This window comes from Oncorhynchus nerka, linkage group LG28 (genome assembly GCF_034236695.1).
Source record: "Oncorhynchus nerka isolate Pitt River linkage group LG28, Oner_Uvic_2.0, whole genome shotgun sequence".
Classification (NCBI taxonomy): Eukaryota; Metazoa; Chordata; class Actinopteri; order Salmoniformes; family Salmonidae; genus Oncorhynchus; species Oncorhynchus nerka.
In genome coordinates this window covers 48,405,342-48,477,430 of record NC_088423.1, presented here as the reverse complement: position 1 = coordinate 48,477,430, position 72,089 = coordinate 48,405,342, and the positions used below count along the sequence as shown (strand labels likewise).

Sequence of the window (72,089 nt, the reverse complement as noted above, 5' to 3'; positions counted from 1 at the left end):
AACTCATATCTCCCTCACTAACTTTAAGCACCAGCTGCCAGAGCAGCTCACAGATCACTGCACCTGTACATAGCCCATCTGTAAATAGCCCATTAAACTACCTCATCCCCATACTGCTATTTATTTATTTTGCTCTTTTGCACCCCAGTATCTCTACTTGCACACTCATATTCTGCATATCTATGACTCCAGTGTTTAATTGCTATATTGTAATTATTTCGCCCCTATGGCCTATTTATTGCCTTACCTCCCTTATCCTACCTCATTTGTACACACTGTATATAGACTTTTCTATTGTGTTATTGACTGTATGTTTGTTTATTCCATGTGTAACTCTGTGCTGTTGTTTGTGTCACACTGCTTTGCTTTATCTTGGCCAGGTTGCAGTTGTAAATGATAACTTGTTCTCAACTAGCCTACCTGGTTAAAGGTGAAATAAAATAAATAAAATAAAAAGGGCCAAGGGCCAAGAGCTAAGGGCTGTCTACTTTGAGTTTGAAATGCAGCTAGTAACTCAAATTGAAGGCCGACCAGAGTACTGCAGCTGCCATTAGCAACTAAATGTATCCTTATAACTTCTTCTGTGTGAGATAAAAACGGTTCAAGGACATACATCTGGTGTATTAGAAGCAATTATTAGTACCATGATTGTCTTCTCATTGATTTGTTTTTTTTTCATGAGGATTGACCACGAAAATCAACATTTTTCCATTAATTATACTGGGGGATCCTGTCTGGATTCCAAACACTTAAAAGACACACCCTCTCCCCTCAGCCCTCAAATTAAGTGAACACTTCTGATGATGTATCATGACGTCTGACGAGTTGACATTTGCAGGGCGAGGGAAGAATTAATTCATTTGAAATGGACCGCTCTTGCCCGGAAAGTTGTGGCTCGTTCATCCCACGGTTGTGTTTTCAGTGATCATGGAACTATTGTGTGTGCCTTATATGCGCTACAGTCAATTATGATTGCATTTCATATCTTGGCTAGAAGACAACACATCCGAAGACATAGAATGTTAGCCATCCTATTATATCAGGTAAATCGAAAATGTCAATGTATAAGTGTGATGTCAGGAAAAGTTATGTGCACAAGTTAACGTTTCCAAAAGCGAAATAAACAAAAACATCATTATTTTTATGATACTTGTTTGAGCCGTCATGTGCATTAGTAGCACAATGTCTAACTTATTTACATTCGTTTTTACTTACACTTGTATGTTGACTTCTCCATATTAATGTTGGTTTTAAGTTTTGGCTGACTTTTCTTAGCGGATGAACAATCATCACGAATTGAATTATGGGGCATTTCAGGCCCGGAGTGAACATAATTGTACACACTCAAACTCGATCAAAAAACGAGACCTAAGGGGCTTACATTGCCAACTTCCCTTGCTTGGCTAATCATTTGGACCAATGGCAAAGATGGCCAAAGGGATTCCCCCAAGGGCATAAGGCGAGAGTAAGTGGAGGGGGGTATTTTTGTATGAGTTTGAAACACAGCCCCTGTTTCCTGCTAACAATGCCTGCAGTACCGCGGTCGGACTTGAACTTCCGTGGCTTCAGTGAGAGAGGGCAAATCAATCAACAGGTGTATGTATACCTTACCGTGAAATGATTACTTAACCAACCATGCAGTTTTAAGGAAATAAAGTAAAGAAAATATTTACTAAATAAAATAAAGTTAAAAAAGCAACACAATAAAATAACAATAATTAAACTATTGTCAGAGGGTACCAGTACCGAGTCAATGTGTGGGGGTACAGGTTAGTTGAGGTAATTTGTACATGTAGGTAGGGGTAAAGTAACTATGCATAGATAATAAATGGCGAGTAGCAGCAGTATAAAAACAAAGGGGGGAGGGATTGTCAATACAAACAGTCCGGGTGGCCATTTGATACATTTTTCAGCAGTCTTATGGCTTGGGGGTAGAAGCTGTTAAGGAGCCTTTTGGACCTAGACTTAAAGCTCCGGATGGCAGGAAGCTTGGCCTCTGATATACTGGGCCGTACGCACCACCCTATGTAGCGCCTTACAGTCGGATGCCGAGCAGTTGCCATACCAGGCGGTGATGCAACCGGTCAGGATGCTCTCGATGGTGCAGCTCTTTTTGAGGATCTTTTCAGTCTCCTGAGGGGAAAAAGGCATTGTCGTGCTCTCTTCATGACTTTCTTGGTCTGTTTGGACCATGATTGTTTGTTGGTGATGTGGACACCAAGGAACTCTCATCCCGCTCCACTACAGCCCTGTCGATGTGAATGGGGGCGTGTTCGGCCCTCCTTTTTCTGTAGTCCACGATTATCCCCTTTGTCTCACTCACGTACCCTTACCACCTGTGGGCGGCCTGTCAGGAAGTCCAGGATCCAGTTGCAGAGGGAGGTGTTTAGTTCCAAGGTCCTTAGCTTAGTGATGAGCTTTGTGGGCACTATGGTGTTGAACGCTGAGCTGTAGTCAATGAACAGCATTCTCACATCCTTTTGTCCAGGTGGGAAAAGACCAGTGTGGAGTGCGATTGATATTGCGTTATCTGTGTTGGTATACGAATTGGAGTGGGTCTGGGGTTTCCTGGATGATGGTGTTGATGTGAGCCATGACTAGCCTTTCAAAGCCCTTCATGGCTACCGACGTGAGTGCTATAGGGTGGTAGTCATTTAGGCAGGTTTCCTTCGCTTTGTTGGGCACAGGGACTATGGTGGTCTTCTTGAAACATGTACAGTACCAGTCAAAAGTTTGGACTCCTACTCATTCAAGAGTTTATCTTTATTTTTTTTTAAATGTTCTACATTGTAGAATAATTAGTGAAGACATCAAAACTATTAAATAACACATATGAAATCATGTAGTTACCAGAAAAGTGTTAAACAAATAAAAACATATTTTAGATTCTTCAAACTAGCCACCCTTTGCCTTGATGACAGCTTGTACACTCTTGGCATTCTCTCAACCATCATCATGAGGTAGTCACCTGGAATGCATTTCAATTAACAGGTGTGCCTTGTTATAAGTTCATTTGTGGCAATTTATTTCCTTCTTCATGTGTTTGAGCCAATCAGTTGTGTTGTAGGGGTGGTATACAGAAGATAGCCCAATTTGGTAAAAGACCAAGTTCATATTATGGCAAGAACAGCTCAAATAAGCAAAGAGAAACGACAGTCCATCATTGCTTTAAGACATGAAGGTCAGTCAATACGGAATATTTCAAGAGCTTTGAAAGTTTCTTCAAGTGCAGTCGCAAAAACCATCAAGCACAATGATGAAACTGGTTGTCAGGACGACTGTCACAGGAATGGAAGACGGAGAGTTACCTCTGCTACAGAGGCTACGTTCATTAGAGTTACCAGCCTCATAAATTGCAGCCCAAATAAATGCTTCACAGAGTTTAAATAACAGACACATCTTAACATTAACTGCTGTGACGACCCTCCCACTCTGTCTGCCATATTCTTTCTCTTTGCTCTTGTTTTCCTTATTAGGGTGTTGGCGGGCAGAGCTGGGAGGGTCGTCAGCGACATGGGACACACCTTGGTCCGGGTGTCTCCCGGGATAAATACACCTCTTCCCCATTCATTGAGGAGACTCTCTCCATGCAGACACACTGGTAGAGTTTGGTTGTGGCATTTTTTTTGTCCGTTTTGTTTGTTTAGGCACCTTTCAACACCCCTCATTATCACATTTATGCACGCAAACACTCACTTACACTACTGAATACACACACCAGGTTATTTCAGTTAATAAATATATTTTGTTATTCCTCATCTCCACGTTGTCTCCCTTTTTGTTACGAATTTCGAGCCTGTTCGTGACACTGTTCAGAGGAGACTAGTAGTGGATTCTTTGCAGCAATTCACACAAAGGACACCAATAAGAAGAGACTTGCTCTGGCCAAGAAACACGAGCAATGGACATTAGACCGGTGGAAAGTAAAAATGTTAGGCTTTTGGTACCAACCACCTTGTCCTTGTGAGACAGAGTAGGTGAACAGATCTCCACATGTGTGGTTCCCACAGTGAAGCATGGAGGAGGTGTGGGGGTGCTTTGCTGGTGACACTGTTGGTGATTTAAGCAATACGCCATTCCATGTGGTTTGTGCTTAGTGGGAGTATCATTTGTTTTTCAACAGGACAATGACCCAAAACACACCTCCAGGCTGTGTCAGGGCTATTTGACCAGTAAGGAGAGTGATGGAGAGCTGCATCAGATGACCTGGCCTCCACAATCATTCAATTGAGATGGTTTGGGATGAGTTGGACCACAGAGTGAAGGAAAAGCAACCAACAAGAGCTCAGCACATGTAGGAACTCCTTGGAAAAACTGTCATCAAGGCAAAGGGTGGCTACTTTGAAGAATCTAAAATAGAACATATATTTTAATTTGTTTAACACTGCTATAATGTAGAAAATAGTACAAAATAAAGAAAAACCCTTGGATGAGTAGGTGTGTCCAAACTTTTGACTGGTACTGTAGGTATTACAGACTCGGGCAGGGAGAGGTTGAAAATGTCAGCGAAGACACTTGCCATTTGGTCCGCTCATGCTTTGAGTTCACGCCTGGTAATCCGTCTGGCCCCACGGGCTTGTGAATGTTGACCCGTTTAAAGGTCTTGCTCACATCGGCCACGGAGAGCATGATCACACACTCGTCCGAAACAGCTGGTGCTCTCCTGCATACCTCAGTGCGAGCACAAAATGGAGAACAAGAGGGATTTAGCCCGTCTAGTAGGCCTGCCTCACTGGGCAGCTCGTGGCTGGGTTTCCCTTTGTAGGCCGTAATTGTTTGCAAGCTCTGCCACATCCGACAAGTGTCAGTGCTGGTGTCGTAGGATTCAATCTTAGTCCTGTATTGAGGTTTTGCCTGTTTGATGGTTTGTCTGAGGGCAAAGTGGGATTTCTTATAAGCGTCCAGATTAGTGTCCCGCTCCTTGAAAGCGGCAGATCTAGCCTTTAGCTCAGTGCAGATGTTGCATGTAATCCATGGCTTCTGGTTGGGATATGTACATACGGTTATTGTGGGGACGACGTTGTCAATGCATTTATTGATGAATGTCACACCCTGATCTGCACATTGGTAGCTGAGAGTTCCTGGAACCCGGAAGCGCTGTTCGACATGTTCCTGCACGGAGTTTCGGAGGAAGTAAAGGACAAACTTGTAGCCCGGGAACTACCGACAGATCTCGACTCGCTCGTCGCCTTGACCATTCAGATTGATGGGCATCTACGGGAACGAAGGAAGGAGAGGAGATTCGATTTCACTCGCCCGCCCAAGGATTCCACCTCGCTTCAGAGGCATCCCGGAAGTCCCTGACAACTCCGTTGCCGAGAGTTCCCCCGAGAGTCTCTGAAGTCTGCCAATTCACCTCTTCCCGAACCAATGCAACGAGGCAGAGCTAGGCTGTCTCCAGACGAACGGCTATACAGGCTTCACAATAAGAGTTGCCTGTATTGCAGGACTACTGGTCATTTTATCTCTACCTGTCCACTAATAGACCAGACTCACCGGTAGGTGTGAGTACTCTGGTGGGCCATACGGATAACTTTTCTTCTCCCCTTACTCGCACACCTTTTCATACCATTTCGCTGTGGGGGAACCAGTCAATCTCTCCGGGTACTCATCGACTCTGGGGCCGATGAGAGCTTTATGGACGTTACCCTGGGTCCGAGCTGGTCATTCCCACTCAGCCCTTCTGCATTCCCATTGACGTTAGAGCGCTGGACTGGTGCTGTATAGGCCTGGTCAACCACAATACCACCCCCATCAACCTATCAACTCATCAACCACAGCAAGACGATCCAATTCCTGCTCATTAAGTCTCCTCAGGTTCCCATGGTATTGGGATTCTCCTGGGGCCTGCAACACAATCACTTTATTGACTGGTCTGCTGGTTCCATCATGAGCTGGAGCCCGTTCTGCCATGCTCATTGCCTGAAGTCAGCACAGCCTGCCCGGGGCGTCTTCCTGGGGGCTCAGAAGTTACCCCGGACCTCTCCACCATTCCCGCAGAGTACAAGGACCTCCGGGACATGTTCAGTAAGGCCTGGGCCACTCCGCTTCCACCATACTGACCCTATGACTACAGGATTGACCCCCCCCCCCCGGGACGACTGTACTCTACATTGAGGACTCCCTAGCTGCAGGGTTCATCCGTCTTTCTGCCTCCCCCACCGGTGCAGGGTTCTTCTTTGTGGAGAAAAATGACAAAAACCTGTGCCCGTGCATTAACTACCGGGGACTCAACGACATCGCGGTGAAGAACTGATACCCACTACCACTCATCTCCTCGGCCTTCCACTCTAGGGGTCACTGTGTTCTCGAAGCTGGACCTGTGGATGCCTACCACCTGGTGATGATACGGAAGGGGACGAGTGGAAGACTGACTTCAATACAGCCAGCGGTCACTACTATTTGGCTAACCCAAAGCCCCAGCTGTGTTCCAGGCTCTGGTTAATGATGTTCTCTGCGACATGTTGAACCAGTTCATCTTCGTCTACCTCGACGACATCCTCGTCTTATCCTCCTCCGCCCAAGAACACGTGCTATACGTGCTATCCAACACATCCTGGAGAACTAGCTTTTTGTGAAAGCACAGAAATGCAAATTCCATTGCTCCACCATCCCCTTCCTGGGTTACATTATCGCTGCAGTGAGTGTACAGATGGATCCCGAGAAGGTGAGAGTGGTGGTGGATTGGCCCCAGCCTACATCCAGGCTACAGTTGCAATGTCTGTTGAGATTCTCCAACTTTTATTGCTGCTTTATCCAGGGTTACAGCACCCTGGCTTCCCCTTGTCTGCACTCACCTCTCCCAAGGTTCCATTCACGTGGTCCCCAGCTGCTGATCGGGCGTTCCCGGGATCTCAAACACCGTTTCACCGTTTCACTGACCCGTCCTGCCAGTTCGTGGTGGAGGCCGTGCTTCGGATGTCCGAATGGGGGCTGTCCTGTCCCAGCTTTCTGCCATGGACCTCAAGTTACATCCCAGCGCCATCTTTTCCCATCAACTCAATGCCACGGAGAGGAACTACGATGTGAAGAATTCTGAGCTTCTCGTGTTGAAGATGGCATTGAAGGTGTGGAGGCATTGGCTGGAGGGGGTGGAACGTCCGTTTGTTGTGTGGACCAACCACAAGAACCTGAAATATCTCCACACTGCCAAGCGTCTCAACTCCAGGCAAGCGAGGTGGGCCCTGCTTTTCACCCGGTTCAACTTCTCCCTCTCATACCAACCTGGATCCAAGAATGTCAAGCCGGATGCGCTGTCATGCCGCTATAGCCCCACGGCTACAACTCCGGAACCCGAGACCATCCTTCTCACCTCGTGCCTGGCGACGGCACTCAGCTGGGCAATAGGGAAGCAGGTTAGTGAGGCGCAGGGTTCCCAGCCAAACCCCGGAGGGGGACCCAGATAACCGGATGTTTTGCTCCTGACATGGTCCGCTCCTCGGTCCTGGAGTGGGCCCAATCCTTCAGGCTTGCCTGCCATACGGTCTCCGGTCGGGCCCTAGCCTTTGTGCGACAACGCTTTTGGTGGCCTACCATCGTTCCTGATGTCTCTGCGTTCCTCGCCGCTTGCACGATCTGTGAGCAGAACAAGACTCATCGGCAAGCTCCAGCTGGTCTCCTTCAACCCCTGCCTGTTCCTCACCGCCCCTGGTCTCGCATATCCCTGAAACCCTGTCACGGGTCTCCCCCCCATCTGATGGCAACACCGCCATCCTGACAATAGTGGACCGGTTTTCCAAAGCCGCCCACTTCATTCCTCTCCCCAAGCTACTCTCTGGCAAAGAGACGGCCCAACTCATTTTAAAAAAGTGTAACCTTTAATTTAACTCGTGGTGCAGCATGTCTTACGGATCCATGGACTCCCAGTGGACATGGTCTCCGACCTGTGTCCTCAGTTCTCGTCCCGGTTCTGGAAGGAGTTCTGCACACTCATTGGGTCGTCGGCCAGCCTGTGCTCCGGGTTTCACCCCCAGTCCAAGGGCTAGTCGGAGTTAGCCAACCAAGACCTGGAGACGACTCTTCGCTGCCTGGTCTCCTCCAACCCCACCACCTAGAGCCAGCAACCAAAGTGGGTCGAATACACCCGCAACACCCTTCCTTGCTTTGCCATGGGTCTCTCGCCCTTTGAGTGTTCCCTGGGTAATCAACCCCCCGCTCTTCCCTGAGCAAGAGTAAGATGTTGGAATACCTTCGACCCAGATGTTTGTCCGCCGCTGTCGTGGTACCTGGAAGAGAGCCCGATTGGCCCTTCTCAAGACCACCTCCAGGTATCAACAAGTGGACCACCACTGGACCCCGGCTCCCGGTATCATCGGAGGGCAAGGGAGAGCTTTGTACGTGTCTCTCTGTGCGGAGTAAAGGTGGCCTAGAGTTGTTTTTTTCCCCCCTCTGGTTGCACATGTGACATGCTGGTAGAAATGAGGTAAAACAGATTTAAGTTTGCCTGCTTTAAAGTCCCTGGCCACTAGAAGTGCCGATTCTGGATGAGCATTTTCTTGTTTGCTTATGGCCTTGTACAGCTCGTTGAGTGCGGTCTTAGTGCCAGTGTTGGTTTGTGGTGGTAAAGAGACAGCTACGAAAAATATAGATAACTCTCTTGGTAATAGTGGGGTTTACAGCTTATCATGAGGTACTCTACCTCAGTCTCAAGGTATTGCTAGCCTATCTTAATATTAGACATTGCGCTCCAGCTGTTATTGTCAAATAGACACACACCCCCACCCCTCGTCTTACCGACAGTCCTTCTCCCCTGGTGTGTGTGTGTGTGTGTATGTGTGTGTGTGTGTGTGTGTGTGTGTGTGTGTGTGTGTGTGTGTGTGTGTGTGTGTGTGTGTGTGTGTGTGTGTGTGTGTGTGTGTGTGTGTGTGTGTGTGTGTGTGTGTGTGTGTGTGTGTGTGTGTGTGTGTGTGTGTGTGTGTGTTGAGGGAGAGAAGATTGGGTGCCAGGCCCTTACACTGTAGAACAGCCGCTGCAGACGGGACGGTGTACACGATCTCCAGCTACTTTGCATGTGTTGGAGCTGGCATGGCACACCAGGTGTGACCGGCAGCTGGCCTCTCAACCACAGACATGAGGAGGGTAATAACACTCCATTACTATCCTGCTGTTCTCAGTCAGAGCTGGTTGTTGTGGGTGTGTTGTAGCCTATTAAGTATTGTCAAATCATTCTTCATTTAATTTGTTTTTCTATTTGTTTCAAGTGATTCATTCACCAGATGTTTCTACTTTTTACTTAGTAAACAGTACAGAACATGACAAAGTAGCCTATGTTCTTTCATAGTTCTGACATATATGATATTGATATCTCTATTCCTTTGAAGCCAAGTACAAGTCCAGTTGTTGAAACTGGTTATGCTCTACCGAAGGGTTCGTAATCAGACTGACTGATGTTTCTCATAAAGTTAGCAACATTTAGTCAGCAACTCGGCACACTGCAATTGCGCTGTGGTCGGGTGATTGAGAGTTAACAGTTTTGTGTAGAAAAGAGACCATTAACAGTGCCCTTAATAGGGAGAAGAAAAGAGGAGGGAGTGAGGCAGAGTGAAGGAGTAGAGGAAAATGAAGTTGGTGATTTGCCATTTACATTAGCTGGGGCTAGGGGGGTTGTCTTTTCAAAGCTTATAATAGCCTTCTGCCCCTTTCCTTTTATTATTCAAACAGAGAGGGGGGGAAAGCAAGTGGAAATGGCCCTAAAAAAACAGTATGTGAGGAGGTTTGCGTAGAACGTGATAACGGTTCAGGTACTGTCATGTTTTCCATGGGCCCCACTAAATACTACATTGTTAGCCCTGGACAGGATATCCCACAGGGGAATGACGGGTGGGGGGTAGTAGGGTTGTTGTTTGCATTTGCTTGTTTGTGTGTGCGTGGGTGTGTGTGTTTTTGTCCCTTTTGCTGATATCGGACTCCAACTTCCAACTGGCTGAAGGCAGCCCCTCCCTCTCCACCTTGGGTAATGGAAAAAATTATGTAGGGATTCCAGTCTGAGAGCAAATATGTGCACTTTGACCCCTATCCCTCCACTGCTAAAATTCACTCACCTAAAAATAGAAAAACCTGGAAATAATAACACTTTCTCAGGTTTCAAGAGCTGTGATTCAGCCCTTTTAAGACTGTGACAACAATGTCTCATCTGTAGATTTATATTATTTTGGAATTCACTATACTTCAGAGTCCCAAATCCCAGTCTCAAGACATAACTTTTTCAATCGCGTGGGAATGACCTGCAGCATAAAATCATTTAAACTCTCTGATAAAGACAGTGTGCCTCATTATTTATCAACTTGGAAATCTACATAAACATGTGATGTTCTAAGCAGCATATTCATTTTATATCTTAATCTGACACCTAACTACAAAGAGGGTAAATAAGAGGCAGTTGAAGTTGGAAGTTTACATACACCTTAGCCAAATACATTTAAACTCAGTTTTACACAATTCCTGACATTTAATCCAAGTAAAAATTCCCTGTTTAGGTCAGTTAGGATCACCACTTTATTTTAAAAATGTGAAATGTCAGAATAATAGTAGAGATAATTATTTATTCCAGCTTTAGTTTCTTTCATTACATTCCCAGTGGGTCAGAAGTTTACATACACTAAATTAGTATTTGGTAGCATTGCCTTTAAATTGTTTAACTTGGGTCAATCGTTTCAGGTAACCTTCCACAAGCTTCCCACAATAAGTTGGGTGAATTTTGGCCCATTCCTCCTGACAGAGCTGGTGTAACTGAGTCAGGTTTGTAGGCCTCCTTGCTCGCAGACACATTTTCAGTTCTGCCCACAAATGTTCTATAGGATTGAGGTCAGGGCTTTGTGATGGCCACTCCAATACCTTGACTTTGTTGTCCTTAAGCCATTTTGCCACAACATTGGAAGTATGCTTGGGGTCATTGTCCATTTGGAAGACCCATTTGCGACCGAGCTTTAACTTCCTGACTGATGTCTTGAGATGTTGCTTCAATGTATCCACATAATTTTCCTCCTCATGATGCCATCTATTTTGTGAAGTGCACCAGTCCCTCCTGCAGCAAAGCACCCCCACAACATGATGCTGCCACCCCTGTGCTTCATGTTTGGGATGGTGTTCTTTGCCTCGCCCTTTTCCCTCCTAACATAACGATGGTCATTATGGCCAAATAGTTATATTTTTGTTTCAACAGACCAGAGGACATTTCTCCCAAAATTACAATCTTTGTCCCCATGTGCAGTTGCCAACCGTAGTCTGGCATTTTTATGGCGGTTTTGGAGCAGTGGCTTCTTCCTTGCTGAGCGGCCTTTCAGGTTATGTTGATATCGGACTCGTTTTACTGTACCTGTTTCATCCAGCATTTTCACAAGGTCCTTTGCTCTTGTTTTGGGATTGATTTGTACTTTTTGCACCAAAGTACGCGTCTCCTTCCTGTGCGGTAGATGGTTGCGTGGTCCCATGGTGTTTATACTTGCGTACTATTGTTTGTACAGATGAACGTGGTACCTTCAGGCGTTTGGAAATTGCTCCCAAGGATGAACCAGACTTGTGGAGGTCTACAATTTTGTTTTTGAGGTCTTGGCTGATTTCTTTTGATTTTCCCATGAGTTTGAAGGTAGGCCTTGAAATACATCCACAGGTACACCTCCAATTGACTCAAATGATGTCAATTAGCCTATGAGAAGCTTCTAAAGACATGACATAATTGTCTGGAATTTTCCAATCTATTTAAAGGCACAGTCAACTCAGTGTATGTGAACTTCTTACCCACTGGAACTGTGATACAGTGAATTATAAGTGAAATTATCTGTATGTAAACAATTGTTGGAAAAATGACTTGTGTCATGCACAAAGTAGATGTCCTAACCGACTTTCCAAAACTATAGTTTGTTAACAATACATTTGTGGAGTGGTTGAAAAATGAGTTTTAACTACTCCAACCGAAGTGTATGTAAATTCCGACTTCAACTGTAGTAGATAATAAAGGCCTGTGATGTGGTGTGTTTCTCATGCAAACAATTAGGTCTCTCTCTCACTCTCCACATAGTTGTTGAAGTATATCTATGGCTTAGGCTACACTGAGGCTATTCATGTCTTTTTCCTACACACTATGCACACAATTCAGCACGTGTACTCTGAGTGACTAGGGAGGTCCCTCTACTGATCTGGAACCTGGAAACAGCCCCCATCCCGCTCCACACAGCATAGCCACAAAGTCTATTTTCTGATGCTGGGGGCGGCAATTAACCCCGTCCATGATTTCAATTTGAGCAGTTCACAAAGTCTGCCTTCTCTGCCTGAACTGTACCCTTAAATTGATGACACATTTCTGCTACTCCCTTTCTTGGCCTGGGTGGATCCCACTGTGAGGCCGACCTATTTTGGTGCTCCCTTAGGAGAGGTCTATAATATCCCCCCTTCTAATTTACCCTCTTTCACCAATTAATTTGGAACGCTGCATTCTAGTGGGACAAAATGTCAGTTATTTTCTGAAAGAGGCTGGTGGACTAAATCAGGTTAATTCGAGAGGGATTGTGACTAATGAGATGTACTTGCTTCTGTAAAGTGGCTACTGTACTTATTTGATAATTTCACAAATTCAGCATGGTTTGACAGATGAATGCAAGGGCTCCACCACATGGCTTTCACCAGAACATTATCTGAACCAATGAAGGAACATTTGGAAAGTTTGAACTCTCTTGAAATCATGAGTTTGTGTCCTGTGTCAACCTTTTGTTTCCACTTGTAAATTACGGATACTCCCTCATTTGTGCTATAGAGTTTATACAGTGCATTCAGAAAGTATTCGGACCCATTGACTTTAATAATTTTTAGAATAAGGCTGTAATGTAACAAAATGTGGAAAAATAGTTTTTCCCCCTCACAATATCCCATAAAAACAAAACGTTTTTTTGAAATTTTTGCAAAAAAAATCAATACTGAAATATAACATTTACATAAGTATTCAGACCATTTACCCAGTACTTTGTTTTCGCACCTTTGGCAGTGATTTTAGCATCGAGCCTTCTTGGGTATGACGCTACAAGCTTGGCATACCTGTATTTTGAGAGTTCATCCCATTCTTCTCTGCAGATCCTCTCAAGCGCTGTCAAGTTGGATGGGGAGCGTTGCTGCACAGCTATTTTCAGGTCTTTCCAGAGATGTTTGATCAGGTTCAAGTCCGGGCTCTGGCTGGGCCACTCAATGACATTCAGAGACTTGTCCCGAAGTCACTCCTGCATTGTCTTGGCTGTGTGCTTAGGGTTGTTGTCCTGTTGGAAGGTGAACCTTGGACCTAGTCTGAGGTCTTGAGTGCTCTGGAACAGGTTTTTATCAAGGATCTCAGTCTCCCAGTCCCTGCCGCTGAAAAGCATCACCACAGCATGACTCTGCCACCACCATGCTTCACCGTAGGGATGGTGCCAGGTTTCCTCCAGACGTGACCCTTGGCATTCAGGCCAAAGAGTTCAATCTTGGTTTCATCAGACCAGAGATTCTTGTTTCTCATGGTCTGAGAGTCTAGGGGACTTTTGGCAAACTCCAAGCGGGCTGTCATGTGCCCACAGAGTGACCATCGGGTTCTTGGTCACCTCCCTGGCCAAGGCCCTTCTCCCCCGATTGCTCAGTTTGGCCGGGCGGCTGGACTCTTGATGGTTCCAAACGTCTTCCATTTAAGAATGATGGCGGCCACTGTGTTCTTGGGGACCTTTAATGCTGCAGAAATATTTTGGTACCCTTCCCCAGATCTGTGCCTCGACTCAATCCTGTCTCGGAGCTCTACGGACAATTCCTTCCACCTCATGGCTTGGTTTTTGCTCTGCACTGTCAACTGTGGGAACTTATATATACAGGTGTCAATGTAAATCATGTCCAATCAATTGAATTTACTACAAGTGGACTCCAATGAAGTTGTAGAAACATCTCAAGGATGATCAATGGAAACAGGATGCACCTGAGCTCAATTTCGAGTCTCATAACAAATGGTCTGAACACTTATGTAAATAAGTTATTTCCGTTTTTTTTAAAGTGTACATTTTCAAAATGTTCTATAAACCTGTTTTCACTTTGTCATTATGGGATATTGTGTGTCGATTGATGGAGGACAATTCTTTATTTCATCAATTTTAGATTTGGGCTGTAAACGTAACAAAATATTAACATAACAAAATGTGGAAAAAGTCAAGGGGTCTGATTACTTTCCGAATGCACTGTAATTGGGAGCACAGAGAACATGCTTGACCTGTTGTTGTCTTGCCATACCAATTCTTGGCTGCAAGAAATGTGTAAACAACTATTTGGGGTGGGAATTGTTCAAAACTATAACTGTACAAAATATATTTCACCAAAGGACAGACAAGCTTCTCACACTTGGTGCGCTTTCATTAGCAAACAGTCAATCTCACACTGTCATTCCCACCCTAGAGAAATAGCCACCCTTACTAAGAAACAGAGAGGAGGTAGCATTCAGACCAAGACCACCCCCTTCCCACTCTCTTATTTATTTTCCACCTCATTCAAAACCTTAACTGGCAATTGTCAAATGACTTGCGACCTTCTCCTCCACAATCCAGAATCCTGGTAATGAGAAGGTGTGTTCTAAATATACTCTACAGGATTTAGACTTTTTGTCGCTTGTCTAGCTAAGGGATCGTGAAGGTGTTGAAAACTGGCTTGTGTAGCTAGGTAACCACCATTGCCAAACTGGAAACAAACCTTTCTCTGTGCTCTGCTCAGACCCTTTATGCCCAACAGAGTTAGTCTTAATTGACATTAACTTATGGCCTTGCCCAGATAAAAATGTATGGGCTTGTTCCACCTTGTGACTGACAGATGTTTGCGCTGCAGCTCATTTTAGTCAACCGTCAACTGATTCTGGCAGATAAAGCATTATGACTACACACAGACAATACCAAACTGGATAATCATAAAAGGGATAACATTTGATTTGAGTCTTTACTGTTATAAACATCCTTTCACAGGACACTGTCTATTTCATTGAATTGGTATACATTTCACTGCTACGATAAACAAGCTGAATTTGTATAGAAAGACAGTGTGACATAAATGTCAAATCATAGCCAATCATGTCAAATACTGGTGAACGATGTCCATTACATTAGTGTGCCACTTGTGTCAATTAATACACTCAATGGCTTTGTCTGAAAAGCTTACATTCTTGCTATTCAGACCCTTTACTCAGTACTTTGTTTTCGCCCCTTTGGCAGTGATTACAGCATTGAGTCTTCTTTGGTATGACGCTACAAGCTTGGCACACCTGTATTTTGAGAGTTTATCCCATTCTTCTCTGATCCTCTCCTCCACCGAGCTTTGAGAGGTATTAAGGAATGAAGGATGGAGGAAGCAAAGATTTGACAGCTTGTGACTTTCAGACAAAGTAAGTGAGCATTTTTATCATTGCAATAACCTTACTGTTCCAAGGGATGGCAGTAATGATTAACACATACAACACAGTCAACAGTGTTGGCCACCAACTACAATTGGTAGAGACAAAAGGATACAACCTAAACATTATACTGTTGCTGTTTATGTTGCCACAGAGGTGCATATTGCCCCTAAAGAGAAGAGAAGAACCTGGGGAATCCTAGGTATATCACAGGATTTATCGTAGAATCATAGGCCCTATACTGTACTGGTCCATTCTGTATTTTGGTCCATTCAACTCCACACCTATGTGCTTTATCATAGCCAAGACAACTCTATACCCCAACAGCATCAAAGAAAGCCCCCTCTCCCTTGATCTGATCAGTCAATGATGATCTATTTAAGACTGGAATAGTAAGGGAGGATAATTATGTGGTAGTGACAGGCATAGCGTTGCAAAAGTCTGGCAACTTTCCACAAAAAAAAAAAAAATGTCTCTCCAGAAATCCTGGTTCGATTATTCCGGATTTCCTGCTTATTTCCTCTTGATTGTTGGAATTTTCCAACCCTGTTTTCTGGAAAACCTGGACATTTTGAGAACATTTATGACATTTTGCAACCCTAGAAAGGCCGTCTTCCTAGGCATGCGGGTTGCCTTCCACATGAACAAGTTTCCGGCAATTTCGAGACTACTTTTTGACGTCGCTTTCCCTTTATGTCCACTGGGTGGCAGTCTCTTCACAGGCTCTATTAAACCTTTGGCTAACGGAGTAATCAGGAGGTAATCTAAATAACATTAGGCCACAGACTCCCCACTGGGCACAGATGTCAATTCAACATCTATTGGTTGGTTCAACGTAATTTAATTGAAATGACCTGGAAACAACGTTGATTCAACCTGTGTGCTCCCAGTGAGTCAACAGCCTTAAAGCATTACGGGTTGTTTGTTTCAGTTTTTGTGAGTTTTCCTCTGCCATGCTAACATATGAAGTGTATTCCTATAACATGCATTACAATTTGCTGTGTATCAATAAAGTAGCAGATGGACAGAGATGTAGATACTAAACTGGAATTTCACATTATTTAGCCTACAGTAGCCTGCACAATGGAAGTGGCTTCCCAAACCTGGTTAACCCCAGGTGTATTGGGTTGAGACAGGGTGGTATCAACTTATCACAATGGGTGCTGGGTAAAATCAAATTAGGTTGTTGATATGTAAGATAATGTCACATCTGACAGGTCTGGGACAGCTGTTTAGCCCCCTCTGAATGTCCTCTCTCACAGAGGGAGGCGTTTGTGCCTTTTGTGACAACTGTTAATACCCCCTTGCTCCTTCTGCACCTCCTCCCCCTCTGCTTTCCGCTTCATTACTTCTCCTTATAACCTCTCTCACATTACTTTTGATATGCTTTACTAAAATTGCATTGGCCAGTACGGCACTGTAATTTCATAATATATGCTATTTACATAACAGTAAACTGAGTCTTTTTCCCTTGAAGGAGTGGCATTTCCAATATCATGCATACTGCCACACACATGCACGAATGCTGGAACACACACCCCCCTCCCCTGGATCATGTTAACATCACACCCATGCGCAACGCTCATATATCAGGTTTTATCAAATATTAGGATTGGCTGGCTATGGCTATATGATTCATGGTGAAGTTTCCATGGTATCTCTTGACTTGTATGCTATGCTTGTTTCCCATTGTGTTTGACTGTTTGATCTAGGACAATGCTCCGGTCAAATTCCTTGATAAAAGAGTACAGATTAGCCAGAGGATGCAGGTTCCAGAACGTTTTCAAGAGCCCACAGGCTACAGCGGACAAACTAGTATGGCTGAATGTGCTACAGTAAATTACTGTAATAGGGTCTCACACACACATACAGTACATAGAGTGCCTTCAGAAATAATGAATCCCCATGACTTATTCCACGTTTTATTGTTACAGCCAAATTCAAAATGGATTCAATTGATTTATATTCTCACCAATTTGCACACAATAACACATAATGACAAAGTGAAAACATGAAATACAGAAATATCAAATTTACATATAGTACCAGTCAAAAGTTTGGACAGCAGTCAACGAATGCACAGCATATGTGGGAAATCCTTCAAGACTGTTGGAAAATAATTCCTTGTGAAGCTGGTTGAGAGAATGCCAAGAGTGTGCAAAGCTGTCATTGAAGGATCTCAATATATATATATATATATATTTAAATATATATTCTGATCTCAATATAAAATATTTTTGGGTTACTACATGATTCCATATGTTATTTCATAGTGTTGATGTCTCCACTATTATTCTACAATGTAGAAAATAGTCAAAACAAAGAAAAACACTTGAATGAGTAGATTAGGTTATTGTCCTGTTGAAAGGTGAATTAATCTCCCACTGTCGGGTGGAAAGCAGACTGAACCATGTTTCCTCTAGGATTTTGCTTGTACTTCCCAGTCCGTAATGATTACAAGCATACCCATAACATGATAAGGACCAAAGTATTTAGTAAATAAATAATTAAACCAAATTTTGTATTACTGATTCAACTTGTTAGCCAGGGTTCGTAAAGATAACCAAGAATTCTACGACTTCAGATGAGACTGAATAAGGTGACGATTAAGAATTGGCTGCTATTGATGTAAAAGATTACCAGGTCTTAAAGAGTTTATTCGGAAGATAACAGCTATATAAACATTATTTTGTAGTGCCGCAACTTTCTAGTTATTACATTTACATTATTAGTTCAATCAGGTAATATTAATTACAGAGAAATTATTTTATAGAATAGCATGTCATTTCACTTAATCCGGCATAACAAAGACACGACATCATTCAGGTGTTTTGCTATATCACATTTGACATTGACCATATGCTTGAGTTAATTTGCACACAAAAAATCATACAATGATGGAAAGACCTGTGTGTTGTCCTTGTTAATACAGACATAGAAGAGCTCCAACTTCTCAATTTTGTCCCGCACATTGAATATACACTACCGTTCAAAATTTTGGGGTGACTCAGAAATGTCCTTGTTTTTGAAATAAAAGCACATTTTTTGTCCATTAAAATAATATCAAATTGATCAGCGTAGACATTGTTAATGCTGTAAATGACTATTGTAACTATTGGAGCTGGATATTATGGAATGTCTACATAGGCTTACAGAGGCCCATTATCAGCAACCAACACTCCTGTGTCGAATGGCACGTTGTGTTAGCCAATCCAAGTTAATCATTTTTAAAGGCTAATTGATCATTTGGAAACCCTTTTGGAATTATGTTGGCACAGCTGAAAAGTGTTGTTCTGATTAAAGAAGCAATAAAACTGGGATTCTTTAGAGAAGTTGAGTATCTGAAGCATCAGCAATTGTGGGTTCAATTACAGGCTCAGAATGTCCAGAAACAAATAACTTTCTTCTGAAACTCGTTAGTCTATTCTTGTTCTGAGAAATGAAGACTATTCCATGCAAGAAATTGTGTACAGAACAGCGCAAACTATCTCTAACCAGAATAGAAAGAGGAGTGGGAGGCCCCGGTGCACAACTGAGCAAGAGAACAAGTACATTAGTGTTTAGTTTGAGAAACAAACGCCTCACAGGTCCTCAACTGGTAGTGTCATTAAATGGTACCCGCAAAACACCAGTCTCAACGTCAACAGTGAAGAGGCGACTCCGGTATGCTGGCCTTCTAGGCAGGGTTGCAAAGAAAAAGCCATATCTCAGACTGGCCAATAAAAAGAAAATAATAAGGTGGACAAAAGAACACAGACACTGGACAGAGGAACTCTGCCTAGAAAGGCAGCATCCAGGAGTCGCCTCATCACTGTTGACGTTGAGACGGGTGTTTTGCGGGTACTATTTAATGAAGCTGCCAGTAGTTGCGGAGAGTCCCTGTAATCCTAGATTCAGATCATTCAGGCGAGAGAAAACATCACCCAGATAGGCCAGTCGTGTGAGAAACTCGTCATCATGCAAACGGTCAGACAAATTAAAATTATGGTCAGCTAAGAAAACTTTAAGCTCGTCTCTCAATTCTAAAAAACGTGTCAATAATTTGCCCCTTGATAACCAGCACACTTCTGTATGTTGTAAAAGCGTTACATGGTTGCTGCCAATATCATTGCATAGTGCAAAAAATACACGAGAGGTCAGGAGCCTTCTTTAACAAAGTTTTCACTGTAGTGTCCAAAATGTCTTTCAAGCTGTCAGGCATTCCCTTGGCAGCAAGAGCCTCTCGGTGGATGCTGCAGTGTACCCAAGTGGCGTCGAGAGCAACTGCTTGCATGCGCGTTACCACTCCACTATGTCACCTTGTCATCACTTTTGCGCCATCAGTACAGATACCAACATGAGCAGCAGCTACGTTTGGCTACATACGGTTAGTAGAATTCCTGTGAGAGAGTTACACTTAATGTGATTGGATGTTAATTATTTGACTAGGCTACCTGTATTTGACATTGTGTTGTTATTTTGCTGAACAATAGATGGTGTAATTTTCTTTTTGGCAGTGAAATGAGGCTACTCAGGTGAGAAAAAAACCTCACCCAAATGTATAGCCCCGTTGGAAAATGTAAATGGACTGTTTGAAAATGTGAAGACAAAAATATGTTCAAGAAAAGTTACTCAAAATTATTAATTTTTTTGAATCACATTTTTATTTGGCGTATCCCCGATGGAAACGCGTACCCCAGTTTGGGAATACCTGCCATATAGTGTAACCTGTACTATTTCAAAACAATTACTGGTACCACCAAAGGTGGAATTTTACAGTACTGTTAGTAATGTGGTCGTAGACACCAATGAGCTGGTAAATGCAAATTTAATTGATTAATCAATGTTATTAATGAATCATACCTGTCTAAGCTATTTGGGAATCAAACTTTAATTAACCTGAAAACTTTAAGTTCTAAGTTCATGTGGAAAAGTTTAACAATGTCTCATTGGTTGGAACACATCAGTTTGTGTATTATCTCAATAAACGACCTGAAAAGGTAGTATGGCAAATTAACTTATGTATTACATTGAACGAGACAATGGTATCCAATCAGTTGAGATTTGTTGGATACCATACAGTCTAACCCAAATGATTTAAAAGCTATTACTGCCAATTCTTCACCAGAGGTCACTGATAGCACAAGCTGAAATCACACGGGATCCCCCGGGGGGGATTTCACTTTGAACAAAGGGGGAAAACAAAAATGGATGCTCCCCCTTTGTTAGCTTAGCATCTGGTGCAATGCTTAGCTTCACTTGTGCGGGATTTCCTTTTCCCAGCACAAGTAAATGTCCCTCCAACAAGTGAACAGGCTTACTAAGGGACATCTCACATTCAACCCTTGAGCTCTTCACGTTACCAAAACGCCACCATATAAATATGTCGTAACATTGTATTGATTAATGTGACGACTGCTGTTCATCGAATGATTACCTGTTTACAATTACGTGATTCAATTAATCAGGTAATTATTAACTCCGTAACCTGGGGCACCATGGAAAAACTTTTTTCCATTTCCCAAATTAACTAAACGAATATCAGAATATCGATTTTACAGCAGTAGCTAATTAATCAATTTCCTCTAGTCTCATCCTGAACATTGCATAATTCTGTCACGACTTCAGCCGAAGTTGGTCCCTCTCCTTGTTCGGGTGGCGTTTGGCGATCGAAGTCATCGACCTTCTAGCCATCGCCAATCCACTTTTCATTTTCTATTGGTTTTGTCTTGTTTTCCATCACACCTGGTTCCAATTCCATCAATTACATGTTGTGTATTTAATCCTCTGTTCCCCCCATGTCCTTGTCTGTAATTGTTTGTTGTAGTGCTTGTGCATGATATGCTGGTATTTACCGGGTTTTGTTTGACCCATTTATTATTATTATTCTGTTGATGGTGATTTATGGTTATTAAACACAACTGTTGTAAATCATTTTCCGCTCTCCTGGGCTTGACTTCTCTGCCGCCAATAGCATCGCATTACATTCGTAAATCTGTCTCACTAAATCATTCCGTAACACACCAATTGAGTTGATTATTGATTATAACTTAGTACAATGAAACAGGTCCCTTGCGGGCCAACGCAAACTGACCCGTGTTACACAAAATTGGGATTTTAGAAAGAGAGGGTGCACGAGAGAAAAGAACACTTGGATACATTTGTAAACTAAACTTAGTTTAGCCCTAACACCTTGCCCCGAACTGCCGAACTTATGGGTCAGAATATAATGATATAATTACTTGTCGAAGGTCTCCGATGGGGTGTCTCTTTTCCTCTGATGGCGGCACTTCTTTCATTACCGGGTGTAAGTCTCTGATTGTCCACACAATGTCAGTGTCCTTTCTCTTAGTGGTCTGTTTCCTCACCCTCGTTCTGAAAAGGGGTCTTCTCCGAATGGCTAATCAGCAGTGTATAGATGTTCCAGCGTGGGAGTGAAAGCAGTGTAGACACACAATTCCTTGGATAGAATAACCGGGTGGTCCTGCTTGAATTCACCCTCTTAGACACAGCTACTGATCTGTAGCATAGATTGTTAAGAGGTTCTTTTGTCTTCTTCAACCTTGTGTTGCATTTTGGGGTTGCGACTACTCGGACCTTGGCTGCAGCGCGTGGTCACCTAGTCTCAATTGTAAATTCTTAACTCACAAGTTCATACCCCCGGCTCACAAAGGGGAGTTTCCGTCTTTATGCCAAGTTCTCTGGGCATATCAAGTTAGGAGGCAAGGTATGGATTTGACTCAGATCTATTTTAAACAACTAACTTCACATTTCATCTTTATAAAAACATGATTTAATCTGGACACTTTCCACACAATGCACAGTATGCAAACGTCAGGTACATTTTATGAAAACTCTTCAAGTTACAATGTTTTCGTTATAATATCGTCATTGTCAAGCCCTGGTCTAAGTATTTTGTCTTTTTCTTCATGTATTGGGTCAGGCCAGGGTGTGGCATGGAGTTTTTGTATTGTGGTGTGTTTTGTCTTGGGGTTTTGGTGTGTAGGTTAGTGGGATTGTAGCTTAGTGGGGTGTTCTAGGAAAGTCTATGGCTGTCTGAAGTGGTTCTCAATCAGAGGCAGGTGTTTATCTTTGTCTCTGATTGGGAACCATATTTAGGCAGCCATATTCTTTGGTTGTATTGTGGGTGATTGTCCTTAGTGTCTTGATGTCCTGTCTCTGTGTTGTAGTCACCAGATAGGCTGTAATTAGTTTCACGTTCCGTTTGTTGTTTTGCTTTGTATGATATTGAGTTATTTCATGTACGTATTCTTTCATTAAAGTCATGAGTAACCTACACGCTGCATTTCGGTCCGACTCTCTTCTTTCAACAGATGAACCTCGTTACAGAAACACCCACCACTCACAGACCGAGCAGCGTGTGAACTGGCAGGAGCTAAAGGACAACGTTATGGACAGCAGAAGTATGGAGTATACTACATGGGAAGAAATCGACAGGTGGGCGGACGACCCAGAGCGAGTGCAGGAGCCCGCCTGGGATTCCCTACAGCAATGCGAGGAGGGCTATAGATGTATGGATTCGAGAAGGAAAGCACGGCTATACAGAGCGAAAACGGAAAGTAACGGGGGAAAGCGCAGAGAGAGAGTGGCTGAGTTAGGAGTCAGACCTGAGCCTACTCTCCCTGTTAATCGTGAAGAACAGTTGCAGTGGGAGAGACTGCACCATTTGGAGATTTGGACATGGGAGGAGGAATTAGACGGAAAAGGACCCTGGGCGCAGCCGGGAGAATATCGCCGTCCCAAGGAGGAAATAGAAGCACCTTGGAAATAGAAGCAGCGTGTCAACAGGCAGGAGCCACAGGAGAAACAACAAAGGCAGCAACAGCGGCACAATGAGGATTGGACATGGGACGATATATTGGATGGCAAGGGTTGCTACACATGGGAGGAGATCCTGGCGGGAAGGGATCGCCTTCCATGGGAACAGGTGGAGGCACTTAGGAGAGCAGAGGCAGCCGGAGAGAGGAGCCGGCGATACGAGGGAACACGGTTGGCAAGGAAGCCTGAGAGTCAGCCCCAAGAAATTCTTGGGGGGAGGCTCACAGGGAGAATGGCTACGCCAGGTAGGAGACCTGCGCAAACTCCCTGTGCTTACCGGGGGGCTAGAGAGACCGGGCAGGCACCGTGTTATGCAGTGGTGCGCACGGTGTCCCCAGTGCGGGTGCATAGCCCGGTGAGGTATATTCCAGCTCCTTGGATCAGCCGGGCTAGAGTGGGCATCGAGCCATGTAAGGTTGGGCAGGCTCGGTGCTCAAGAGCTCCAGTGCGCCTGCACGGTCCGGTCTATCCAGTACCACCTCCACACCCCAGTCCTCCGGTAGCAGCTCCCCGCACCAGGCTTCCTGTGCGTGTCCTCGATCCAGTACCACCAGTTCCAGCACCACGCACCAGGCCTTCAGTGCGCCTCGCCTGTTCAGCGCAGCCAGCGTTTTCCTCCTCTCCTGCGCTGCCGGAGTCTCCCGCCTGTTTAGCGCAGCCAGAGCCTGTCTCCTCTCCTGCGCTGCCGGAGTCTCCCGCCTGTTTAGCGCTGTCGGAGCCTTTCTCTTCTCCTGCGCTGCCGAAGTCTCCAGTCTGCCCAGCGCCGCCAGTCTGCCCAGCGCCGCCAGTGCTCCCAGTCTGCCCAGCGCCGCCAGTCTGCCCAGCGTCGCCAGTCTGTCAGGATCAGTTAGATCCACCAGTCAGCCAGGATCCACCAGTCTGCCAGGATCCGCCAGAAGTGCCAGTCGGCCAGGATCTGCCAGTAGCACCAGTCAGCCAGGATCCACCAGTCTGCCAGGATCCGCCAGAAGTGCCAGTCAGTCAGGATCCGCCAGAAGTGCCAGTCGGCCAGGATCTGCCAGTAGCACCAGTCAGCCAGACTCTTCCAGATCTGCCAGTCAGCCAGACTCTTCCAGATCTGCCAGTCAACCAGACTCTTCCAGATCTGCCAGTCAACCAGACTCTTCCAGATCTGCCAGTCAACCAGACTCTTCCAGATCTGCCAGTCAACCAGATTCTTCCAGATCTGCCAGTCAACCAGGTTCTTCCAGATCTGCCAGATCTGCCAGTCGGCCACGATCTGCCAGTCGGCCAGGATCCGCCAGTCGGCCAGGATCCGCCAGTCGGCCAGGATCTGCCAGTCAGCCAGGATCCGCCAGTCAGCCAGGATCTGCCAGTCAGCCAGGATCTGCTGAGACCACCAGCCAGCCAGGATCTGGTAGATCTATCTACCTGCCTGAGCTTCCTCTCACTCCTGAGCTTTCTCTCACTCCTGAGCTTTCTCTCACTCCCGAGCTTTCTCTCACTCCCGAGCTTTCTCTCACTCCCGAGCTTTCTCTCACTCCCGAGCTTCCTCTCACTCCCGAGCTTCCTCTCACTCCCGAGCTTCCCCTCAGTCCCGAGCTGTCCTTCAGTCCCGATCTGCTCCTCAGACCAGTGGGGTTCTGGGTGAGGACTACTAGGCCATGGTCGGCGGCGGGGGTGGACTATCCAGGGACGCGAGGAAGAGGGACTAAGACATTAACTGAGTGGGGTCCACGTCCCGCGCCGGAGCCGCCACCATGGACAGACGCCCACCCGGACCCTCCCTATTGATTTGAGGTGCGTTCGGGAGTCCGCACCTTAGGGGGGGGGGGGGTTCTGTCACGGGATTTCTTCCTAAGGATTAGCCCTCTGACTCCCTGGTCTGTAACTCTGCAGTGTTAAAACATTTGTCTTAGAAGTCTGGATTTCCTGAATTTGAAAATGCCCAAAACGAAACTGTTCTGTCCACTCTCTCTCTCTCTCTCGGTTATGGCAAAGGTGACCACAGATGGTATCTAAATGCATGGAAGATAATTAGGCCGAGAACAGTGTGTACCTCAACAGCCCCTGTTGTGGGCCTCCTCTTGTGGGCCTCCTGGATGATGTCTAGTCTCAGAGTTGTCTTGACAATGTGTTGTGGGAACTTATGTTGTTTCTCCAGATTGGCTGTAAGCTGCCAGCCTGAGTAGTCACTAGGATCCCTGTTGGTAGATTGGATCGGGACCCTGGTTGCTTTCCAGCTCTGATGAAAGCAATCTTGTGAGTGGTGGGCCGTACTTACTTGCTGCTAATTCCTGTGCAGATTGCTTCTGTGATAGTCTGGAGAACCTGGTAATAGCACCAGCGGTAACAGCCCACATCCAGAACTTTTGGACAGCAGCTCAGCAGCTCAGGATGTTCTCCAATGTTAATCTCTTGGAGCATAGTGGGCATGCAGGAGACTCAACTTTGCATTTAACATTTACATTTAAGTCATTTAGCAGACACTCTTATCCAGAGCGACTTACAAATTGGTGCATTCACCTTATGACATCCAGTGGAACAGCCACTTTACAATAGTGCATCTAAATATTTTAAGGGGGGGGGTGAGAAGGATTACTTTATCCTATCCTAGGTATTCCTTAAAGAGGTGGGGTTTCAGGTGTCTCCGGAAGGTGGTGATTGACTCCGCTGTCCTGGCGTCGTGAGGGAGTTTGTTCCACCATTGGGGGGCCAGAGCAGCGAACAGTTTTGACTGGGCTGAGCGGGAACTGTACTTCCTCAGTGGTAGGGAGGCGAGCAGGCCAGAGGTGGATGAACGCAGTGCCCTTGTTTGGGTGTAGGGCCTGATCAGAGCCTGGAGGTACTGAGGTGCCGTTCCCCTCACAGCTCCGTAGGCAAGCACCATGGTCTTGTAGCGGATGCGAGCTTCAACTGGAAGCCAGTGGAGAGAGCGGAGGAGCGGGGTGACGTGAGAGAACTTGGGAAGGTTGAACACCAGACGGGCTGCGGCGTTCTGGATGAGTTGTAGGGGTTTAATGGCACAGGCAGGGAGCCCAGCCAACAGCGAGTTGCAGTAATCCAGACGGGAGATGACAAGTGCCTGGATTAGGACCTGCGCCGCTTCCTGTGTGAGGCAGGGTCGTACTCTGCGGATGTTGTAGAGCATGAACCTACAGGAACGGGCCACCGCCTTGATGTTATTTGAGAACGACAGGGTGTTGTCCAGGATCACGCCAAGGTTCTTAGCGCTCTGGGAGGAGGACACAATGGAGTTGTCAACCGTGATGGCGAGATCATGGAACGGGCAGTCCTTCCCCGGGAGGAAGAGCAGCTCCGTCTTGCCGAGGTTCAGCTTGAGGTGGTGATCCGTCATCCACACTGATATGTCTGCCAGACATGCAGAGATGCGATTCGCCACCTGGTCATCAGAAGGGGGAAAGGAGAAGATTAATTGTGTGTCGTCTGCATAGCAATGATAGGAGAGACCATGTGAGGTTATGACAGAGCCAAGTGACTTGGTGTATAGCGAGAATAGGAGAGGGCCTAGAACAGAGCCCTGGGGGACACCAGTGGTGAGAGCACGTGGTGAGGAGACAGATTCTCGCCACGCCACCTGGTAGGAGCGACCTGTCAGGTAGGACGCAATCAAGCGTGGGCCGCGCCGGAGATGCCCAACTCGGAGAGGGTGGAGAGGAGGATCTGATGGTTCACAGTATCGAAGGCAGCCAATAGGTCTAGAAGGATGAGAGCAGAGGAGAGAGAGTTAGCTTTAGCAGTGCGGAGCGCCTCCGTGATACAGAGAAGAGCAGTCTCAGTTGAATGACTAGTCTTGAAACCTGACTGATTTGGATCAAGAAGGTCATTCTGAGAGAGATAGCGGGAGAGCTGGCCAAGGACGGCACGTTCAAGAGTTTTGGAGAGAAAAGAAAGAAGGGATACTGGTCTGTAGTTGTTGACATCGGAGGGATCGAGTGTAGGTTTTTTCAGAAGGGGTGCAACTCTCGCTCTCTTGAAGACGGAAGGGACGTAGCCAGCGGTCAGGGATGAGTTGATGAGCGAGGTGAGGTAAGGGAGAAGGTCTCCGGAAATGGTCTGGAGAAGAGAGGAGGGGATAGGGTCAAGCGGGCAGGTTGTTGGGCGGCCGGCCGTCACAAGACGCGAGATTTCATCTGGAGAGAGAGGGGAGAAAGAGGTCAGAGCACAGGGTAGGGCAGTGTGAGCAGAACCAGCGGTGTCGTTTGACTTAGCAAACGAGGATCGGATGTCGTCGACCTTCTTTTCAAAATGGTTGACGGAGTCATCTGCAGAGAGGGAGAACAGGTTAAATGGTCTGTGAAGGACATTGTACACTGCCTGGATCAGGAACTTGATTCTGCCTGCCAGAGGTCAGTCCACATGACTTTCCTCTCCACTGCCTGCTCCCACCTTGTCCAGGCTCCTTACTGACTCATTCCGACTGTTTTGCTGGACCTCTCCTCTTCCACAGCTACTCTCCCCTCCTCCTGAACCAGCCTGCGTCTCTCCTTCCCCTTAGCAGTGTCATACTTGGGGTTAAGAAGGTTCCCAGACCGTCTCTTCCCCTGATCACTGCTCCCACCAGGAGGACCTGGGGATCTGGGGACCCATGCCAAATCTTTTCAATCTCCTGATGTTTGCAGGTGTTGTTGTGCCCTCTTCACGACTGTCTTGGTGTGTTTGCACCATGATAGTTCATTGGTGATGTGGACACCAAAGAATTTGAAACTCTCGACCCGCTCCACTACAGCCCCATCAATGTTAATGGGGGCCTGTTCGGCCCGTCTTTTCCTGTAGTCCACGATTAGATCCTTTGTCTTGTTCACATTGAGGTAGAGGTTTTTGTCCTGGCACCATACTGCCAGGTCTCTGACCTCCCAATAGGTCTCATCATTGACAGTGATCAGGCCTACCACTGTTGTGTCATCAGCAAACTTAGTGATGATGTTAGACTCGTGCTTGGCCACGCAGTCGTGGGTAAATAGGGAGTACAGGAGGGGACTAAGCACGCACCCCTGAGGGGCCCCCCATGTTAAGCATTAGTGTGGCAGATGTGTTGTTGCCTACCCTTACCACCTTGGGGTGGCCCGTCAGAAAGTCCAGGATCCAATTACAGAGCGAGGTGTTTAGTCCCAGGGTCCTTAGCTTAGTGAAGAGCTTTGTGGGCACTATGGTGTTGAACGCTGAGCTGAAGTCAATGAACAGGATTTTCCCATAGGTGTTCCTTTTGTTCAGGTGGGAAAGGGCAGTGTGGAGTGCAATTGTGTCATCTGTGGATCTGTTGGGGTGGTATGCCAATTAGAGTGGGTCTAGGGTGTCCGGGATGATGGTTTTGATGTGAGCCATGACCAGGCTTTCAAAGCACTTCATGACTACCGACGAGAGTGCTAGGGGGCGGTAGTCATTTAGGCAGGTTCCCTTCATTTTTTGGGGCACAGGGACTATGGTGGTCTGCTTGAAACATGGAGGTATTACAGACTCAGTCAGGAAGAGGTTAAAATGTCAGTGAAGACACCTGCCAGTTGGTCCGCGCATGCTCTGTGTACAAGTTCTTGTAATCAGTCTGGCCCCCACAGCCTTGTGAATGTTGACATGTTTAAAGGTCTTGCTCACATAGGCTACGGAGAGCGTGATCACATGGTTGTCTGGGCAGCTGGTGCTCTCATGCATGCTTCAGCGTTGCTTACCTCGAAAGTGAGCATAAAAGGCATTTCGCTCATCTGGTAGGCTCACGCCACTGGGCAGCTCGCGGCTCCCCTTTGTAGTCCGTAATAGTTTGCAAGCCCTGCCACATCCGACGAGCGTCAGAGCCGCTGTAGTATGATTCAATCTTAGTCCTGTATTGACGTTTAGCCTTTTGCCTAAAGGTTGTTCGTCTGAGGGCATAGCGGGATTTCTTATAAGTGTCCGGATTAGTGTCCCACTCTTTGAAAGCGGTAGCTCTAGCCTTTAGCTCGGTGTGGATGTTGCCTGCAATCCATGGCTTCTGGTTGGGATATAAACACTACCGTTCAAAAGTTTGGGGTCACTTAGAAATGTCCTTGTTTTTGAAAGAAAAGCCATTTTTTTTGTCCATTTAAAATAACTGAGCAAGAGGACAAGTGTCTAGTTTGAGAAACAGATGCCTCACAAGTCCTCAACTGGCAACTTCATTAAATAGGCGAGCAATACCTTGAAACTTCCTTAATATTAGACATTGCGCTCCAGCTGTCATTGACAAATAGACACACACCCCCACCCCCACCCCTCGTCTTACCAGATGTAGCTGTTCTGTCCTGCCGATGCACGGAAAACCCAGCCAACTGTATATTATCTGTGTCGTGGTTCAGCCACGACTCGGTAAAACATAAGAAATGACCGTTTTTAATGTCCCGTTGGTAGGATAGTTTTGTATGGAGATTGTAGAGGCGGGATACCCACTCGCCAACGAATTCTCACAAGGCACCTGATCTCCGCCCCTGTATTTCTGTCTTTTCTTCACGTGAATGACAGGGATTTTTGGCCTGGTCTCGGAGAAGCAGTATATCCTTTGCGTCAGACTCATATATGTGTATACTCACGTCTTTGGTCTCCATTTCTGCTACTATCTCCGTACTGGCATCTAGCTGGGAAAACCTTGTGTCTATTATGGATCTGTTGAGCTGAAAATGAAAAAGTGACAAACATAGCACTTGCATGGTTATGAGTCGAAAGTGTTAGACTTTTCATGACCAATGTCTGATATCAGTGACAGTAAGACTAGGTACATTGTTTACAACTCTCCTCCCCAGTCAGTGATGATACTCCTGAGTGGCGCAGCATTCTAAGGCACTGCATCAGTGTGAGAGGTGTCACTACAGACTCTGGTTCGATCCTGGGCTGTATCACAACTGGCCCTGCGTTGTCCTGGTTAGGGTCTGGCCGGTGTAGGCTGTCATTGTAAATAATAATTTGTTCTAAACTGACTTGCCTAATTAAATAAAGGTGAAATAAACTTCTTGTCCCACGGGTCTAAAATCAAGAAGTTTATTGATGACTATTGAAGCGTTCTTTGTTCCTGATTTTCCCTCCAGTGGTTCAGCAATCGCCCATTTGCTGAAGAGGTCAGTCATGGTTAGGGCATACTGGTTACCAGCTGCGGTTCTCTTCTCAAAAAGGCCTATTAGATTGATGCCCAGGGCAGACCATGCCTGTCTAACTTCGATGTAATGCATCACAAGGGCCCGCCTTTTCATGTGATCGTAGAGTTGACACTCTGGGCACTCCTCAACCATATAGAATGAGAAAACATAGTACATTATATATATCAAAGGCAAATACTCATCTAAATTTATAATAACAGTAAAAAACAGGTTGTTTGGATCCTGAGAGTCATCTGCAAGCGCTCAACCATCCACACAAACATGATTTGACAACATGATGTCAAAATCAGAACACAATCAGAACGATTAGGAACTATTTCACTCTGGGAAGATTTTAACATTTTTACAACCTTCCTCGCCACATTCTCAACAGTAGAGATGGGGACATCGTAGCTGAGCAGAGACCCGAGTATCCTCAGGAGGATGCCATGCTGGTACATCCACACCTTGAACTTGCCGGGCAGTCCTGACTAGCGAACCACTTTCAGCCAACTCTCCAGCTCCTGACAGGTGGCCTGGATCTTTCAGGCAAGGTGTTCACTGGCTTTTCTGAGATGGTCGGCATCAGTGCTCCGGCGATGTTGAAGCGGAATCTGTCCACGACATTGCCCTTCAACACCAGCGACCTCAATTTTTCCCATCCAATCAGCTGGCACTGACTCTGTGGTGACTGTCAGGTTGTCCATGAAGGCTCTGATTGGTGGTTGTTGCACCACAGATTTGGTTCAGGGTCCCCGGCACTCAGCTTCAGCAGACTTCACAATCATGTTCATTGCCAGGGCAAACAGGATCACGGAGATGGTGTAGCCTGTGATTCCCACCTTCAGTCTGTGCCACTCTGATGTTACTGACCCTGATGAGACTCTCACGCTGAACCGTCCGTAGTAGACCAGAATGAGGTCTGCCACTTTGCCTGGGGCATGGTGTTTGGTAATTGTATACTACTAATTGTATACTGCACCAGGGGGCATCAATCCGTAACCAGAGCACAGCCAGTTCTCCCTTGTTCTCTCATGCATTGCTGATGAGCTAGGTCACCACTCCTGTGTGCTCCAGACAACCAAAAATGTTTGGGATGCCTAATTTTTGCACTAAAGTGTCAATGTAGCTGTTGTTGTAGAGGAAGTCTGCCAGCCACCTAGTTACAATGCTGGAGAAAATCTTCCCTTTGACACTTAGTAAGAAGATGATCCCGAACTGGTCAATTCTCTTGGACTATTCTTTGTTTGGGATTATGGTGACCACATTTAAAATACCCAAATGATTTCACGGGGCACTAGCAGGATAGTGTAGCCTGCCGGATCTAGTAGAGACACGTGGAGGCGCCAGGGTCTGTAAGGTGGGGTGACCCTGGGCCTGGCTCCTCCTGCGTCTCACCAGGTTCGCTACCTGAGCGTTGTGCCCTTGCTTCTCCCTCCAAACATTTCATCCGGGGCTGATGAACCTTAAGGCCGTTCTTGCAGACCTTTCCCGCAAACACATTCCATGGTCATAGTCGGTTGTCCATTTCAATGCTTCATAAACCTTTGGACCGTCACATTCTCATCCCTCTCGGGCTCTCCTGGGAGTATGTTTCCATGAGTCGTTCTGTTTCCATGAGTCGATCTGCTTATTTTGTGTCTCCTTCTCACAGGGGATGCGGTTTGAGTTGCCAACCCGCCCCGGCCCGGGTTCCGTCTTTCCGAGCTGTCCACTGTCTCTCCAGTCGTCACCACACTATTCTTGTTTGTCAACCAGTCTGTCCCTGGTCATCACTGGTTTTGCCAGAAAAGTGAATGGAAGAATACATCTCACCATGCTCTTGGACACATCATCAGTGATGTAACCTGGGGTCATTGAGTGTATACATATAATAATAATAATACTAGCTTCATTTGTATAGGGCTTTTTAATACAATTAAACAAGTGCTTCACATCCTAACATAATGAAATAAAAGTACTAACAAAGAAACAAAGACAGCAGGATGGAGAATTAGAAAAGATGGCTAATTGAAATCATACATTGAAATCATACATTAAAAGCATCTTTATAAAAGTGTGTCTTCAGCAGGGATTTAAAAAGAGGCACTGAATCAGCTGATCTCATCTGGCAGACCATTCCAAAGTATTTTTGTTTTCAACCTAGACTTTGGAATGGTCAACAGTGCCGTGCCCGAGATAAAAGATCCAAGACATAGGATGGGGCTTAACTAAGCCTAGCCTTAAACGTGATTAATAAACATGTTAAAATCTATTCTAAAAGTGACTGGTAGCCAGTGTAGAAAAAGCTCAAATAGGTGTGGTATGTTAATTAAAAGCTGAACTGCAGCATTTTGAAGTGAATGGAGACAATATCTGAGACATACAAAGAGTTACAGTAATCCAGTTATGAGGAAATAAAAGCACGTATAGGCCTCGAGTTTCAAGCTTGGGTTGATTTCAATTTAATCTATGAGGTAATAATTCATATGTTGGATTCACGTCTCCCTCTCAACCAAAAATCTAAATTATTAAGTTGTGTAGAAATATAAACAAAATATCTGCCATTGTATTCCCATTTGAACTTTGTTGAGCTTTTAAATCGTTTAGAGTGCAGTGATAACACATTTAGGTGACAACTTAAATCAAAATCAGACATTTTTTTCCATTGGAATTTGTTTGTGTTTTTAGATGGTTGAAAGCAAAGTGATAACACATTGGGAATTCAACAATACTTGTGTCCTCTTTTTTTGAGCAGGTCAATATAGGTCTCAACCAAATATGACCCAATTGTCCACGTTGAAATTATGTGATGTGCCCAGTGGGGTCATTTTACCTTATGTCACGATTCAGCCACAAGCCTAGAAATGGAATGGTCAGGCTCAACACAACACTGCATTGTCATTACATGATAAGAATATAGACTTTGTACTGGGGATTTTCCACTTGGGGATTTTCCACTGCTTTACCTTAAAAGCCTCAGACTTTTGTGTTTCCACCTCCACAGCTCCTAGTGATGGGAAGTTTTTGCTTTTTTTTACTGACTCTGATCTGTTCAACTTGTTCAGTCAAAATAACAAATCTTTCAAATCATTTCATTCATTAATGCCCAGAGAACGCAGGACCCCCTACCAGCGAACGATGAACAAAAAATGTGAAAGAATCATAGGGGGCTTATGGGAACCATCATTTGTGACTAAGATGGCTTCAAACAATGTACATTTGTGTTCGGCATTTGTGTTCAGCATTTGTGTTAGGCATTTGTGTTAGGCATTTGTGTTAGGCATTTGTGTTCGGCATTTGTGTTCGGCATTTGTGTTAGGCATTTGTGTTCGGCATTTGTGTTAGGCATTTGTGTTAGGCATTTGTGTTCGACATTTGTGTTAGGCATTTGTGTTCGGCATTTGTGTTCGGCATTTGTGTTAGGCATTTGTGTTAGGCATTTGTGTTAGGCATTTGTGTTCGGCATTTGTGTTAGGCATTTGTGTTCGGCATTTGTGTTAGGCACCCCGGCCACTTGAATACAAGAGCCCACAGTCGAGGCACAGTAGGCCTACTCCCCTCCTGTCTCACATTATATTTTAAAAAGCTACACTTAATAACTAGACACATTAACCACGACTAGGCCAAAACAATAAGACCCAGACATTACACAAAAACATTGTATGTTGCATTTAAAAACACTTGACTTGCCCAGACAACGAGACCCTCCCATGGGGGTCTGAGCATGTGTACCTTGCTGAGCTGGATGCATAGCAGATGCAAAGCCAACAGTAAGCAACTGCCTACGGTGCACTAAATTGGCTAATAGGCTGGATAAGAGCAACAGCTATGCTGGGATTTGGAAACAACAACAAAAAACATGCGACAACGTGCAGCTCTGTTCACAGACGTGCAGGGGAGAGGGTGATCATGCCTAGGAACCAAGGTTACAATAGAAAACTAAAACATGCTACAACGTGCAGCTCTGTTCACAGACGTGCAGGGGAGAGGGTGATCATGCCTAGGAACCAAGGTTACAATAGAAAACTAAAACATGCGACAACGTGCAGCTCTGTTCACAGACGTGCAGGGGAGAGGGTGATCATGCCTAGGAACCAAGGTTACAATAGAAAACTAAAACATGCGACAACGTGCAGCTCTGTTCACAGACGTGCAGGGGAGAGGGTGATCATGCCTCGGAACCAAGGTTACAATAGAAAACTAAAACATGTGACAACGTGCAGCTCTGTTCACAGACGTGCAGGGGAGAGGGTGATCATGCCTAGGAACCAGGGTTACAATAGAAAACTAAAACATGCTACAACGTGCAGCATGCTCTGTTCACAGACGTGCAGGGGAGAGGGTGATCATGCCTAGGAACCAAGGTTACAATAGAAAACTAAAATGCAGACTAAATCTAGCCAGTTTTCTATTATAACCTTGGTTTCTAGGCGTGATCACCCTCTCCCCTGCGCTTCTGTGAATAGAGCATGCTGCACATTGTCGCATGTTTTTTTTGTTGCCAAATCCCAGCATGGCTGTTGCTCTTATCCAGTCTAAAAAAATTATGAACAGATATGTTTGAGAAACTAAAACAATACTAACCCAAAATATAATAACCTTATTTTTTATTTCTCCCTGTCTTCGTCGGTGGCCTCGGCCCTGCAATTTCAGCTTCAGCACAGTATCGTGGCTTTCATACTCTTAAAGGTGATGCTAACTATGTTATGTAACTATGCTATGTTGTTTCTGAGATTTTCACAGTTACGACATACTGTGTTGTATATTGTCTGTTACCAGGTATGTTTTAAATGCTTTTTCTATCACCAGAAGCACGTGCAGAACCATGTAAAAACGTGCAGAACCATGTAAACACGCGCAGAACCATGTAAACACGCGCAGAACCATGTAAACACGTGCAGAACCATGTAAACACGTGCAGAACCATGTAAACACGTGCAGAAATCTGAACTCACTACTAGTGCTTTCCTACCGCCAAAAGTACCAACCACATGGACAACCAGTAAAGTACTTTAACCCCCCTGCTGTGTTCCTGTCGAATTGGACCGATTTACAAGTTCTCTCTGAAAAATGTAGTTAATTTAATCTGATTGTCATAAAGTTCCATAACTTTGTCCACACAGGGCATCTGAACACACAAAATACATTTGAATGATTTTCATTTCATTTTGGGTGTTTTATTTAACTTTTGTATACCGGTGGTGTTTCCGGTCAAAAATGACCAGTCATTCGAAATTAATGTATAATTAGTATATAAAATTGAGTTCATGCACATGCCCATTCATCAGATGGACACACTTCCTATCCCAGACTCCCACATGCATGTGTGTTTGAGCACACTCACACACACACCTCTTGGCTTCCATGGCAACCCCCACAGGAACCTTTCTCAAATAGAATCTTTCCCCCACGGGAACCACACCTGTTGGCATTCTCACAAACGCAACATTGTTTCAATATAGAACTTTTCTTGCAACTCTGGTATATAAAGCTTTTTTGAGGCCTTGCTCACAATTCATTCTGTGGCAGCACAATGACCAAACAATGTACTGTAAGTGTAACGGTCTGAGTGTAGTGGGTGAGGAGTCAGGCGCAGGAAGCAGAGAGTTCAGGGGAGTGCTATTTTAATGCACTGAGAAAACGCTGAACATAAGCCAACCCTCACAAAAACACAGGGCGTACTGAACAAACAAATGCCCCAAACAGGGGGGCTTAAACTGTCCAGGAAAAACCCACAAAATGGGAAAACACAGAACCCATAGACGTGCATACAAGTACACCAAACAGACGATCACAATAATTAATCCCGCACAAGGAACCCTGCGGGCCCGGCTGACTAATCAAGCCTTACTACCTAACTCAAAACAGGTGCACTCAATCAACACATAAGGAGGGGGAGGAAATAATCAGTAGCAGCTAGTAGGCCGGCGACGACGACCGCCGAGCGCCACCCGAACGGGAAAGGGAATGGCCTTCGGTCGGAGTCGTGACAGTAAGTGAGGCTCTTGATCATATCTTTGATTGATCATGACACTGGTGAGGAGGAGATAGTCCTTGTTAAACTTTTACACAAAGTAGTCTGTGATAAATAGCACAATATGTGTCATCTGGGTATTTGTTATAGTCAAAATAATGACTATACATACATTATGTTTTTTTTTTACTCAAAAACGAGTTGTATGAGCTCAGGTCAATGAGGCCTACAGGCCATAAATAGCAAATAGAAGTTCAAAACTTGTAATGTTCACAAGAACTTGAGTTGATAAAAAGATCTAACACAACATTAGGTGATAATATATTTATTATTATGGATTTATAATCAGCTATAATGGGGCGGTCATTTTGGACCGTGAACACAGAATGAATTAACATGAAACGAACACAACAGGAGGGTTAAAATATAATTGTATTCAACATTCTGGCTTGTAGAGGTCGTGAGAGTAAACTTTCCTGATTCAAACACTCATTTCTGCCCAACGTAGAATTCAAAGCAATCTAACTTTTGGGTTTCCAGGCAAACTGAAAACAAATGATGTAGCTTTAAATCAGGGATGGACGCAAGTTCTCGAGTACTCGATTCAAGGTTCGTATTTGATTATTAGTAAAGTACTCAAACATTTTGAAATATAACTATTTACCAGCACTAACACAATTTTAAACAAAAAAAACATGTTAATTGTTTTGAGTATGTGAAAATATGTTACATTTAGTTTCCAGGTGTGTATCAGAAATACCAGTAATATACTCTTAGGAAAAAATGTGCTATCGAGAATCTGAAAGCGTTCTTCGGCTGTCCCCATAGGAGAACCCTTTGAAGAACCCTTGTTGATTCCAGGTAGTACCATTTCGGGTTCCATGTAGAACCCACTGTGGAAAGGGTTCTACATGGAACCCAAAACAGTTCCACTTGAAAACAAAAGGGTTCTACCTGGAACCAACAAGGGCTCTCCAATGAGGACAGCCGAATAACCCTTTAAGGAACCCTTTTTTCTTAGAGTGTAGGAACAACCAATAACATACCTCAAACATTTTGGCCTTCAGCCCCATTTCACACTGACATGCAAGTACTTGAGTACATTTTTTGTTTTCATGAGATTACTCAAGCACAGGCATTCTTACAAATCAGGTTTAAAAAAGGGATGTTGCTCACGTGGAATTTAAAGCTTTATTCCGACTGATGAGAGGTGGAGTAGAGACATAGCAGAGGTGTCGCAAACAGAGTTCTAGTTTTTAATTTACATGACATCATTGCCTTACCTTTGGATGTGACTCTCTTCTTGCTGGGCAGCAATATTTACCATAACTATCACAGTAGCCAGTAAGCATGTTTTTAACAAACAACATCTCATCTAAACCATATTACACTCTTGAATAATGCCACAATTCACAACCATGTGCAGACAATTAAAGGACAATTTAACATTTTTTTAACCAAATCTCTATTTTTGCTGGAAGTGGCATGTTGTAGAGGTGGCCAGACACTTTTTTTGAGATTTCACTAGGTTTTGAGAGACTTACCTCACCAGCGATAGACTTCCTAATGCTCGTTCTGCAGTTCAAGGGACAGAGATATAAACACAAACAAAGGCTCCAAGAACATCATAATACATACTTTTAGGAATGGTAATGCTCTCGGAAGTAATGTAGGTCTTTAGATGTTGTACACATAAAATTTGGTCCAACTAATCACCCAAACAGCCTCAAACAGGTACTCCAAAATACAGGTCAACGAACTCCTCCTGTAGACTCTTATTGCTGTCGGTTATCAGGCCTCCCGCCGTTGTGTCGTCAGCAAACTTGATTGTGTTGGAGACGTGCGTTGCCAAGCAGTTGTGGGTGAACAGGGAGTACAGAAGGGGACTAAGCACACACCCCTGACCACAATTATATCCTCCTGATTCCTGCTTACAAGCAAAAATTAAAGCACTAGTGATTCGGTCTATAAAAAAGTGGTCAGATGAAGCAGATGCTAAACTACAGGACTGTTTTGCTAGCACAGACTGGAATATGTTCCGGGATTCTTCCGATGGCATTGAGGAGTACACCACATCAGTCACTGGCTTTATCAATAAGTGCATTGACGACATCGTCCCTACAGTGACTGTACGTACATACCCGAACCAGAAGCCATGGATTTCAGGCAATATTCGCACTGAGCTAAAGGGTAGATCTGCCACTTTCGAGGAGCAGGACTATAACCCGGAAGCTTAAAATAAATCCCTCTATGCCCTCCGATGAACCATTAAACAGGCAGAGCATCATGTAACCCCCAAAGGTGCGGACTCCGGCCGCAAAACCTGAACCTATAGGGGAGGGTCTGGGTGGGCGTCTGTACGCGGTGGCGGCTCTGTCAGTGAAAAGCATCTCATTTCAATATTTGAACATTTAAAAAAACTGCAACCTGTCTTGAGTTAGGCTACCGAAATTCTCAACTGCCAATATTGAGCAAACAGCCTATCTTAATGCAATTTTTTGTCTGCATAGAAAAGTATTGGGTGGGCCACCTAACTGTTTTTTTTGTTGAGCTGCCTATGTCCAATACTGTGCAGCTGTATTCATAGACCTGGCCAAGGCTTTTGACTCTGTCAATCACCACATTCTTATCGGCAGATTCAACAGCCTTGGTTTCTCAAATGACTACCTCGCCTGGTTCACCAACTACTTCTCAGACAGAGTTCAGTGTGTCAAATCGAAGGGCCTGTGGTCCGGACCTCTGGCAGTCTCTATGGGGGTGCCACAGGGTTCAACTCTCGCACTGACACTTTTCTCTGTATACGCTCTTGCTGCTGGTGATTCTCTGATCCACCTCTACAGACTATACCATTCTGTATAATTCTGGCACTTCTTTGGACACTGTATTAACTAACCTCCAGACGAGCTTCAATGCCATACAACACTCCTTCCGTGGCCTCCAACTGCTCTTAAATGCAAGTAAAACTAAATGCATGCTCTTCAACCGATCGCTACCAGCACCTGCCTGCTCTGGACGGTTCTGACTTAGAATATGTGTACATCTACAAATACCTAGGTGTCTGGCTAGACTGTAAACTCTCCTTCCAGACTCACATTAAGCATCTCCAATCCAAATTAAATCTAGAATCGGCTTCCTATTTTGCAAAAAAACATCCTTCACTCATGCTACCAAACATACCATCGTAAAACTGACTATCCTACCGATTCTTGACTTGGCGATGTCATTTACAAAATAGCCTCCAACACTCTACTCGGCAAATTGGATACAGTCTATCACACAGTGCCATCCATTTTGTCACCAAAGCCCCATATACTACCCACCACTGCGACCTGTATGCTCTCATAGGCTGGCCCTCGCCTCATATTGTCGCCAAACCCACTGGCTCCAGGTCATCTATAAGTCTTTGCTAGGTAAAGCCCTGCCTTATCTCAGCTCACTGGTCACCATAGCAGCACCCACCCGTAGCACGTGCTCCAGCAGATATATTTCACTGGTCACCCCCAAAGTCAACTCCTCCTTTGGCCGCCTTTCCTTACAGTTCTCTGCTGCCAATGACTTGAACGAATTGCAAAAATCACTGAAGCTGGAGACTCATATCTCCCTAAGCACAAGCTGTCAGAGATCACTGCATCTATACATAGCCCATCTGTAAATAGCCCATCCAACTACCTCATCCCCATACTGTTATTTAAAAAAATGTTTTGCTCCTTTGCACCCCAGTATCTCTTCTTGCACATTCATCTTCTGCACACATCACTCCAGTCTTTATCACTCCAGTGTTTAATTGATAAATTGTAATTATTTTGCCACTGTGGCCTATTTATTGCCTTATTACCTCCCTTATCTTACCTCATTTGCACACACTGTATATAGGCTTTTTTTTATATTGTGTTATTGACTGTATGTTTTGTTTATTCCATGTGTAACTCTGTGTTGTTGTTTGTGTCGCTCTGCTTTACTTTATCTTGGCCAGGTCGCAGTTGTAAATTAGAACTTGTTCTTAACTAGCCTACCTGGTTAAATAAAGGCAAAATAAATAAAATGAATAAAAACAGTAAAAACAAAAATTGTGTGGAAAACGTTTTCAGAGTAAACTTGAATGACTAAAACCAGATATAAACTATGTAGAAAAGATAATGGACCAGTACATTTTTCAATAAGATCCTCTTTGAGAATTAACAATGACCTAAGTAAAAGCTAGACAGTAAAGGAGAATCAAAAATTTTGAAAACTGCATTCAGAATAATTTTTGTCATGGCATGGGGGCCCCATTGATTTTGTTATAATGCTTGAATCGCTCAGATAGCATAAACCATGGCCAAATGTGTAAAATTGCAGCAAATTTGTTTTAAAACTGCAACATTTCATCTCCACCACATGGAAAAATGTGTAGAATTGCAGGAAATTAGCTTTTAAACAGCTACATTGTGTCACTGGGGCCAACAGGCGGGTCTCGAAAATGTTCGGTCGGAAACAGCACCAGTGACCACGCACTTGGCCACGCCCACCACCTAAACCCCATTTTGATCCAGAAAAACGAAAGTTTTGACACTATAGTGGAGAGCATCAGCCATATTTTCGGTGAGTGCGTATATTCTATCTTTATAGTAGGAGTCCAGGGTCCTAGAAAGTTTTTTTGTAGGACAATAAATTAATCTAGATGGACGTCATAGCCTACAATATGTCTCCCCTTTTCAAAGGCATCGATTAGATGTTTGCATTCAATACAAGGTCGTTTTTATTGATCTCAGTTTGTCAGTAGAGTTTCTTATTGTGTAATTGTTATAGTATGAAAGACTATTTAGTCATGAAAAGTAATTAGTTGTAGAATTGCATGAATTTTGTTTATAAAAGAGCACGTTTTTCTCGGGTCCTCTTTTAAAAATGACCATCCTTAAAAATGTCCCTCTAGCTGGGGTTGGGCTCTGGATGTGTGCAAAGAAAGAAGAAAAGCAGAATTGTCTTTTGTGAACGTGAGTATATTATTAGCCTAATTTATGACTATCCAACCTACTCATCACATTATCAATAGTAGGTCATTTCACATTAGTCTGCAAATTCGATGATGCATGCAATACTTTATCATAAAGGTGATTTTTATTTCGTTATTCTTTTTTTCTAACTTGAAACACGTGCTGCTTATGATTAGCTAGTTAGCTTAATGTTAACGTTAGCTAGCAGCTGAACCTTTACGAAATTGATTTTACGTTAGAATTTTAGCGTAAATAAAATGTAGGCTAATCTATGTAATCCCAAAGGTGATTATTTATCATGAGGGCGATAAACAATAACTATTAATGCTCCATACTCCAATACTGTTCTGGTATTTTTTTTCTTCTTAATTTTTATAAATTGCGGAGGTATAACCTTAGTCACATTTGAAGACACAAGCTCAAGTACACTGTACAAATATGAAAATATTAAATCTGAATTATGTATTTCCTATTCAACAAAACATATAAGGTTTGAAGTGACTTGTATGTTTTCAAAATATAGTACAATCAAATTATTCACTAAAATCACTAAGATTTTACCTTGCTTATAACTGTAAAATACATATTTGTATGTTTTGTCTTAGAACATTTGCATATTTTCTAAAGGTCTCTCTTGATCAAAACGTATGCCCCGCTCTTCTGAACATCAGACAGGGATTTACCTTGGCTTCCTGAACATATTAGGAACTGACCTTTCAGCTCATATTAATATTGTCCGACTATGAATAACCAAAAGTGTTATTTGTAAAAATATCTATATATATTCTTTTTTGATCACTTTGATAAAGTTTTGCTATAAATCGATCTCAATGTGCTAGAGCGACGACTCCATCCTGCTTTGCTAGGATCTAAGAATTGCAGGCATGTGCATTGTTAGTGGCTGTGACCTAGGGTGTGTTCCTCTGACCAGGCGTTGTTGTTGCATGCCAGATCTTAAAACGCATGGATAGGTATTTAACGTATCAGCTAATCACATCATATGTTATGGCAATTTATCAGTCGATGACACTGTTAATGACATAGCACGCAACCATTGGTTGATGCGTGCAATGTCTGAGCAGGGGAATGTGACCATCGCGTTTAGCCAATAGTTGGACAGTTGGAAGAGCGACTGAAATGGTAGGCGAAACATCCCAGCTTCAAGTGGTGTCAGATTTCACAGTCTGAGTCACACAGGCGAAAGAGATATACCAGAGGGGAGGGGGTGAAGCGACAGGGTCCACTCCAGTTAAATCGGTCTGCTGGACAACAACTCCCATTTGATAGGGCGGAGACAAGACCATCTCTTCATTATTTACAGTATTTCTGGATATATGGTGCTTTCAATACAACTGGGAATTCTGATTTAAAACGAGGTCAAATCATGAAGTCTGATCTCTAGAAAGTTGCCTCAGTTTCCACGACAAGGAATTCCCTCTTTGATGACCTTTCAAAACTATTTTTAGACATTCCTGCAGTCAGCTTGCCAATTGCACTCTTCCTCAACTTGAGACATCTGTGGCATTGTTGTGCAACAAAACTACACATTTTAGAGTGGCCTTTTATTGTCCCCAGGAGAAGGTGCACCTGTGTAATGATCATGCTGTTTAATGAACTTCTTGATATGCCACAGCTGTCAGGTGGATGGATTATCTTGGCAAAGGAGAAATGCCCACTAACAGGGATGTAAATAAATTTGTGCCCAACATTTGAGAGAGAAGCTTTTTGTGCGTCTTGAACATTTCTTTGAGCTTTTATTTCAGCTCATGGAACCAACACTTTACATGTTGTGTTTATTTTTATTCAGTATTTTTCAGCTGTTTTAAAACGATTGATCTGCTATTAAGATTTTGGGTGCTGATGCATGCCAGATCTTACAACCTCTGGATAGGTATTTTAAGTATCAGCTAAGCACATCGTATGTTATAGCAATCTGTCAGTCGATGACATGGCACTCTACCATTGGTTGATGCATGCAACGTCTGAGCAGGGCAACGCAACCAATTACTGTAGGAGCATTTGGCTTGAGGAGACTCTGATCGCGTTCCCCTGCTCAGATGTTGCAAGCATCCACCAATGGTTGTGTGCTATATCATCAACTGACAGATTGCTCTTACATATGATGATACTTCAAATACCTATCCAGACGTTGTGAGATCTGGCATGAGTCCAACACAGAGAAATGTGCCCAATTATGCATGTTACTGCTTGGATGGGAGCAAGTCTAGGGGCTGTCTCGCACACTACCTACTAGGTAAGGGGACGCACGAGATTTGCATCTTTACTCTACAATTATGTGTATATGCAGTAGAGGTCGAGGATTATGATTTTTCAACTCCGATACCGATTATTGGAGGACCAAAAAAGCTACTGCATATACCCTGACTCTGCTTGCACAGAACGCAAGAGAAGTGACACAATTTCCCTAGTTAAAAGAAATTCATGTTAGCAGGCAATGTTAACTAAATATGAGGGTTTAAAAATATATACGTGTGTATTGATTTTAAGAAAGGCATTGATGATTATGGTTAGGTACACATTGGTGCAACGGCAGTGCTTTTTTCGCGAATGCGCTTGTTAATTCACCTATTTAGCGAAGTAGATTGTGATTCAATGATAAATTATCAGGCACCGCATCGATTATATGCAACGCAGGACAAGCTAGATAAACTAGTAAAATCATCAACCATGTGTAGTTAACTAGTGATTATGTTTAAGATTTATAGTTTTTTTTCTAAGATAAGGTGCTAGCTAGCATTAAACTTATCTTGGCTCCTTATTGCATTCGCATAACAGGTAGTCAGCCTGCCAGCCACGCAGTCTCCTTGTGGAGTGCAATGTAATCAGCCCTAATCGTGTCCAAAAAAGCCGATTACCGATTTATGAAAACTTGAAATCGGCCCTAATTAATCGGCCATTCCGATTAATCGGTCGACCTCTAATATGCAGGTTAAATATATTTTTTTGTTTTGCTTCCGTAAATGTATGTAGTGTAAATGACCCCTTAGAAATGTGGAATGTCAAGGGATGCATTTGCTCAATTGTTTCTGTTTGGTCTTATTTGCAGACTGTGGTTTAAAGTCATGAGTCACCTACCTAGATTCTGGAACCTGGGATGGTCTTCCTTTCTTGACTGGTGGAGTAATCAGAGTGTTGTTTCAGAGCAAGGTGATTTGGAATGTTTGTGTGTTATCTGACGGGAGGAGGGTGCACTGTCCAGGGTTCTAGAGCCTGTGACTAGATATCTGCAATACCATGAATTGCTATTGTGTAAAGACCGTAAACATGCAAAGAACTTGTTGGTAGTTCTAATGATTGACTTTAACTACTGACTCAACAATGCAGTATCATGAAACTACTACAACTCTATTCAACCCTCTCTCCTTTTTCCTGGTTGGACGATGGGACAACTACAGAACCTTCTCCCCTGTATGGTCAGCAGGATATGAATGAACCTCTCCTGGACAACAGTGAAGGCCAGCTCTTCCTGACCGAGGCTTTTAAAGTCATCATTGAGGAGGTGCTATGTAAAGGCACAGACGTCAAAGAGAAGGTCTCACATCCCTGTTAACTGTCTAATCTCTAGCCTAACATGCCTGTTCTCTGCATTGTGCCATATAGAGTGCCTTCAGAAAGTGTTTATACCATTTGACTTATTCCACATTTTGTTGTTACAGCCTGAATTCATAATGGCATTCAATATTTTATTTAGCACCCATCTACCCACAATACCCCATAATGACAAAGTGAAAACAAGTTGTTGCAAATTTATTGAAAATGAAGTACAGAAATATTTAATTTGCATAAGTGTTCACACCCCTAAGTCAATATTTGGTGAAGCAGCTTTGGTGGCTTTTTGAGTAAGTCTCTAAGAGATTTGCAAACCTGGATTGTACAATATTTGTACTTTATTCTTAAACTAATTCTTCAAGGTATGTCAAGTTGATTGTTGATCATTGCCAAAACTAACCATGGCACTCGGGAACATTCCATGTCTTGTTAAGCAACTCCAGTGTAGAGTTGTCCTTGTGTTTTAGGTTACTGTCCTGCTGAAAGGGGAATTAGGATCCCAATGTATATTGGAGAGCAGACTGAACCAGGGTTTTCTCTAGGATTTTGCCAGTGTGTATACCTGTGTTCCGTTTCTTTTTATCCTGAACTCCTTGTCGATGATAATCATACCCATAACATGATGCATCCACCACTATGCTTGAAAATATGAAGAGTGGTACTTGGTGATGTGGTGTTTTGGATTTGCCCCAAACATAGTGCTTTGTATTCAGGACAAAAAGTGAATTTCTTTGCCAATTATTTTTTCTTTCCCAGTGTTATTTAAGTGCCTTTTTGCGAACAGGATGCATGTTTTGGAATATTTTTTTAAATTCTGTATAGGCTTCTTTCTTTTCACTCTGTCATTTAGGTTAGTATTGTGGAGTAACTACAAAGTTATTGATCCATCCTCAGGTTTCTCATATGACAACCATTAAACTATTTTTACTCCTGAACTTATTTAGGCTTGCCATGACAAAGGGGTTGAATACTTATTGAGTCAAGACATTTCAGCTTACGCAACAAACTGTGGAAAAAGTTGAGGGGTGTGAATACTTTTTGAAGGCACTATATTATGTTTTTTGCTGTACAGGCATTTTGGGTAGTCCTGAGTAACATACCTGTCCTGGTGGGTCATGTAGCAAACTTGTTTAGGCACCACTGGACCTGTAGCGGCAGGTAGCCTAGTGATTAGAGCTTTGGGCCAGTAACCAAAAGGTTGCTAGATTGAATCCCCGAGCTGACAAGATGAAAAATCTGTCGTTCTGCCCCTGAACCAGGCAGTTAACCCATTGTTCCTAGGCCGTCATTGTAATTAAGAATCTGTTCTTAACTGACTTGCCTAGTTAAATAAAAATAAACGCAATTCCACGGTAAGTGACACAGACTCAGTTTTCACTTTAAAACGTATGGCAAACAAAAACCAATGATTGCAAAGTTAACCAGACTACACTATGCACAAGGACTACTTTTAACAGTTTCCACAGAATTTTACAAAAACGCATTTACTTGAAGAGTGCAGATGCAAAGTTTGGTAAAATAATGATGATTTGTTCCGTTTGTTATAAGTAGTCCGTGTGCATAGTAGTTTCTTTGCAATCCATTTTTTTTTTTTTTTTTACATTTTAAAGTGAAAAATCTGAATTTTGTCACTTACTGTGGAATTTCCTGTAAGTTAACTGACATTTTCTTCACACCTGACTCTGTGCAACACAATCAAACATGGAGGTACACACTACTCAGGGCTGTATTTTGATGGGTTGCCTGTGCTTGTTCTACCCCTGGTCACAGGTGTGTGAGTGGCGCGAGCCAGAGGAGTTAGCTGCTCTGCTAGATCTGGAGCTGCGAGAGAATGGGGAGCCGCAACACCAGCTGCTGCAGAGAATACGGGATGTGGCCAAGTACAGTGTCAAGACCAGTAAGTTGTCCCCCCCCCCCCCGCTTCCCTAGCTCTATCCAGGTTGTTACGGCGGTTTGCTGCTAGCCGCACTAGCGCCCAGGACCAGAGCTAACCCGAGGGAACAGGGAAACATTAGACAGACGGAGATAAGTGTGATTTTTGGTTACATTAAGATTCTTGGTAAATGCGATGGCTTGGGACGGTCCTGAATGCATGCACTACAGTAAAGCGCATATCTCTTTCCAGATCATCCGCGGTTCTTCAATCAGCTCTTTGCAGGGGTGGACTACCATGCCTTGACAGGACGATTCCTTACGGAGGCTCTTAACACTAGCCAGTAGGAGAAAGCAATATATATTTATATGCACATATACTTTATGGTATGTAGGTTTTGGTATGAGGATGCTTGTGATGGACTGTTCTTTTACAGGTATACCTATGAGGTGGCTCCAGTGTTTGTCCTGATGGAAGACGAGGTACTCTCCAAGCTACGTTCTCTAGTTGGGTGGGCAGAGGGAGATGGCATCTTCTGCCCAGGCGGTACCATGTCTAACATGTATGCCATGAACGTAGCACGCTACCGGGCCTTCCCAGAAGTAAAACTAAAGGGAATGTGGTCCCTCCCTCGACTAGCTGTCTTTACATCTCAACAGGTAGGGAAAATGGACAGTATGGTTGAAGTAATACACTATTCAACTTCCCATTCATTCATTATACCCAAACTTTCCTCCAGAGCCACTACTCTGTGATGAAAGCGGCTGCATTTCAGGGTATTGGGACCGAGAACGTGTTTAAGGTCAAAGTGGATGACAGGTAAAATGATCAGAACCTTTCTTTGTGACTCTTGTCAGTCATCTCATCATTCTTAGGCATACATGATTTACAGATTTTAACACGTGCTCTCTGTTGTCCTAAAGGGGTTGCATGATTCCAGAAGACCTTGGTGAGACAATTGAGCTGGCGAAATCTCAAGCAAGTTTACTGTTTACCTTTTTAATTTACTGTGTAAATTCTATTTTATGTGCTGTGATATTCAGTATTTATACCGATAACAGTAGGAATTGCCAATAGACAATCAGTGATATCTTGCACAAGGATCTGATGAATTCCTAGTAGTCTATTAGCATTTAAAATATTTTATCTGCAATTCCTAGTTGTCTGTCGGCAATGCACATATCACACTACAAGGCAGCAAGTAGAGATGCAAGGGCATCTTTCATTACCCCTCTTCACCTACCAGGGGGCAGTGCCATTCTTTGTCCATGCCACATCAGGAACGACTGTACAAGGCGCCTTTGACCCACTGGAGCCCATCGCTGACATCTGTGACAGACAGGGGTTGTGGATGCATGTTGATGTGAGTTTAAAACATTTTTTTAAGTGATCTTTCACTCCAGAATCCAACTTTTTCCAATGTTTTCAGACTACAAAAGTAGTCTTCTGTCAAGATTATGCCCGACGGCATCTATTATGTTGATCAAAACTTCATACCCCATTCCCAAAAGAATGTAAAAGATCGACAGTGGCTAATTTACATCCTTTTCAACAGTTGACCATCTTTCCCATGTATTTTGACCTGAAGAATACAGATGTAGGATCTTAATTTGAGCCAGTTTGCTATAGCAGGAAAATAATCTTGCAGCAACAGGAAATGTGAATTATTTGGATTAGAATTAATGGATTTTTGAAGGGGTTGATGCATTTCAAGTCTGAAATAATGAATTTCAGAAGCCTTTTTAAACCTCAAATACACTACAAATGAAAGTTTCCTGCGTTGCACAAAAGTTATTCTGCAACGGGGTAATCAAATTTAAGATCCTACATCTGTACTGACTGGCATTCTCTTGTGGTTTGGCACAGGCAGCCTGGGGGGGGAGTGTTCTCTTCTCAAAGGAACACAAACATCTCATGAGAGGAGTTGAGAGGTAGGACTGCATGCTCAGAATACAGTTACTGGATTTAAGTTGTACACAAAACATCTAAATGTGCTGCTGCGTCAAAAATATTTTAAATTAATTCAGCCTGTGTGTGCTTGTGTACCAAAGTATAGATTAGGTGTCTTGATGTCTCGCATGACTGGGCAAGCCTTCTGAATGGCTCAACATAGGACTTTGACTCGAGTGTAATGATGTGTTTGTGATCAGAGCCGATTCAGTGACTTGGAATCCACACAAGATGATGCTGACGGGCTTGCAGTGTTCAGCCATTCTGCTCAAGGACACCACAGTAAGACACCCCTTAACGAGATCCACACCAAAGGGTTGTTCTTGAGATGCGACGACGTTTGCGTCCCTTGCCTTTGCAACCATAAAATTCACTTTAAAATGACAAATATTTACACATCATACATGTTTTTTTTTATGTATTGAACTGTTTGTCTATGATAAAATGTAATGCAAGTCCTTTATACTTGTTTAAAGGGATATTTGGGCAAGTAATACATTTTGTTCTACTTACCCATAGTCAGATTAACTCCTGGATACAATTTATATGTCGACATGCAGTTTGGAGTGAACGTATTGGCTGCGGATCCGATTTTTCTTGATCCATATTCCCAGGGTCTAATGGTCTCAACACGTCTGCGCATGTGCGGGATTCTCTACTTGCGCACAGTCTCTGCTCTACTTGTATGGAACAAGCTACTCTGAATGGTGTTCGTTTTAATAAATTCAGAGCAAAGCTGAATCAATGTCTGCAAGATCACATAATGATAGTAGGCCTATTGTACATAACAGAACCAAATAGTATAACGTTAATGTAAAAAAAAACAACTCACATGTGCGCCACGAGGCAAAATGTGATTTTGATTGAAACAAAACACAGCTATGCTACAGTTTAATGCCATCAACTCTAAAAAAATCCACTCACTGTACATAATTGAAAAACTACATAACTAACATCTAAATGCATCGTCCTATGAAACTGATTGAGATCAAATGGTTGGTAGGTAGATGTTGGTTGTTTCACAAGTAAAACTTTATAATTAACAATTATTTTTATTAACCTTTATTTTACTTGGCAAGTCAGTTAAGAACAAATTCTTATTTTCAATGACGGCCTAGGAACAGTGGGTTAACTGCCTGTTCAGGGGCATAACGACAGATTTGTACCTTGTCAGCTCTGGGATTTGAACTTGCAAACTTTCGGTTACTAGTCCAATGCTCTCATCACTAGGCTACCCTGCCACCCTGTTCTCGAGCTTATGTGGCCTACCACTTCGTGGCTGTGTCGTTCCTCCTAGATGTTTCCATTTCACAATAACATCACTTATAGTTGACCTGGGCAGCTTTAGCTGGGCAGAAAGTTGACAAGCTGACTTGACCTGACGTGGCATCCTATGACTGTGTCATGTTGAAAGTCACTGGGCTCTTCAGTAAGGTCATTCTACTGCCAATGTTTGTCAATGTTATACACGTACCCCGGGTCCGTGGGGTTGGGCAGGGGCCTGGGCACCACAGGTTTAAAGACCATGCTTTCTATAGTTCTCCTTCTTTCCTGTCGTGACCATTTGATACCTGTTTGTCTTTTCAGTTATGGTTGGTCTGTTGCCATTTTCTTTTTGTTAAATCTCAGCTATTCTTGATCTCTTCCCTTTTCCACAGCACCTATTGAAACATTGCCACAGTGCGGATGCAAAGTACCTCTTCCAGCAGGACAAGTTCTATGACACGAGTCTGGACACTGGGGACAAGTCGATACAGTGTGGCCGTAAGGTTGACTGCCTGAAGCTGTGGTTGATGTGGAAAGCTGTAGGGTCAAAAGGCTTGGAAGAGCGTGTTGACAGGGCTTTCACCCATACAAGGTACAAACATAGACATTCACAAACCTACTGCTGTAAGTCTGACTAGTCAAGCTCCTTACTTAACACACCTTAGAGTTGTCTCTTTTTTAATCTATCGAATCTACAGTAGTCAAAAATTTGGACACCTACTCATTCAAGGGTTTTTCTTTATTTTTACTATTTTCTACATTGTAGAATAATGGTGAAGACATCAAAACTATGAAATAACACAAATGGAGTCATGAAGTAACCAAAAAAAGTGTGATATACAAATATATATTAAATTTTTTAGATTTTTCAAAGTAACCTATCTCAATTAGGTTAAGTTTGGGTGATTGTGGAGGCCAGGTCATCTGATGCAGCACTAAATCACTCTCTTTGGTCATATAGCTCTTACACAGCCTGGAGCTGTGTTGGGTCATTGTCCTGTTGAAAAGCAACAAATGATAGTCCCACTAAGTGCAATCCAGATGGGATGGCGTATCGCTGCAGAATGTTTAAATGTGCCTGGAATTCTAAATAAATCACAAGACAGTAAATCACAGACCCCCACACCATCACCTCCATGCTTCACGGTGTAAACCACACATGTAGAGATCATCTGTTTACCTACTCTGTGTCTCACAAAGATACAGCGGTTTGAGATTATTTTTGCAGGGACAGTGCACATTAATCAACGTTTCAGTAAAAGTGCCGGTTTTAGCCAGGCGGCTAGTTTTCAACCGCAGTCCCTGGGCAGGTTATTAAAAACAATTACAATACAGACAATCATTGAGCAGTGAGCACACTCAGAGCAACATAGGACAAGCAAGACAGCGTACAGACAGAGCAACATAGCACAAAAAGCAACAAGACAAAATCCATAAAAGCAACAGTGTTTCCACACCTCACAAGCTACAGACATGGAAAGCGGCAATACACAGCTAGGGATTATGTTCACAAATCTGATTGACCTTTAGCCAAGTCTTCATGTTTTTTGTGAAAGTGTGATAGGTGGTGCAGTTATGTGTGTCTGATGGCAGTGTATTGCAGACATGGGAAGCTCTCACAGAGAAAGTGGATTTTCTAAAGGTGCTTTTCCTTTAGGGAACTATACAGTCACCTCTCATGGCAGACATTGTGGATCTGCTGCCATATGTTTGGGTTTTCTGTTTAACAAAAATACTGAGTGGAGGGGGAGGAGCCAGGCCATTTAGGATCTTGAATAGAAGACGTGTCAGTGTATTGCACAAGATTTTCCCAACTCAGGAGCTCATGCTTTCTGAGGATGTAACAGTGATGATGGCTATTGGGCTTCCTATCAAGTACTTTGAAAGCCTGTTTGACTGAATGGGTTTTAATGTTGTACAGCAAGCTTGGGCCGAACTAGTCAAGCAGTATGTTAAGTGGGGGAGAATCAAAGATTTGAAGTACAGTTTTGCTACCTCTGTATCAAACTATTATGTATAAATCGGAAATTAGCTAGGTTGAATTGGTTATTTGAATTACCTTTTTCACATGGATTTTAAGAGAGGTTGGAATTAAGTATGATGCCATGGTACTTAAAATCAGATACCAGCTGGAGCTTCTCCCCTAACACATAGACATCTGGCTCAGTAGCATCTGTTGCCCTCTTTGTGAAGAACATGCAGATAGTTTTTTTCACATTGAGATGCAAACACGAGTCACTGAGCCACTTTGTAACCTGGACCATTACAGTAGTGAGTTCTTGTGCAGCTTGCTGTTTGATCGCTGTGTGCACATATCACTGTATCATCTGCATACATTTGAACTTCAGTCCCAGTACAGACAGAAGGCAGATCATTAATGTACAGGCTGAACAGGAGGGGCCCCAGTATTGACCCTTGGGGCACGCCCACATCATAGCTACGAGTGGGCGACAGCTCATTGCTCACTCTGACACACTGAGTTCTGCCTTCAAGGTATGATTTCATCCATCCAAGGCATCAGGGGAAAAGTTGAACTTGGACAATTTTGTGATGAGAATCTCATGGTTAACAGTATCAAAAGCCTTCCTTAGGTCCAGAAACAAAGCTCCAACATCACCCCCTTTGTCCATCTTGGACTTCACATTTTCCAGAAGAAATCAGTTGGAAGTTTCTGTGGAGTGTTTCTCTCTGAAGCCAAGCTGCGTCAATTGTAATGTGAAGGGGTTGTTGTTGAGGTGGGCAATCAGTTGTTCTGCTACACACTTTTCAGCAACCTTCAACACCACAGGTAGTATACTAATGGGCCTGTAGTTACTCACGTCAGCAGGGTCACCCGATTTAAAGATGGCCGTTATTATTATAGCCGACTTCCATACCCTTGGAAACACCCCCAGACCAATAGATGTGTTGGTGACCTTTAGTAATGTGGCCAATGAGTGACTCTTTGTAGTTTTGAAGAAAGGTAGAGTCCAGCCCAAACACATCTTTGGCTTTTGAGTTCTTTAGTGAGCTAATCACCTTGTTCAACTTTGACTCAGAAACCTCCCTTATGATAGACAGGTTGAGTGTCATTTACTAGCACTGAGCCCAATAAACCAGTGGAGGGGTTCTGTGTCAGTACCCTGACAGAGTCAATAAAGTAGGAATTGAAGGCTATTGCTATTTCGACTGCATCCTGTGTTAGATTGTTATTCACCATGATTTCTAGTCTTTTTGCAGTATTACTATGGTCTTTCCCTGTTAACTTTTTTAGATTCTCCCAGACCAATTTAGAATTTCCCTTTGCTTCACCAATTATGTTAATAAAAAAGTTTGCCTTGGCCTGTCTGATTTCTTTCATCACCTTATTTCTCAACATGATAAACCTACGTCTGTCATGCTCTAATTTGGATTTTAGGGCTGTTTTTAGCATAATCTCGTTCTTTCATCAATTTCCAGATTTCTCCATTTAGCCAAGGAAGAGTGCTCTTTTGGCCAGGTTTGGATTTGATTTTCTTTAGGAAACAATTTATTGTAGTCTGGATTGTGGATAGAAAAACCTGACGATCAGCTTCCACATCTGTATAGGACAAGATGTCATTCCAGTTAATTCCCTTAATTTTGTTTTCAAAATAATTTAATTCACTCTTCGGTATTCTTAGTTGGAACCAAAAATCTCAAATTTGGACTCTTCAGACCAAATGACAGATTTCGACCGGTCTAGTGTCCATTGCTTGTGTTTCTTGGCCCAAGTAAGTCTCTTCTTATTATTGGTGTCTTTTAGTGGTGGTTTCTTTGCAGCAATTTGACCATGAACACTTTTTTTGGTTACTGCATGATTTCATGTGTTGTTTCATAGTTGATGCCTTTACTATTATTCTACAATGTAGGGGAAAAACGAGAGAAAAACTTGCATAAGTACGTGTCCAAACTTTTGACTGGTACTGTATGTCAATGAAAGATGTTCAAATGTTGTGGAACACTGATCTGTGTGTTGACCGTCCAACCATAGATATCTGGTGGAGGAGATGGAGAGAAGAGAGGGCTTTGAACTTATAGGGAAGGTGAGTCATTGTTTTAGCAAATACATAGAAAACATTTTCTTCTCCCATTTATCTGACCTATGTCTTCCGCTTTTGTTCTGTTGAACAGCCGTTGTTTGTGAACGTGTGTTTCTGGTTCATACCACCCAGTCTGAGGGGAAAGGAGAACAGTCCAGACTACAATGACAGATTGTCAAAGGTTGGTGTGTGAAGTGCTTACTATGATTCCAGTTATTTATTTGTTTTACCTCAATTGCTATGATATATTCTACATTTTAATCCAGTTAGTTTGTCTGTCTGGCTGATACAATGCTTGGGTGATATTGTGTCTTCATCAACAGGTGGCTCCAGTGATTAAGGAGCGAATGATGAAGCAGGGTACTATGATGTTGGGCTACCAGCCTCAGGGTGGACGAGTCAACTTCTTCCGCATGATAGTAATCTCACCACAGCTCTCCCACCAAGATATGACATTCTGTCTGAATGAGATTGAGAGGCTTGGGAATGATCTGTGATCTGTAATTATACCTAAATATGGTCTTGCACCTCCATCTATGATATGTTAGTTTTTTAAACAATATGATCCATTTTTCATCAGTCTAATGCTCATTTCACTAGTCTAATGTCACTGGTTGTGGACAGATGCCAAACAAAGTGTTTGAAATGTGGTATGTGACACAGTAATAAACCTAGTCCAGTGACTTATTGTATGGCATACTTGATGCATTATTGAGTTGTAGAACGTGATGTAGGAGATTCTAAGAAATGCCCATGACAGATGCTGACGGAAGCCTGATCAGTGCAATGATACCTGGTGTAGACAGACAGAGAAGCCCATGGGCTGCAGCAGAACTCCATAGAGAAAGCGTTCCTATATACACTGAACAAAAAATATAAACGCAACAATTTAACAGTGCGACAGCATACGATCTCCTTTACATAGAGTTGATCATGCTGTTGATTGTGGCCTGTAGGGTGTTTTCCCACTCCTCTTAAAAGGCTGTGGCGAAGTTGCTGGATATTGGCGGGAGATGGAACACAGAGCATCCCGAACATGCTTATTGGGTGACATGTCTTGAGTATGCAACCGGGACATTTTCAGCTTCCAGGAATTGTGTACAGATCCTTGTGACATTGGGGCCCTGCATTATCATGCTGAAACATGAGGTGATGGCGGAGGATGAATGGCACGACAATGGGCCTCAGGATCTCGTCACTTTATCTGTACATTCAAATTGCCATTGATTGTTGTCTGGAGCTTATGCCTGCCCATATCATAACCCCACTGCCACCATGGGGCACTTTCTACACAATGTTGACATTAGCAACCCTCGCCCACACACCTCCATACGAGCTGTCTGCCATTTGCCCAGTACAGTTGAAACCAGGATTCATTCATGAAGAGCACATTTCTCCAGCGTGCCAGTGGCCATCGAAGGTGAGCATTTGCCCACTGACATTGGTTACGATGCTAACTGCAGTCAGGTCAAGACCCTGATGAAGATGATGAGCACACAGTTGAGCCTCCCTGAGAAAGTTTGACAGTTCGTGCAGAAATTCTTTGGTTGTGCAAAACCACCATTTTTGCAAACCCAATTTCATCAGCTGTCTGGTCTCAGACAATCCTGCAGGTGAAGACACCGTATGTGGAGGTCCTGGTCTGGCGTGGTTACATGTGCTCTGCAGTTGTGAGCCCGGTTGGACATATTGTCAAATTCTCTAAAATTGGAGGTTGGACGTTGGAGGTGGCGTATAGTAGAGAAATTAACATTCAGTTCTCTGGCAACAGCTCTGGTGGACATTCCTGCAGTCGGCATGCCAATTGCATGCTCCCTCAACTAGACACCTGTGGCATTGTGTTGTGACAAAACTGCACAATTTAGTGGCCTCTTTTTTTTCAGCACAAGGTGTACCTGTGTAATGATCATGCTGTTTAATCAGCTTCTTGATACGCCACACCTGTCAGGTGGATGGGTTATCTTGACATAGGATAAATGCTCACTAACGGATGTAAACACATTTGTGTAAAATAATTGAGAAATAAGCTTTTTGTGTGTATGGACAATTCCTGGGATCTTTTATGTCTGCTCATGAAACATGGGACCAACACTTTACATGTTGCGTTTATATTTTGTTAAGTATAGTTTCTATGGTGTCTTTGAGCGCACAGGCAGCACCATGAGGCGATCTCGGACCCAGTTGGACATGACTCCAACTGGGCCATGAGGAAGTCCCACCCAGTTGACTGCATTAAAATGGTGGAAGCCATCAATGGCACTACCCATGCTAATATGGGCTTTTGGCCACTAGAGGCCTCTCATAGAGAGTGATAGTCTTCTCTGCACAGCCATAGAAAGTGAACTTTCGTGACCCAACGTGCCTGGATTAAAGATGGCCTTAGCTGAGAAGGGTGAATGTTTATTAAATCTGTCTGCATATGTTAATTTTTGAGCAGTTGTACATGAGTGTGTACAGCGGGAAGGGAGGTGAGGCTTTACAGCTGACATGGGTGTGATGCACAAACACTCTGCTGGGGTTAAGTCCATGAAAAAGTGTTCTAAGGGGCCACTTCCTAGCGTCAACGCCGCCATACATTTTAACTGAGCAGGGGCAGACTGGCCATATGGCATTTCGGACAAATGCCAGATGGGCTGGTCCATTTCTAGCCCAGTGGGTCTGTCTAAATAGTTTTTTAGTGCAATTTATTATCTGGTAAATAATGGATCAGTCTGGGGGCCTAAAGGAAAAGAGCGAGCCAGTGTGTTAGAAATTCCAAGCCCGATTTTCGGACGGACAAGGTAAAATCAAGACGTCAGTGATCTTCAGGTCGGTGATCTAGAAAGAGGCCTGAGATTTCCCTACTTGGAATTCTGAGTTGGATGACCATTTAAAACATTTTTCCCAGAGAGCTCTTTTTTTCTCTCTCGGGTTCCCAGTTGTCTTGCACTCACTGAAGTCTGACATTTCCCAATTCTGAGTTTCCAGTTGTTTTGAACGCGGCAGAAGTCATACTGGATTGACAGCATGGCTAATGTTGAATGTTAATCCTTTTTAAGCTTGGAAAAGAGACCCTTAAACCCAGACCACACACTCCACTGAATAGCAGGCTATGTGATTGCTTTGCAATGCTTGTAGTTAGCCACTGATTCCTTTCAAACCACTCATTGTTGAATTTGCAATTTCCAACTTTTTGGGTAATGTTTATGTCCATTGACCGATGAGCACCGGTACTTTTTATCTGTAATTTATCTTCATAATGTCTCTTGATATGACAAGGATTGAAAAGCTAAGGATTGCTAGCTAAGATTTTGAAGTATGATGTTGACATGTCCAATCAAAGCTACAGTAGATATAACAGATTTTGTGGTGACAGTGTCCCCATGAGGGACAGAATACTGAGCCAATCACAGTGCAACTTCAGAACATTACCAACCCCTACACTCCGTATTTTCCACTGGCTGCGCCACCACCACAGAAAGCAATGAGCTAGGCTGAAACACCTGCATTTTGGAGCTGCCTTACTTAAAGTAACATTTTATTTATGAAGTCAATGATTGATTGATTTTATTTTCATTGTTTGCTAAGTGATGTGTGACACTGAAATGACATGCAAAACAGGCACAAAAAATATATATATTTGCTGAATGACTGTCACCACTGCTTCAATACAAAACCTAGGAGGCTCGTGGTTCTCACCCCCTTCCATAGACTTACACAGAAATTATGACAACTTCCGGAGGACGTCCTCCAACCCATCAGAGCTCTTGCAGCATGAACTGACAGGTTGTGCTCCAAATCAAAGGATCAGAGGAGGAATCAAGTACTGAATGCATAAGCTAGCTAGAGCTAGCTAACACTTCAGTGCATAAAAAGTGGTGAGTAGTTGACTCAGAGAAAAACCATAGAGGAAACCTGGCACCATCCCTACGGTGTCGCATGGTGGTGGCAGCATCATGCTGTGGAGATGTTTTTTCAGCGGCAGGGACTGGGAGACTAGTCAGGGTTGAGAGAAAGATGAGGTCCAGAGTGCTCAGGACCTCAGACTGGGGCGAAGGTTCACCTTTCAACAGGACAATGACTTTAAGCACACAGCCAAGACAACGCAGGAGTGGCTTCAGTACAAGTCTCTGAATGTCCATGAGTGGCCCAGCCAGAGCCCGATCGAACATCTGGAGAGACCTGAAAATAGCTGTGCAGCGACTTAAGAAGAATGGGAGAAATTCCCAAATTTGTTTATGTAATTTAACTAGGCAAGTCAGTTAAGAACAAATTCTTATTTAAAATGACAGTCTACCCCGGCCAAACCCTAACAACGCTGGGACAATTGCGCGCCGCCCAATTACTGCTGGTTGTGATAGAGCCTGGAATCAAACCAGGGTCTGTAGTGCCTTAGACCGCTGCGCCTCTCGGGAGCCCCCCAAATACAGGTGTGCCAAACTTGTAGCGTCATACCCAAGAAGACGCGAGGCTGTAATCGCTGCCAAAGGTGCTTCAACAAAGTACTGAGTAAAGCATTTGAATACTTATTTAAATGTGATATTTGCAAACATTTCTAAAATGTTGGGGAATTGTGCATATATTGATGAGGGGGAAAAACTTTTGGTTTGATTCATTCTGAAAGTTGTCATATTCAAGTTCAATCCATTAAATAAGTGGCTCTCCAAACTGATTTATTGAATTTGTTTATTCATACAAACATTCCTAAAGTCTTTCAAAGTTGAATTGCTGTTTAACGCCTTTTCTCCACACACCGCAAAATAAAAAGTGCAGATGTGTTGTTTTTTGGGCAATATATGCGGCGCTTTGTTTATAATGCACTGTCCGCTCTACCTTGATGCTTTCTCAAGTTAATGCGCAAGAGTTCAAACGGCCTCAGATCACACGCTCGGGATCATGTTCGAGCCTCGGGTCGGACAATGAAACACACACGTATGGGGGGTGATAAAGGGCCATAATTAAACCTCGTGAAGCTACTGATTCGTCTCACGAAGTCACCTAAGGTGTTTCTAGCGCCATGAATTAACATGGACTGTCAATGGAGACAAGTTTTTTCAAAGGCGTCTAATTGTCGACGCGTTCACGTCACACGTACACGTCGTGTAACGTGGCACTGACACATCACGTGTCAGTTTATTACGAACAATCTTACAATTAACTCCTTAAAAACATCTACATGTGTTATGCGCCACATGTTGATTTAAGTGTCTGTTTAGTTTATTATTAAAGATCTCACCATGAACGCCATACAAACGTCTACATGTACATGTAATCAATTTCATTTAAAATATAACAGGCCTATCACCTCAATACAAAAATTATTAGGCTAGTTGATATCGCAGCCAGCCACCATTACTGTGTATATATGCCTATTCTCACATCAATACAGACACAAGGGCGTCTTTGTTGTAGGTGTCCCTATTCAGAAATAAGAGGCAATCTAGGTCTCCAGTGGCACATTCAAAACAACTTCACTGCGTTCAAGACAACTGTGAACACTGAAAACTATGGATGGGCTTTTGTTTGCTTTTTTTAACAGTCATCCAAGCTCGCAATTCCAATTCAGAAACTCTGACCTGAAAATCACTGATGTCATGATTTGACCTAGTTTTTTCCCCACCTCCCAGTTTACCCGGATTAACAGACAATCACTGTCACCATTCAATCCGTAGGCTATACATTTCTGTGGAGATGCCTTATGGTCAAAAGCAAGGTTTGAATTGAAGGGGTATATGAGGATATAGGCCTAACCCTTGTTAAAGAGACGGTCAAAAAGCATATGCTACCACTTGTTTGCTTAGCCTTAGGAAAAACAACGGTCCAGATTATATAAAGTGATCTAGGCTATAACAATGATTAACTCTGCGATTATTTCCAAATAGGCTAGTAGACCATCGAAGGTCTCACTCAGACTCAACATCACAGGAAAATGTGGTTGGTTTATTAAATGCTCTGCAATTTAGAGCTTTGCCTACTGCAACATACCAGACCGTTTGAATCGGTATGGGTCTATGCATAGACCAAACAGTTTAACAGATGAAAAATATTTATTATTCAGGAGAATGCCATTGAATCAGGCTATTCATTTCAGTGCAGTTGCATTCTTATGCATAACCTTAGCCTAAACAGAACCGAAAACACGCTAACCTGTTTTGATCATAGATCATGAAGCCTGAACGATTCAGCTGTTTGTCATTGATTTAGCCCACAATCGCATACAGATTTGATAAACATGAAGACTTTTCTATTTAATCTAGATTTGACAAACAAATGCCTGACTAGGATTCTGACTTTCCCACACGTCATATTTGTTACCAATTAGGCTAAATGTATTCCTGTTAATAAGCTTTTGTTTTCCTATTCATTTGCATAGGCTAACCTTTGCAATCAATGTTATTTACCATCTTTTATTAATAAACAGGCATCAAGGGTAAAAAATTATATAATTTAAATGCCCCCACTCCCCACAGTTACTTACCTTACAGATCACAAAGTCAGCTAATTTTCACTCCAAACATATGTAAATACATTTGATTCATACACTGGCTTGTCTGGCTGGCATGTTTTCATTTTGAACAGGCCTTTCCTTATCTACACTGAAATATTATTATTTCAGTAGTAGTCAAATCAATTTCACCTTAGTGAAATGCTTACTTACAGCCTATAACCAATGGTGTGGGGGAAAAAAAGGTATGTGTGTGTGTAGGTAAGTAAAGAAATAAAACAGTAAAAAGACATGTGAAAAAAGAGTAGCAAGGCTATATACAGACATCTGTTAGTCAGGCTTATTGAGGTAGTATGTACATGTAGGTATCGTTAAAATGACTATGCATATATGATGAACAGAGAGTAGCAGAAGCGTAAAAAGAGGGGTTGGCGGGTGGTGGGACACAATGCAGATAGCCCAGTTAGCCAATGTGTGGGAGCACTGGTTGGTCGGGCCAATTTAGGTAGTATGTACATGATTGTATAGTTAAAGTGACTATGCATATAAGATAAACAGAGTAGCAGCAGCGTAAAAGAGGGGTTGGGGGGGAACACAATGCAAATAGTCTGGGTAACCACTTGGTTACCTGTTCAGGAGTCTTATGGCTTGGGGGTAAAAACTGTTGAGAAGCCTATTGTCCTGGACTTGGCACTCCGGTACCGCTTTCCATGCGGTAGTAGAGAGAACAGTCTATGACTGGGGTGGCTGGGGTCTTTGACAATTTTTAGGGCCTTCCTCTGACACCGCCTGGTGTAGAGGCCCTGGACGGCAGGCACCTTTGCCCTAGTGATGTACTGGGCCGTACGCACTACCATCTGAAGTGCCTTGCGGTCGGAGGCCGAGCAATAGTCCTCTATGAAAAATAATAATAATCATAGCTCATTAGTACACCCTTGTGGTTGAATATATATATATATATAGTACATGATACAACAATTAATAATGTTTAACTAACAAATACCACCAAGGGATATGTTACAATTTACAACACTGAACACCTTATAAAACAGCTGTGATAACCAATCTGGCAATATTTTAGATTTAAATACATAAACTTTGATATTTTTGGGGTACAAGTGTCGATTTACTTTCAGATTTGTTTGTACACTCACATGGCAATCAGACTAAAATACTGAATTATGTAGTGTGGAACAGAGAGAAGGTGGGTGCTATGTGGATGGGAGGTTCTGCCTGTCACTTGTTTTCAACAGGTAGTCAGTCTTGGAAGGTGGACCCGAAGAGGGAAACTGCAAAGTCCAGGCTCTGCTGCCCTCTTTGTTCTGAGTGTTTGCAGTGCTAGTGTTTTAAGCGGATCTGTGCATCTCACATTATGTGCCCAGTATGATAGTTTTCTTGCTCTTTCTTAGCTTGTCAGATGTTTTATGTCAGTGGGGTTGATAAGGGAGGTAAGGTACGTTCCCTGGAAAAGATAGAGAGATGAGTGGTGAGAGAAACTCCAGGGTGGTGTTATGACCACTGAAATCATGCACCTTAACACAACCTACCTGGAAGCGGCGGTTATTTAACGTGACCCAAAAGGGTTAGCCATGAGATTGACTATTTGGAGAAACCCCTGGGCCAGCGTTGGTACTGCTGACAGCATCACGTGCCGGCAAATGCAAGTAGATATCATCTGAGATTTTTATATTCACCTTAACGGATGTTGACCCCAGCTAGGAGCGAAAGAGCACCAAGCTTTCCCAGGTCTTGCCTTCCTTTTCGTCCTTCTTCCAAGCCAAGTCATTCGACCAGCTGTCGAAGCACTTGGTCCCCTTGATTCTCCTCCGGTGGCTCTCCTTCTGTTTCTCCTGAGCCTTGTCCATGTTCAGTCTCACCCTGATTGATAATATAATTAAATGCAATTGTATTTCATAGTATTACAAATGCATATCTTAAATCTCTTGGAAGGCCAGAAAATAAATGAACAGCAGATAATAAATTTCAACCTGGTAAAAAATCTTCACATCCTTCTCAGTCTGTGCCTGATGGTGGTCCTCGAAGGCATTCTGATCTGGTTCGACAACTTCCACTACATCAGGTGAAGTATCAGTGATCTCAAGTACGTTATACAAAAATAGTAATAGAAAAACACTAAGTGTAAGTAATTGCTATTTCGTATGCAGGTGACTAACTTACTGCTAATTACATGGCTACAACTCACAGTAAAGCCTGTGGGGTCCCCTACAGGATAGCTCCCACATTACACACATAATCACCCTTTTTTAACCGAACACTGTGTGCCCGAAGAAGATCCTACGATGACGGACAGACAACTGAGCCAATGGCGGAAGACTACAGACTACAACCAGCTGAACCAATCCGGAGATCCGATCTTCCTAGGGTCAACCTACTTTCTGTGACGTATATAAGAGCTGTGCTGACTGTTTACGCGCTCTCTGCCTGCCGTTCCACACGAACTAACGGAAGAGCCGTAATTACGTTGTACTACATGTTTTCACTCTGAATAAACTGTTTACTTGTCATAAAATGTATCACTTAGTCTGAATCGATCCTTGACCGGCTCACCCATCTACATATCCAATTGCTAACATAAGTCAATCACAAATTGTATATACTACAGTATAGGCAATCATTTTATATACAATTGCATTGTTTACCTCAGTAAACAGCTGCAGCTCCCGTTAGTACAGCAGGCGATAGGGTGAGTACTCTAGCGGCCTGGACGCTGCTGTTGTGCGCAAAGATAATTACCTTCAGATTGTCCTCCCACCATTCCTGGTACCCGTTAAGGGACTTGACCATGGCAGTCACGTTGGTCCGATCATCCAAACTTGGAGTCACCATACACATGGTATATAACTCACTGTACTATCAGTGTCAATTTCGGGAAAAAAAAACTCTTAATTATTGGACGCCTATGCGAAACAGTGCTACAACCATTACATTATTAACCACTAACATGTAAGCTGGCATTGACTAGAGTTTACTAGTGCTTAGCCAAGCTACATTTGGTTAGCATCAAGCTTGCGAACTGTTAAACGCAATTTTCGTACAAATATTAACACTAACACATTTTACTGTGACATCACATATTTACATATATTACCTAGAGTAAACTGAGCCTTTGTTCATAGAAAATAAAACAAATTGGATTTAAAACATTGTTGAAAAAAGTACAGAAAGTTTGGACGCCATCTTAATCCTTTCTCTTACATGTATGTAAACCATTAGCAACCAAACCTAACTCCATTACATACAATTGGGAAAATACCAAAGAGTTTTTCACTCGGTTAAAACTCCCTTCAATTGCCTTCAAATATCACCAAACTCATGGACTATGTAATTAAACATGTTGCCTCAATATTTTGAGTCATATTGCACTTTTGCATATTACATACCTGAATTAATAGGGTTAAATTATGAGACGGAGAAACATTTGTTTTCAGAAATAGTCATTCTCCAAGACTTCAATCTCACTAATGCACTCCATTGACGTCACAGCCCCCCCTGGGATGTGTAGAAAATGGCTCCAAAAAGGGATGGCTCCATAAAATAACAAATAAAAACATAAAAAATATGACCATACAAATGTGTGTGTCACATATACACATGGCATATGCTTGGGTACTACCTTGACATGTCTGATCTGCTTGCCTCAATACATTAATGCTAGAACATTAGTAGCCAGGATTAGATATTTGTATCTAGTCTCCTAATAATTGCATAACGGTGCAAGTTAGGCACATGCTATCTTTTGTTTGCATGTGAGAATGTCTTTTTTTTTGTCGGTCCTGTCAAAGTTGAGTGATCACACATGCCTCAGCACACATAGGTTACTTTGCCTGCTTGCAAAAGTGTGCTAAAAGTGGGGATGTTTCATAGTATTTCTGATTATTAACTCCCCACCACCAATTCATTTTTTTCCTTCAGAAACCACCTCTGTCCCCATAGGAGAACCCTTTTTGGTTCCAGGTAGAACCCCTTCTCGGTCTGGGTAGAACCATTTTGGGCTCCATTCCACAGAGGGTTCTACATGGAACCAAAAATTCTTCTACCTGAAACCAAAAAGTGTTCTCCTTTGGTGACAGCCAAAGAACCCTGTTGGAACCCCTACTCAAAGAGTGTACTCAACAAGTTCAGCCTGTTAAGTTTACACCATTTCATTCTGTACTCAAACATCTGCCTGGTATTCAAGAAAAGGCGCAACATAGCACCACCACCTTTGAAGGTTTTCGTCAAACTCTCCTCAGACTTAAATAGCAGTGTTCCAAGAACCTCCACCATGGGTGACTGTAGTATCCTCAAACGGACAAAAAGGAGACACAAGAGGGAACCACACACTCATTTTAGATCCCAAGGGGTCTTTATTTTCATACCGCATGCTCTCACTCTCATCACTATCTCCTTTGCCATCTTGTCATGTTTTTCTTGGAACTCCATCCATACACACATACTACTGTAACATCTTGTTTACATTTCTCACATTTTAGGAGTCCAGCTTTGGCCTTGGATGGAACATGTTGCAATGAGATGGGCACAGAGGTATGTATGTATGTATGTATGTATGTATGTATGTATGTATGTATGTATGTATGTATGTATGTATGTATGTATGTATGTATGTATGTATGTATGTATGTATGTATGTATGTATGTGTATGTGTGTGTGTGTGTGTGTGTGTGTACAGTCCTTTTCAGTGTGGCGGCAAATGAATTGAACAGGAGAAGAGGATGTGGTTGCTTGCGGAGGGAGAACAGTGAGGGTGGTGGGTAGAACAGCTTGAGTGACACTGATTGTTTGCTGTGGCTCATCGTCTTGACCTAAAGAAATTATACATTTGTTCAACCTTGCCATAGTTCAACAGCTGAAAAGCTTTCATTAACATACTCCCAGAAATAGCAAGACATTCAGTATTCACTGAATGAAGTATACAATTGAATGAATTAATGAAATAAATGATACTATAGCACATTCAACGACATCATTATTGTAGACTATAGGCTACTCTTGTATCTACCTTGTACAATACCGTAATCATTGAATGAAGTAGCGTACCCATCCACATTTCCAATTTAATTCATTAATTAAACAAATAATACAAGCACATAGTTACATTATTGTAGAATACGCTATTCCTGTATCCACACTATATTAGGACACCGTTCTGATTTCATTGGTCCTGTCAGGCATGATTTTAACTTCTAAGGATCAGACCCTTTTTTTCCATTTTCACCTAAAATGACATACCCAAATTTAACTACCTGTAGCTCAGGCCCTGAAGCAAGGATATGCATATTCTTGGAAACACTTTGAAGTTTGTGGAAATGTGAAAGGAATTTAAGAGAATATTAGTTCTGGTAAAAGATAATACAAAGAAAAAAAAAACAATTTATTTGTATTTTTTTGTACCATGTTTGAAATGTAAGAGAAAGGCCATAATGTATTATTCCAGCACAGGTGCAATTTAGATTGTGTCCACTAGATGGCAACAATGTATGTGGAAAGTTTTAGACTGATCCAATGAACCATTTGCTTTTCTGTTCAAAATGTTGTATCAAGACTGCCCAAATAATGTCTTCGGTAAAAGTTATATGTCGTGCCTCGTTCCCTTCTTCAGTGAAAAGTAGTTATGCATCCCCCATTCAATTCAGTTTGAGTGTGAATTTGTAGGCCTAGTGGCAATGGAAAAAATAAACCCATAGCTCCAGCACACAATAGCATGTAGGGGTAGTGTATTACAATATAAAATACGTACAGTTGAAGTCTGAAGTTTACATACACCTTAGCCAAATACATTTAAACTCAGTTTTTCACAATTCCTGATATGTAATCCTAGTAAAAAAATATCTGTCTTAGGTCAGTTATGATCACCACTTTATTTTAAGAACGTGAAATGTCAGAATAATAGTAGAGAGAATGATTTATTTCAGCTTTCATTTCTTTCATCACATTCCCAGTGGGTCAGAAGTTTACATACACTGAATTAGTATTTGGTAGCATTGCCTTTAAATTGTTTAATTTGGGTCAAACATTTCAGGTATCCTTCCACAAGCTTCCCACAATAAGTTGGGTGAATTTTGGCCCATTCCTCCTGACAGAGCTGGTGTAACTGAGTCAGGTTTGTAGGCCTCCTTGCTCACACATGCTTTTTCAGTTCTGCCCACAAATATTCTATAGGATTGAGGTCAGGGCTTTGTGATGGCCAATCCAATACCTTGACTTTGTAGTCCTTAAGCCACAACTTAAGTTGTCCTTAAGCCACAACTTTGGAAGTATGCTTGGGGTCATTGTCCATTTGGAAGACCCATTTGCGACCAAATTTTAACTTCCTGACTGATGTTGCTTCAATATATCCGCATAATCTTCCGCCTCATGATGCCATCTATTTTGTGAAATGCACCAGTCCCTCCTGCAGTAAAGCACCCCCACAACATGATGCTGCCACCCCTGTGTTTCACGGTTGGGCCGGTGTTCTTCGACTTGCAAGCCTCACCCTTTTTCCTCCAACATAATGATGGTCATTATGGCGAACAGTTATATTTTTGTTTCATCAGACCAGAGGACATTTCTCCAAAAAGTACCATCTTTGTCCCCATGTGCAGTTGCAAACTGTAGTCTGGCTTTTTTATGGTGGTTTCGGAGCAGTGGCTTCTTCCTTGCTGAGCGGCCTTTCAGGTTATGTCGACATAGGACTCGTTTTACTGTGGTATAGATACTTTTGTACCTGTTTCCTCTAGCATCTTCACAAGGTCCTTTGCTGTTGTTCTGGGATTGATTTGCACTTTTCGCACCAAAGTATGTTAATCTCTAAGAGACAGAACGCGTCACCTTCCTGAGCGGTATGACGGCTGCGTGGTCCCATGGTGTTTATACTTGCGTACTATTGTTTGTACAGATGAATGTGGTACCTTCAGGTGTCTCGAAATTGCTTCCAAGTTTGAACCAGACTAGTGGAGGTCTACAATTGTTTTTCTGAGGTCTTGGCTGAGTTCTTTTGATTTTCCCATAATGTCAAGCAAAGAGGCACAACGTTTGAAAGTAGGCCTTGAAATACATCAACAGGTACACCTCCAATTAACTCAAATGATGTCAATTAGCCCATCAGAAGCTTCTAAAGCCGTGACATAATTTTCTGGAATTTTCCAAGCTGTTTAAAGGCACAGTCAACTTAGTGTATGTAAACCTCTGACCCTCCGGAATTGTGATACAGTGAATTATAAGTGAAATAATCTGTCTGTCAACAATTGTTGGGAAAATTACTTATGTTATGCACAAAGTAGATGTCCTAGCCGACTTGCAAAAACTATAGTTTGTTAACAAGAAATTTGTGGAGTGGTTGAAAAACAACTTTTAATGACTCCAACCTAAGTGTATGTAAACTTCCGACTTCAACTGTACATATTCTATAGTACAATGGCATGTAGGGGTATTGTATTATAATGCAAAATATGTATATATCCTATAGCACCACGTGTGTATATTTTCATTTACAATTTAATTAATCCATTTAATAAATAATACCAGAACATCAAATTACGTTATTGCTAGCCTACTCCCCTATCGAAACAGTAAATAATATTGCCTAAGTGCTTTCAACAATACGTTATCAACTCATTATCAACAAAAAGTAATTATTTTCAAATAAACCAAATTTGCCTTATCAACAGAGTAGGCCTAAATATTTCCTAACAATATCACAACTTAAATAAATATAGCCTACTTATTTCTCAGTTGGATCAAGGACATCTTGGTAATTCATTTCATCGTCTCTAAGGAAACTATCTGTGGCAGACGCTCGAAAATTGCTTCTGCCGCTTGTAAAAAAAAATAAAAATGAATGTCTGTGTGAAATACCGTGCCAGTCTCTCACTCTATGAACGGTCACTGCTATCTGTATTTCTTGGGACGTCCTTACCCTGAACCCTAAACCCTAAACTAACACTAAACTTAACCATTTTACATGTAGATGAAATCTCGCGTCTTGTGACGGCCGGCCGCCCAACAACCTGCCCGCTTGACCCTATTCCCTCCTCTCTTCTCCAGACCATTTCCGGAGACCTTCTCCCTTACCTCACCTCGCTCATCAACTCATCCCTGACCGCTGGCTACGTCCCTTCTGTCTTCAAGAGAGCGAGAGTTGCACCCCTTCTGAAAAAACCTACACTCGATCCCTCCGATGTCAACAACTACAGACCAGTATCCCTTCTTTCTTTTCTCTCCAAAACTCTTGAACGTGCCGTCCTTGGCCAGCTCTCCCACTATCTCTCTCAGAATGACCTTCTTGATCCAAATCAGTCAGGTTTCAAGACTAGTCATTCAACTGAGACTGCTCTTCTCTGTATCACGGAGGCCCTCCGCACTGCTAAAGCTAACTCTCTCTCCTCTGCTCTCATCCTTCTAGACCTATCGGCTGCCTTCGATACTGTGAACCATCAGATCCTCCTCTCCACCCTCTCCGAGTTGGGCATCTCCCGGCGCGGCCCACGCTTGGATTGCGTCCTACCTGACAGGTCGCTCCTACCAGGTGGCGTGGCGAGAATCTGTCTCCTCACCATGCGCTCTCACCACTGGCGTCCCCCAGGGCTCTGTTCTAGGCCCTCTCCTATTCTCGCTATACACCAAGTCACTTGGCTCTGTCATAACCTCACATGGTCTCTCCTATCATTGCTATGCAGACGACACACAATTAATCTTCTCCTTTCCCCCTTCTGATGACCAGGTGGCGAATCGCATCTCTGCATGTCTGGCAGACATATCAGTGTGGATGACGGATCACCACCTCAAGCTGAACCTCGGCAAGACGGAGCTGCTCTTCCTCCCGGGAAGGACTGCCCATTCCATGATCTCGCCATCACGGTTGACAACTCCATTGTGTCCTCCTCCTCCCAGAGCGCTAAGAACCTTGGCGTGATCCTGGACAACACCCTGTCGTTCTCAACTAACATCAAGGCGGTGGCCCGTTCTTGTAGGTTCATGCTCTACAACATCCGCAGAGTACGACCCTGCCTCACACAGGAAGCAGCGCAGGTCCTAATCCAGGCACTTGTCATCTCCCGTCTGGATTACTGCAACTCGCTGTTGGCTGGGCTCCTGCCTGTGCCATTAAACCCCTACAACTCATCCAGAACGCCGCAGCCCGTCTGGTGTTCAACCTTCCCAAGTTCTCTCACGTCACCCCGCTCCTCCGCTCTCTCCACTGGCTTCCAGTTGAAGCTCGCATCCGCTACAAGACCATGGTGCTTGCCTACGGAGCTGTGAGGGGAACGGCACCTCAGTACCTCCGGGCTCTGATCAGGCCCTACACCCAAACAAGGGCACTGCGTTCATCCACCTCTGGCCTGCTCGCCTCCCTACCACTGAGGAAGTACAGTTCCCGCGCAGCCCAGTCAAAACTGTTCGCTGCTCTGGCCCCCCAATGGTGGAACAAACTCCCTCACGACGCCAGGACAGCGGAGTCAATCACCACCTTCCGGAGACACCTGAAACCCCACCTCTTTCAGGAATACCTAGGATAGGATAAAGTAATCCTTCTCACCCCCCCCCCCTTAAAAGATTTAGATGCACTATTGTAAAGTGGCTGTTCCACTGGATGTCTTAAGGTGAACGCACCAATTTGTAAGTCGCTCTGGATAAGAGCGTCTGCTAAATTACTTAAAGGTAAATGTTAAATGTATGTATACTTGATAGGGGTAGGGACATCCCAAGGATCCCAAATAGCACGGACCATCTGGGAAAGCCTATGAAAAAAAAGACACGACTGTGATTGGAAAACTACATTTGGGGCGATATAATATAACATACCATGAGGTGTTGAGGGAAATACAGATTACCTAAATATTGGACATAATCTTTTCTAGGCCATTAGCGATAACCAGAAATACACAAGAGTAGCCTTCAAGGTGGGTACGTCGGAAAGTCTGCTTGCACAGGAAACATTTCTAACATTTATGGTTGAGATTGAATTAATATAAATATAAACTATGCACGTTATGACTTTCATTAACACCCGACGCAGCCGTCAGTAAACCAGGTGGTGCGGTTGTCGAGGCTTTATAAAGTATCTTAATCACCCCCCATAGTGGGGGCTTTTTGTGGCAGCCAGACGAGACAATCGAAGGAGGATGTGGTGAGCAAAGTTACTGGGCTCGAATTTAGTCAAGCTTGCTATATATAGATTGATGCTTCTAATTGTGCATGTTAGCAATTTTTATTTTGGTGATAGAGAAAAGCCTATGGCTGGATTTAAGTATTTTTTCCAATGCTACATTAATTTGGCAGACCTTAACTTGATTGACCCTAGTCTATGAGAGGCCTAATCATATGTGTATGAATATTTTGTTAGCGGCTATAGAGATGCATTCAGGGAATGAACTCATTATACATCAACATTTTAATTTGATTACAATTATTTATTGTCAATCATTCTCGATTATCATTTTTTTAAGTAGTCTACTCCATTACCCTACACATCACATTAAATTACGAGATTGAATTGCACTTTTTCCAGTGTTATTCATTTGAACTAATTTGAACGATTGTCCTTTATTAACAATATCGTATTTTTTCCTAGAAAGAGTAGTCTATGATAGGCCTTTATATTTGTATTTTCTTAATTTGTTATAGCCTTGTCAGGCTATACAATTAAGTAGATTAATGAACTGATGATACATTCATACATTAACTTTTATAAAAATAAAAATAAATTATATGATAGAATATTGCATTCTATTATACATCATATGTGAATAATGTTCATTTGTGTATTAATAAAAATAATCTGATAATCAGGCTGAAATGTATATATAAATATAATATAAATATATGTATAAAATGTCTTATTTTTCATGTCCATAATAGCCTGGACATTTATTACCCGATTATCAAAAGCACCCCCATCTAGAGAAGTTCAGATTCCTTCCTACAATTACCACAAGGCCCTGGATCCTACAACAGATACCAGAAAACACGACACAAGTCACCAAAACTAAGTCAAGATCAGCCTTGGGATCATTGCAGTCTGCTTTCTATCTCAATATCCCAGCCATGGGCATACCGGTATCACGTATTTTGTTTTTTTATGTATTATTTCTTACATTGTTAGCCCAGAAAACCTTAAGTGTTATTACATACAGTCAGGAAGAACTATTAGATATCAGAGAAACGTCAACTTACCAGCACAAGCAGCACTATGACCAGGAATACAACTTTCCCAAAGTGGATCCTTTGTCTGCACCTCCCAGGCATTTGAACTGATTCCAGAGGCCGACCCAAAACAACAAACATGGCTAGCTGTGGAATTGCTGTCGGAGTCCGTACAGCCAATGGGATTTTCAGTGCATTGCGCCGACAGGAATAAACATCTCTCCGGTAAGAAGAAGGGCGGGGGTGGATGTTTCATGATTAACAACTCATGGTGTAGTTTTAACAACATACAAGAACTCAAGTCCTTTTGTTCACCTGACCTAGAATTCCTCACAATCAAATGCCGACCGTATTATCTCAGAAGGTAACTCTCCTCAGTTATCGTCACAGCCGTGTATATCCCACCGCAAGCAGATACCAAGACGTCCATCAAGGAACTTCACTGGACTCTATGCAAACTGGAAACCATATATCCTGAGGCTGCATTTATTGTATATTTGGATTTTAACAAAGCTAATTTGAGAACAAGGCTACCTAAATTCTATCAGCATATCGATTGCAGTACACGAGCGAGTAACACACTCGACCATTGCTACTCTAACTTCCACAATGCATACAAGGCCCTCCTCCGCCCTCCTT

General features: G+C 43.2%; 1 protein-coding gene across 1 annotated transcript; it reads left to right on the top strand.

Moving 5' to 3' along the window:
• Positions 1–40,689: 40,689 nt before the first annotated feature.
• Positions 40,690–54,577, top strand: LOC115113342 (cysteine sulfinic acid decarboxylase-like). Its single transcript, XM_029640876.2, has 16 exons — positions 40,690–40,789; positions 41,121–41,181; positions 44,249–44,349; positions 44,598–44,734; positions 46,522–46,648; positions 46,877–46,967; positions 47,061–47,283; positions 47,364–47,443; positions 47,548–47,602; positions 47,871–47,987; positions 48,491–48,555; positions 48,775–48,856; positions 50,233–50,432; positions 53,832–53,883; positions 53,972–54,061; positions 54,204–54,577. The coding sequence occupies exons 3-16, from the start codon at positions 44,265–44,267 to the stop codon at positions 54,375–54,377; spliced, it is 1,578 nt and encodes a 525-aa protein (XP_029496736.1). The 5' UTR covers positions 40,690–40,789; positions 41,121–41,181; positions 44,249–44,264; the 3' UTR covers positions 54,378–54,577.
• Positions 54,578–72,089: the final 17,512 nt, after the last annotated feature.

Bases quoted from the DNA above. Each gene is read 5' to 3' on its own strand.
- LOC115113342 (XM_029640876.2), top strand. From the start codon at position 44,265: ATGAGTCACCTACCTAGATTCTGGAACCTGGGATGGTCTTCCTTTCTT. The intron at 46,968-47,060 runs GTAGGAGAAAGC...GTTCTTTTACAG, and splicing joins GAGGCTCTTAACACTAGCCA to GTATACCTATGAGGTGGCTC. The intron at 47,988-48,490 runs GTGAGTTTAAAA...GGTTTGGCACAG, and splicing joins GGTTGTGGATGCATGTTGAT to GCAGCCTGGGGGGGGAGTGT.